Raw genomic sequence first — 72,089 nt, 5'->3', positions numbered from 1 at the left:
ATGATGGCTGAAATGTATTAAGTGTATAAAAGGAATCATACTGAGACTGAAGAGGAGTTCACTAGAAATCAAACTACCAAGCCAGTGAAAGAGATCAGAAAGAAACTGTTGTCTGAGGTGGGCATACCCATGCTCAGAGATAGTAAAGCATGTCTGCATGTCAAGTACAAAAGCAGATCCAATATGCATACAAGTATAAAGGAACTAAAAATACAAAATGTATCATCCGATCATATCCAAATAAATACATGTCTGAATATCACATATAAAGAACTGAAAAATGATGTTGAAGTATGAAGCTGATCACTGAAGTCATAAAACTTATCCCAAAAGTACCAAGTCAAATGGTGGAATAAATGGTACTACACTGCAACTTGGGTTCCAACATATAGGATGTCGTTGTAAGGAACTGCAACATATAAGGTGGATGGTGTCAACTACCAGAAACAGGAGCAACTAACAAGTGAACCAAGAAATGATGATGCAAACCCGAGGTCTTCACCGACTACCATGGTACATTTCTACACACTGGGAATAAATTATTTGAAGTCGACCATGTGAGAAATCGTTTGATTACTAGTCATTGATGTATACCATTAACAAATGCGAGGATACTCACCGATAATGACGATGAGATCCAAGGTACCCAGTACAAACTAACATGTGTGAATAAATGAGTTGTAATCGAACACTTGGAAGAATCTATCAATCAATAGATATTGATGTTTTCCCATTGTCGATAGTGAAGGAATCTTCCATTGACGACTGCAAACCCTAAGGTAGTGTCAAATGGACTCTAGATCTCCTTCCTCGATCAATGAGTTGAAGTCAATGGGAAAATATCCGCTAGAAGGAAGGAATTAATGCATCATTCATCAATCTAGTGTGAGTGTAACCTGTAGGCTAATAATGTTGAAGGAATCAGATGAATAAAGATGTAGTAACCCAATCGAAGCACGTTTCTGGCATACACAAGATGTGGCTAGCGCATGAAAGAAACCCTTTGAACCAACCAATAATGAAAGTTGTCATAGAGGTGAGGAATACACCAATAGGGTCAAATGGAGATCAAGGCACTACACGAATCCCAATGTGAGATAATAAAAGCTAATGTTGAACACAAGGGAAACCACTCAGTCAAAGACCCATGGTAATGATTGATGTTGAGCACAAGGTGACCCGTCAATAATGAAAATAGGGCCAGGGTGCATCTCTAGATCTTCCCTCAGAGCAATTTGTCGTAGTCGATAAGCACAAGACCTGCCAGTAAGAAGTCAATGGAGACATTCTCAAACCAACACGAGCAAAGGATCAAATAGTTGATGTGATAATGAACATGACTCTAATAACTAGGGATGAACAACTCAAAAATAGATCAAGAGACACCACAGAGAGGTTGACTCAAGTTTACTTCCCTTGAACAAAAAGACGACTCAATTGTGACTACATGGAAGCATATGATAACTTTATATAAGTTTGTCATGCAAGAGGCATAAGTAAACTCTCCATATGATTGGAAGAGATAACCAACGAGAGGAGTATTGACTCAATAACAAGGTTAAGGCTCTCGTAAGTCAAAATAAATCCCATCCCAATGGAGGAAAGACTTATTTTTTGAGTGATTTATTCAAGGGCGACACAAATGACTATAGCTGCCATCAAATATGGAAATAATCTCCCGTTCCCGCTCTCTTTTGAGATATATATATATATTTTTTGTCTTTTTCATTTTTATGAAGCTTAAAAAAGAATAAAAGAATGCTACAGTATAGTGGAAAGAACGAGTGTCGAAAAAGAAAAGGCTCTAGTTCCTGGGAGGAGAACATTCCTATGCTCAATGCAAGGTGGCAAAACTCGTCAATGACACCCAAAGGAATGTTCTTTCCACTGGTAAAAGGGTGCGTCAAGTTGCAAAGGCTAAGTGATTGCAAGGATGATTTTGCAGAAGACATGGTCAAAAAGTGGCTTAAGCATGAGTCCAAGTCAAGCCGGCTCAAGGCCAAAAGGTGCAAATAGTCAATATGCAATGCAGTAGTACAACTCAACACAAAGGAGCCTCTAGGGTATAAATCTAGAAAATAACGAAGAAGAACGAGAATGAGTCTCCAATGCACAAGTCATGGAGGGACTAAAGAGGACTCCCTAACCTACTCAATATAGTAGCATGGGAAACATATGTCAGCAAGGATCTAACTAAGATTCCCATGTAAAGGTTAGCTATACTGTCACGTCATGATTTTAAAAGTCAGCGAGTGAAAATGGTTTGTGAATCAAGACATGATGGGATCGACCCTATGGAAAAAATATTGCAGTATGGAGGCTAGTATGAAAAATGCAACGAAAAGTGATATTCCCTAACCTACATTCCAGTAAGAAAGCGATACCTGCCATGATGGGTCTGCAGTCATGGGATCGAAGCGATTTCTCAAAAAAGTCTCCAAAATATCCTATAAAAATAACCCATTCCTGACACTCCAAGCCAAAAGGTCAAAAAGTCCATAAGATAAAAATCAACTTTAGAAAAAATAATTTTCATTTTTCAACCTATATAAGGACTTTTGGACTCACATTTTTGTCATTTGTGTTTTGAGCAAGGAGCTGTGGAGAAAAACTCAAACAAACTTCCTCCGTCAAATTCAACCGTTCAAATTGCTTCAAATCTTCCAGGTAACCCTTTAATCATGATTTTGATCATTTTTTATGCTTTCTAGATGTTTTTTTCATAATTTTGACTGTAGGAAATTATGTTAAAATTTTCAACTTTGCATACACGCGGGTTGGATACAGGTAGCCCACGTATATGAGGGCACTACACGTGACTGTGTAAAAAGTGAACCCGTATGTGCATGAGTAAAAAATTTCAAACATTGATTTAATGATTTAAAACATATTTTTTGGTAAGATGACAATTACCTGGTGTGAAAGGGAGCATAGTGCCATTGATAACCAAGTGATGGAGGATCAAAATGCCTTAAATGCTTTGAGAGGTTGTGGTTTGTTAAAATTCTTCAAAATGCCAAACATGAAGGTGAATACTTGATTTCTTGAGTTGTTGATTCACTACTGGAGTGCAGAAGATGATGCATTCATGATTGATTAGATGCCCCCGAGGATCGAGGTAGAAGACATTTATTTAATTATAGGTCTTTTTTGAAGGGGGAAGAGAGTGTAGTTAACTAGCAGGATGAGAGGTAGTCTCATGTAGAAGAATGCATCCATATATATTGTCCTGGCAACCCCAAAAAGGTTGGAAGTTAGATTCCAATCAAGTATGTAGAGAGTTTATAATTGAAAATCCTACTATTTACCATATCTCTGGTAAATAGTTCTGCTACTCTACCTCAGGCTTCACGTGTGTCCATGAGCCTATCAGTGGATTGCCTCACTATTTCCTTTGATTTTTGTACACCTTTACTGACCAGCATGAAGAAACAACTCACTTCCATTCAAAAGTGTCAAACAAAGAATTTCAGATACGAAACTACCTTATGCTCATTCCTTTTTGAGAGAGTACATGGGATTCGTCCCAAGGTATTATCTACCATTAGTAGCCTGAGAGATCCGTGGATGGGAAGATGGGCTGGCTTGATGAAATGGCTAGGTGGCGATGAGGTCCCTAGGAGGAATTTTGGTGACGATTTTTCCTTTGGTGGGATCAACAGGTCATTGCAGTCGATGACTACCCATATGCCGGAATGGATTTCTGAGGAGATTCGGATCTAGTATTGCCACCAGACACAACATGGGGTACCATAGGTATACTTGATTTTTTAAATTTTTGAATATTTTAAGATTTTAAGATTTTTTGGATTTAAAATATAAATGAATTAAAAATATTTTTGATGAGACAAGACACTAACAGAATTTATTGATCATGTTTCAGATGTGGGACTAGTGAGACTTGATGGATTTCCTCGACATAGGCTTCGTGTGTTGGGTTGTGTTATATTCTTTCCATGACTAGCCCACGTAGTTAACTGGGGGTTAGAGGGGGGGAGGAGCCTCCTATTCGTTGCACCGACTGCGTAGTGGGGGGGTCACAGGGGGTTTGAGGGGTGCAGGTAACCCCACTCTATGGGATTCGGGGTAGTGCCTCAGAAAATTTTGGTTTTGGAACCTATGTTAGTTTGGGTGGACCCACCTATGGTTTTGTGCATGATTTTCGCACATGTTTTTGGATGCGATGGTTTTCAGTCCATGGTTTTGGATGTGATGGTTTTAGTTCCGTGGTTTTGGATGCGATGGTTTTCGGTCCATGGTATTGGATGCTTCAACATGTATAAATATGTATTATAACATTGAAAGGAACATATGAAAAATCAAGCTGGTAGTCCTAGTTTTGGGATCCAGGGGAAAATCTCTATGTATATGTGTTTTATGTGTTATGCTCTCGCATTGTTTATTTTATGTGTTTTATAATTAGCATGCAGGTAATTTCTATATGGGGTTAAAACCTACATCGTGGAAGAGATGTCGAAGGGACTGCAACTAAGACTCAAAGATTTCTCCATGCAGTCTAGAGGAACTTGGTGAGATTGACTCACCAAGTACCCATGGTGGCCATAGAGGACTTACCAGAGGAGATGTAGCATCACGTGGTAAGAGTACCATGGAACTGGGTGCAACTATTTCGGTGTGTGGCCAATTCTGTCATTTACTTTCTAGTTGCTCATCCCGAGCAAGATCATTAGATAGATGATTAGATATTTTTGTGATTATACATGATGATGAGCAAAAGCCGTCCTAATTTTTGTATATTATTTTGGACACAAAAACTCTATCTATATATAGCCGATTTTATGATGATCATATATATAGATGATATTTCGATTATTTTTTATGTTTTTAATTTGATGAATGATTTATATGCCAATCCAATGCTTGTTTAGCAATAGAATCTGCTAAGGAATTTTCTGATCGTGGAATGTGAACAAATGTAATGTAAACAAATGATCGTTGCAATAACTGCACTCTCAAAAATTGGCGATAAAAATACGGATCTCATACCCGATAGATGTTATTCAGTTGAGATACCACCAGTTGTGAATCTAAATAGACTACTAATGAATCAATATCAAGAGATATTGCCTTAGAAAATAAATTAATGAAAATAGTATATTCAACAATATTATTCGAAGAAGGACCGATACATACTCCTTTTGAAACCATCAACTGGCTAGATGGATAATAAATTTCCCAAGTCGTGGAATCAAGGTGCCAGGTGTGTCTACTGGCACCATCGGTGAACCCTAGATATATCAAATCGTCCATCGACACCTGCCAAAGAAGATAAAAAAATATCGACATCATTAAAATTGATAGATAGATATGTACAAACATGCAATATATACAAAAAAGTAAATTCTCAGTCGAAGCCTACGAAAAGTACTTCTTAAGGTAGAGCCCATTTCTGGGCTCTGACAACTTGTTTCCTTCATTTCATAAGCTCCCTTTTTCAAAAATCACTTGACAATAAAGGGACCGTACCACATAGACTTAAACTTTCTTGCACCCAAGGCATCTTTGTCTTGATCATAGACCAAGACAAGGTCACCTTCAGGAAAATTTCTAGGATAGATAACTTTATCATATTGAGTTTTTACCCTCTTTTTATGGGCTTCATTTATTGTGGCAACATCTCAACGTTGCTCATCAAGATGCTCCAAATGAATGAGGCGTTCTTTGAGACTAGAAGTCTTAGGAAGAAGTTTAACAACCCTTTTAAGGGAAGGAATTTCACATTTGACAGGAAAAATAGATTCCAACCCGTAAACTAGTTGAAAGGGAGTAAAACCAATGGCAGTCTTAACTGACATTCGGTATGCCCAAAGTGCCGGATATAACACGATGTGCCAATTGGATCTAGATCTGTTAATCATCCTTTACAGGATGATTTTAAGGGATTTTCTCACAGCTTCAACCTGACCATTGTCCTAAGGATAATACGAAGATGAGTGCTCATGCTGGAAACCCAACTTGAGAGCCAATTCAGACATTAGTTGATTTTGGAAATGATTGCCATGGCCAGTGACAATCTCTTTAGAAATACCGAACTGGGAAATAACTTGATTGAAGAGAAACAAGGTTGTTGTTTCATTGTCATTCTTGAAAGTATGCATGGCCTCAGCCCACTTAGTCAAGTAGTCTATGGCCACGATGTTAAACCTGTGATTTCCTGCCGAAGGAGGATTACAAGTAGTAAAATCAATGCCCCACTTTGTGAAAGGACATACGATGACAATAGGGAAAAGTAGAGCTGGATGTGCATGCATTTTCTGAGTATAGACCTGACAAGGATGGCATCTCTTGACTGCCTCAATACAATCTTTGAAGATCGAAGGCCAAAAGTAGCCCTCTTGCAAAACATTTTGGGATGTAGCATGCCCATATTGATGACCACCACAAGCTCCATTGTGGCAATCATTAAGCATTGACTTAGCCTCTTCCAAGGTTAAACAACATCTAAGGATTGAATCAATCCTGCGACGATATAAGGTATCACCTATAATAACATAATTCTTAGCGAGGTGATGCAATTTTCTACGCTTTTCCTTGGAAAAAGCGGGAGGAAACTTCGAAGTCTGGAGATATATAATGATATATCCATACCAAGGATCTTATGAGGAAATAAGAAATAGATGTTCATCAAGAAAGTTTTCCTCGTGAATGATTTCTTCCTCGTAAGTTAACTTTGATATCAATTTTGCAAATACTAAAGATTTCTTAGATTTAGCTGACATGAATTTGAGGTCGAATTCTTGCAAAATGATAATCCATCTATTATATTTGCCCCCAATCACTCGCCTACTGAGAACAAACTGAAAGGGGATGACCACTACTAAGACGAACATTTTTCGAATCAGAATATAATGTCAAAGCCACTAGATAGCATGGACAGCTTCGAAAGCTAATTTCTTGATTGGAGAATAGCGCAGTTCAGGACCTACCAAGAATTGACTTAGATAGTAAATTACATGCTCACATAAGGCATCATCTTCTTGAACCTAAAACATACCAATGGTTGATTCTGCTGTAGGGATATACGAGAGGAAATCTCTTCTATAATCAGGTGGACTCAACAAAGGAGCAGAGGTTAATGTTTTTTTCAAAGCTTCAAAAGATCGTTGTGCGAAATCATCCCATAAGAATGGTACCCCTTTCTTAAGCAATCACATAAATCCTTTTGTGATCTTAGCATTATTGGCTATAAATATCCTCAAGAAATTTTCTTTTCCTTGGAAACTCTTAAGTTGACATATGGAAGACGAGGGAGGAAAATGAAGTATTGCCTCAACCTTGAAGGGATCTACTTGAATCCCCTCTGTTGACACGATGAATCCCAATAGCCGACCGGATGTGATAGTGAAAACACACTTATTCAGATTCAATCGGATTTTATAAAGACAACACCACTCAAAAATCAACTGAAGATGTTTAGGATGATCAATTCTCTTTCGAGAACGAGCAGCTAAATCATCCATATATGCTTCGATACTGTGCTTGATGTTGTGAAAAGCGTAAGACATGGCCCGCTGAAAAGTAGTTCCAACATTTTTTAGGCCAAAGGGCATATTTTTGTACACAAACATACCCCAGGGACAAATAAAAGTTGTCTTGTGCTGATATTTTGGATGGACAGTATTTTGATTATAACCATAGAATCTGCCCATAAACTAAAGAATCTCATTACCCGCACATTCATCAATAATTTGATCAATAAAGGGCGTGGGGTAATTGTCCTTAGTACAAGCCTTATTTAGGTCCCTAAAGTCAATACATACTCGAACCATTCCTTGCTTCTTATCTATGGGGACTGGATTAGAGACCCACTCAATTAAAGGAGCGTGGTATATGAAACCCGCCTTAAGCAACTTCTCAACTTCAGCGTTGATAGTTGCTACATTTCTAGGATTAATCGGTCAATTTTTTTTATGAATAGGTTTAGCATTTTCCTACGTCTTGATCTCATGCTAGACTATAGATGGATCTATTCCAGGCATTTCCTCATAAGACCAAGCGAACACATCATGAAACTCTTTGAAGAGATCGATATAAGTATGAATTTCTTCAGGGGAACAATCATCTCTAATGAAGACATTTTCAATAATGTTGGGATTCCTAGATATGTTCACTGGTACAGTTCGTGGGATAACAAACATGTTACCTTTATCAGAAAACTATGCTGGGGCCAAGGGGTTTAGAACTGCATGAACATCACTATTAAAAGGACTATACAAACTTGACTCAACTTCTCGCAAATAAGGGAGGAAATATGAATGATGATGCAAATCATCCCAAGGTCTATCAACACCCATCATTGCTTCCATAATTGCTTCTTTAGATGGTAAGACAATATTTAAGCAATTCTGAGCAGAATTCGAATCGAGGGTCCAAGCCGGAGCCACATCTCCATCTAGCTCCTCTGGTGAAAAAGGAGTAGGATCGGAGTTTGCAGATTTAACAATAGACTGATAAGAAATTTCTGTTGTAGACATAGTACATGCCATTCCACCTACCTGCCCTTCATCTAATATGGTGGTAGATGAGGGTAAAGGCCAAGGGTCCAAAAAATAATTAGTTCTAAAGAACTCTCTTCGAGAATGTCCCTTGGAGGATGAAATAACATTAATTCTAGCTATAGGAGAAGGAAGATCAAAATTACCCGTTAAGGAAGAGTACATTCCAACTCCTATATTCTCTATAGGTTGTTTGGGATTATCCACTAATGGAAAAATAGACTTAGAAGATGTGTGGAAGTCACTCAGAGAATAATCCATTTGATCAACCTTTACAATTCTCCCTTCGCAAAGGATGCAAAATAATGATGATACAATGTCATCCATCTCATAAATCCAATTATTGCCTAAAAGGAGGTTCTAACCCATATTTGCATCGACCATTTCTACTTCAATATTTACCACATTTCCCCCAACACAGAAGGGAAAGGCTGAAATAATCTCGTGCGGCCTATGAGAATGACCATCAAATGTTGTCAACAAAGTTGGTGAAGGAATAGCTTGAGGTGATTCGGTAGCCTTCCAACATGACATGGACATTACACATGTGGAAGCTCCCTCATCAATAATAGTTCAAAAGATATTGGTCTTTCGATATGTAGACTTTATCTAGAAAGCCATATGATGCAGGAGTCTCTTCTTGATGTTTGACATATCAAATGTAATCACAAAAGAATTTTTTGGATCAACTACTCCGATCGTAGTGAGTAGTGCACTCCTTTGCACGGGGCATGACTGAAGTACCTCTAACACTAACATAGCACAAGGAATCTAAGCTATATCTTCTACAATCGAGTAGTTTTGGGCTGCCCTAGCATTAGGGTTAATGATCGAGCATTTTGTGGAGCCTTTCAACATCTGAGGTATAGACTCAAAGGAGGGCCTCTCAATATGGAGTGGCTCTTGAACATTGGAATCAAACATAGCCTTAGATGAATCTGATTCACCATAATCATGAGATCACATAGCAACATCGATATGTGAACTCATCATGTAGACATTTGATGTATTCTCCCCTTCTTGGTTGCCCCTTGCAGGGGTACCAGTACTAGAGTTCGTGTTAGCAAGTAATTGCTACCCTTGGGGAAAAGGGTTAGTGAGGATAGCCTAGGAGCTAGAAGACCCCTGCTAAACTAATAAGCATTGAGCATCATGGATCTTAGTGCAGAGATGAGTGAAATGATCGCCATTGCATAACTTGCATGGAAATTTTATGTTTTTCTTAGATTCCTTTCTACCCCCTCTGGCATCATTGTTGGGTTTGTTTGCATTGCCCTTCCCATCCTGGTTCTTTTTCTTACCTCGTCCTTTCTTCTTCCCATTGGATTGTTGGTTTTCTTTGGGTTAGAAGTTTGGATGACATTTATAGATGTAGGTTGATAAGGCATAGGTATCGACAGCAATACATGCATAGAAGAAGTAGTTTATAAAGACAACTGTTGCAATTGATTCAACAAGTTAGCCGTGTTAGCATCGATCGATCTGACTAGCCCATTGGCATGGGGACATGGCTTTGGCTTTGTTATATCAACCTTGGACCTAGGAGCATCCGACAATTTTTTTTGAAGAACCCCATATTGAGAATATATAAATTCTAACTGTTGGGCCCTAAAAATAGCCTGTTCTTTGGTGAACACACTAGAGAGCGACACATCCTTAGAGATCTTGAGTTGTAAATATTTAAGAAACCATTCGAGAAGGAATTCTTGTGGAATATTGACATTAATGAGCCTCTCCCTTCTCCTCCATTCCTGGATGTGATCCAAAATGTGGGTTGCTTGATCTTGGTGAAAATTAGCCAAAAGCTAAGTTCCGGCATCATAGAGGATAGGAAATTGAAAATGGTTCAAAAATATGGTAGCCAAATCACCGAAAGAAGCAAAGGTGCCCCCTAGAAGTTCTATGTACCACTTAACTGCATTTCTAGTTAGGGTACGTTGGAATAATCTCAACCTGATTGAATCATCTATCAGGGAGTTTGACGAACACCATAAGTGGAAAGTGGTTACATGGTCACTCGGATCTTCACCAGTTTTCCCTTCAAATTTAGGTATATCTGAGGGAAGTTTGGTTGGGACAGGAAGCCAAACCGGGTTATATATAATCAGATCATTAGTCAATTTAGAAGGATCTTGAAAGTTTAACATTGCGAGGAAAGGTAGTCATGGAGGACCCTGAGGATTCCACCCGGTGCGGGTAGAATTCCCAACGTTCTGAAAAGAACACCATAGATTTGTGAAGTAACCAAGTTGCCTAAAGTAACTCATAGACCAAACTGAACCATAAGGAGCTCCTTGTGGTCTAGAAAAAACCAGATTTTGACCAACTCCTGCCGAAAAATTTCCATAGCCAGTAAAATTGCTCCCTAGAGAGGTGTTAAAAGGAGCAGAGAGCCCTTGGTAAGTGTTCTATGCATTAGCATAGGGAGAAAATTTTTGGGATGAACTAAAAGAAGAATACAACATATTCCCATATTGGCCGAAATAATATTGATTCCTGGCTCCAAGCCCAGTAACCACAGGGTTAGTCCAACCTTGAAAAGGATTATAACTTTGACCTGTAGAGGGAAAATGTATTGATCCCAAAGGTGGGTTGGAATGTGGTATATGACCACCCCTAGATGGGAAATCTTGAAAAGAATTTGATCCACTTTCCATTGAATCCATGGATGTGGAGGCAGCTGATGGAATACTTGACGGAATCGAAGGAATTACGTGGGTCGGCATTCCAAAAGGGAAAAAACCAATGCCAGAGGCAAAAGCTTGAGTACTTCCACTCAAAGATGGAATGGAAGTAGAGAAAAATATTCCAGTGCTAGGAGTAACTAAAGGTATAGAAATCATTCCTCCTCCTTGTACGGATACAGGAGTTTGCATACAAATAGCACGTATGGTGGATGCCATTCTTTCAACAATGGTCATCAAAGGAAAAGATCGATATAAAACTGGGCTTGAAGGCCTATTGGACGGAATCCCAACGTACAATAAAATGTACCGGTGATCGGCAGGAAGAGGAGAATTAGGAGTCAAAAGAGACTCTTGAAGCTCTTCAACCTCAATAATATCTTCCAATTGGAAGAGCACTCTAGAAAGAACTAGAGTGTTCCTATCCAACTCTACTTTTATACCAGGTCTATCTTGTGAATCAATAACTCCAACCAGAGGATCAATCTCCGATGTGTCTACTACCACTGATTGAAAATAATTGGCAGAATTGCTCCTATGCCTTCAAGGAGAAGGCTCAAGATTCATAGGTGAAATACCACGAAGTCTCCTAGACTGATGAACGAGTCGATCAGCCACTTTGAATTGTTTTTAAGAAATCTAATTAAAGACTCAAAAAAGTTGTAAAGCTAGGCCAACTAGGAGCAAAGAGAACTCTCTAAAAATACCTAAAGATGTATTCAATCAACTACTTTCAAGTATTTCCACTCCGGGTGATGAGGACCAGACACAAAAATACAAGAAAGCAAAAATCAAGGACCTTCCAAAAATATTTTGGGGTAATGATGACCCAAGCCTACTAGCAAAGGTGTCAGAAGCAGTTACGCTAACCTCCAAACAACAAACTTTACCGGTGCAAGCACTCAAGCTTCACAAGGGTACCCTCCAGAAGTACTGAAGAATGTGATGCAACGTCTGCCTCAGGTGCCACGAGATTCCCCTCCGCAACCACCTATGAAATCCCTAGGAAAGGAAGCTATGGGCACCAACTCGTATCAAAAGTTGGGCGAAACACTCATGAGGCGGGATCCAACAAGTATGAGAGGGGGTATCTCTCTTCCTTGTCTTCACTCTCCCTCGTGCTTAACTCTCGGTCACAAAACTTTCCTGGTCTTTCTAACGATATTGGATTTCGCTCATTATTCAACTTCTATGTTTGATAATCTGAGTGGCATTGGAGAGTTAACTCTCCACTGACCTATTCCAAGGCCCTAATGAACCAAAACTTGTTGTTGTTTGTTAATGACAAAAATAAAAAGTTCTAGTTCATTTTATTAAATCACTTGATTTTAGAGGGTTTTTCTTTATGTCATGGGTATTACAAGAGTGAAATTGATGATGTTTATAATGCAAAAGAAACCAATAGAAACGTAACTATATGCATGCATTTGTTTTATTTCGATGAAGAGGGATTTCTACTTGGGTTCTATGAAAAACTTATATAAGAAAATTATTTTTCTTTTATTTTCTGAAACACTCCACACACACTCAAAATCTAAAAAGGTTAAGAATGCTTATGATGCAAACTAGACCTAATGCAAATTTAAATGATGATTCAAGATCCTAAAAACAATCATACTATAAGAAAATGTGCTTCTTTATGGAGTCAATAAGCCAACTTGATAATGAAGAGGGCAAAAAATTTTAAAAATAAATTTCCATCAAAAGTAAGAAATGCAAATTGAAAAATATCACAATTTCTCAACAAGCAAAAAAAAAGCAACCAAAAGCCAAAATCTTGGAAAAAATAAAAGCAAAAGCAATGTTTTTGTGTTTTTCTTTTAAGGAAACTAAAGAAACTTTTGAGGTCACAAAAAGCACTAATAAATTTGAAATATGAAAAAATAAGCACAAGGAGTCCTTATGCCTTGCAAGTTATAAAACTAATTATAAATGAAACTTGAAACAAGAAGGACTACAAACTCGCACAAATTGATCCGAACAATAGTAATAGACTTAAGCAAACTGACAAAATTTTAAGAAAGAAAAATTTCAGAATTGCCAAAGAGACACTCAAAAAGCATCAAAAGCAACAAGGTCAATCAAAAGGAAAAGCAAAGAAAGGAAAATCGAAATCTGGGTTACAAATGAAATCAAAATCAATTTCAGGTTCTAGAAAACCAGAAAATCCAAGAACTTCATACAAAGCCTTGAACCCAAGATACAAACCAAACACTTGCTCAAAAGAAATCCTAGGCCAACTAGGCTTTTCACTGAGAAGGAGATTTGAAAAATAGAATTTTCAAGGGAATAGAATTCTTCAAACAGTGGATGACCATAAAACAACATAAGTCACAAGGCAACAAACCTAATTAGGAAAAAATATTTGAAAAACAATTCAAAAAATTGTATATGCAACTGTGTAAAGACACAAAGGTGTGCATGTATAAATTTTGAATAATATGACACATATTCACAGCTCGATTATCCTGATTATACACTTATAAGCAGAACATGCATAATACATAACCTCCTCTACGTTGATCATCAATTTACAGAAGCAGAAACATTCACAGGCACACATAGAAGCATCAATCAAACTCATTAACACAGTATGTATCCCGGGAAAAGCATCTCGCTAAAAACCCCACAGTATCTGTATATTACATTGATTGAATCATGTAACATTACAAAGTACAATGCTTATCACAAGCAATCCAGTACCAACTCCACCTGTTACACACAATACAGCTCAGATCTGATCTCCAAATCTATTCCACTGCTTGCCTGCCTCCACAGCTCAATACCTGCTCAAGAATTGATGAGAATGGCTTACCAAACTCGTATTTCACCTCAAAATAATCACTCACACTTTGTTGGACGTGAGAAAAGGCTACAATACTGGGAAAATACGTGAGAAAAATCTTTAGCATACTCAATCCCTTGATTGTGCAAGATCTGGTGCACAACTATAATCACAACTGATAGCAATCTAATTCTCTACCACCTGTCCCTGTTGAACTGAACATGCACTGACATGCAACTGAGTTAACTGATGTATTCTATAGTTTCATTATGAGTTAATAACTTGTGAATTAATTAATAACTAATTCACCCAACTCATCTCTAGTCTATTGATCAGTTAGACTAAATACAACTAGTTTAACAAAGTTAAACTGAACACAACTCCATCAACTGCACAATCAACTCCACCAAACTCAACTGATTGAGTTCTAACTAAAGTCATGCATGCAACAACTCAACTGACTCATAAGAAAAGCGTATTTCCTTCTGACAACTGCATGTCCCACCTCTATAGCTCAAACTGAAGTGCTCCAAGAGAATAAGATCAAGTTTATAGTCCAAATATTATTATGAGACAATAATATTTGACTTTTCTATTTTTGACAGCCAGTCTAAAAATAGACTTTGATCACTCACACTGTGATCACTCACACTTTCATCAAAAATAGAAGTCCATCTATTTTCCCAACTTGACCAATCATCCATAAATAGCAACCTGCAATCCATAGACATGATCCATATGTCTAAAAATAGACATAGTCTAAAAATAGACTTGCGCCAAAAATAGCCTGCGGGCCCACTTAGTGAAGGCGACTCTTTTCACTAAGCTCCATCATCTTGTTGCACTCTCAACAAGCATTTCTTGTTGCACACTTTTCAACACTCCCTCTCAACAAGAAAGGCTTCCTCTCAAACCCGATCCTGTAACTCTGGAATGTTCTCCATGCAACACATCTGGCCGGTCCACTTGCTCTGTAATCAAAGTCTCTGACTGCTATTGCCTTTGTCGACTAAAACTCCGCATCTCTGTGCTCTTCAGTATCTGACTACTCTAGCCTCTGTCACTTTGATCTCTGACTGCATCCGTGCTGCTACTGGTTCTATCTCCCAGCATTGCATCCGCACTGCACCTCCCAACTGACCTCCCTGTTGGGATAGAAACACCCTCTGATGCTGAAGCTCTACCTGCTGCTGACAAGTGCTCCCTCTTTGACATTTACGCTACTGCAACATCTCCATGCATCTCGCACCATTGCACACCTCTCTGTGCCACCTAGCACTGTGCAAAACACTTGTGCCTCTCGCATTGCTACAGCCTGCTAGTTATGCGCTGTCCTGGGATTCCCTGCACTGTCGCTCTCTCTGCCACTCCATCCGCATCTATCTCTACCCAATTAGTCAGTTCCTGCTACTACACATCTGGGGCTCCCGTAGCAAGGTCTCATCCAAGAGGTTGGGTACCTCAAGGATCCTGCCCCTCCTCCTTGGGATGATCAATCCACATCACCCCACCTCCTACCTGGAGGTATGGCTGCATGCGATCCCTCAGCCCACCTAGCTCGAAGTTTCCTGCTACTAGAGGTCTCTGGATGAGTAGATGTCTCTACTCGATCTCCTCTCAGCTTCCCCTGTTGTGGCTCCTCCAGAATCTCCTGAAGCTGCTGCACCAAACGTGGCTCCTCCACAATTGTTTGAGACTTCTTCTGGCTCTGCATATTGAGAGGTAATATACGCTCCCTCTCAACCACCAAGTCTCCATCAGTTGCCTCACTGCTCAAGGCTTTGCATGCATCTTGAACCTCAAGAGCATACAGGTTCTTGACCCGTGAACCAATCTGCTTCACCTGTCTAGTGATGATGTGTCTAAGGAAAACCTTTCCCTTACTAAAGACCACATCATAGCCTCTGTCTTCCAACATCGCGATTGACACCAAGTTTCTCTTCAGTCCTTGTACATACTTGACATCCGTCAAGGTAAGGCGAGCTCCATGCTCCCTCTGAAAAATAACCGTGCCTACACCTGAGACACTATAATTCTCATCATTACCCATCCCTATGAGTATCTGGATATCTTTCTCCTCCAAAGTACTGAACAAAATTTTGTCACCGGTCATGTGGAAAGAAGCTCCACTGTCAAGAAACAAACCACTTCCCACCATGGATGAAACCATGCATGCAAAGAGTTTGAAGTCCAACTCAAACTGTGAAGCAAGTGAGGCTGCCTCACCTTCAGATCCTTCCCTGGATCCCTTCTTGGAATTCTTCTTTGGGAAATTAGTAGCATAATGACCCAACTCATGACAACGAAAGCATCTCACCTTCGCCTTGTCAACCTTCTTCCCATCATTAGAAGAACTGGATTCGGAAAGAGAAACCTTCCCCTTCCCCTTCTTCGCCTTACTCGCTAAGGCAGAGTTCTCCTCATCCTGCATGGATGAAGAACCGTCTCTTGTGCTCCGTCTAATCTCCTCTTGCACAAGATCTGACCACAGTCTTTCCCATCCTGGCAATTTCTCCCGACCATTGACAGAGTCCTGATAGGAATGCCAACTCTTCAGAAGACCAAGGAGAGCCAAGCTCACCAAATCCTCATCATCGACAGTAACCCCCACACTTCCCAGCTCATCTCGACATTGAGTGAACTTCGTGAGATACTTGGGAATACTGTCACCCTTCTCGCATTTGATGTTTCTGAGTTTATCTCTTGCTTTGGAATTAAATCCGAATTCCACCAGCTCAAAACTCAACCGCTTCCGATCTAGAATTCGTGAGAACAAAGTATTTCTTGTACAGAGATTCACTGTATGGGCATTCACCGGATATCTCACCTTCCAAGGGAAGGATGAATCCAGAGGCTACCTAGGCCGATTACAGAATATGCCTGAAGAAATAGAATGTAAACACTTCCTGAATAGTAGATCTGATGATCAATCCTCGCTTGATATCCTATAAAAATCTCTTCTACAAATCAAGCAGCTCCGATACCATGTAGAAATTTTGAATAATATGACACATATTCATAGAGATTATCCTGATTATACACTTATAAGCGGAACATGCATAATACATAACCTCCTCTACGTTGATCATCAATTTACAGAAGCAGAAACATTCACAGGCACACATAGAAGCATCAATCAAACTCATTAACACAATATGTATCCCGGGGAAAGCATCTCTCTAAAAACCCCACACTATCTGTATATTACATTGATTAAATCATGTAACATTACAAAGTAAAATGCTTATCACAAGCAATCCAGTACCAGCTCCACCTGTTACACACAATACAGCTCAGATCTGATCTCCAAATCTATTCCACTGCTTGCCTGCCTCCACAGCTCAATACCTGCTCAAGAATTGATGAGAATGGCTTACCAAACTCGTATTTCACCTCAAAATAATCACTCACACTTTGTTGGACATGAGCAAAGGCTACAATACTGGGAAAATACGTGAGCAAACTCATTGGCATACTCAATCCCTTGATTGTGCAAGATCTGGTGCACAACTATAGTCACAACTGATAGCAATCTAATTCTCTACCACCTGTCCCTGTTGAACTGAACATGCACTGACATGCAACTGAGTTAACTAATGTATTCTATAGTTGCATTATGAGTTAATAACTTGTGAATTAATTAATAACTAATTCACCGAACTCATCTCTAGTCTATTGATCAGTTAGACTAAATACAACTAGTTTAACAAAGTTAAACTGAACACAACTCCATCAACTGCACAATCAACTCCACCAAACTCAACTGATTGAGTTCTAACTAAAGTCATGCATGCAACAACTCAACTGACTCATAAGAAAAGCGTATTTCCTTCTGACAACTGCATGTGCCACCTCTATAGCTCAAACTGAAGTGCTCCAAAAGAATAAGATCAAGTTTATAGTCCAAATATTATTATGAGACAATAATATTTGACTTTTCTATTTTTGACAGCCAGTCTGAAAATAGACTTTGATCACTCACACTATGATCACTCACACTTTCATCAAAAATAGAAGTCCATCTATTTTTCCCAACTTGACCAATCATCCATAAATAGCAACCTGCAATCCATAGACATGATCCATATGTCTAAAAATAGACATAGTCTAAAAATAGACTTGCGCCAAAAATAGCCTGCGGGCCCACTTAGTGAAGGCGACTCTTTTCACTAAGCTCCATCATCTTGTTGCACTCTCAACAAGCATTTCTTGTTGCATACTTTTCAACACTCCCTCTCAACAAGAAAGGCTTCCTCTCAAACCCGATCCTGTAACTCTGGAATGTTCTCCATGCAACACATCTGGCCGGTCCACTTGCTCTGTCATCAATGTCTCTGACTGCTATTGCCTCTGTCGACTAAAACTCCGCATCTTTATGCTCTTCAGTATCTGACTGCTCTAGCCTCTGTCACTTTGATCTCTGACTACATCCGTGCTGCTGCTGGTTCTATCTCCCAGCATTGCATCGGCACTGAACCTCCCAACTGACCTCCCTGTTGGGATAGAAACACCCTCTGATGCTGAAGCTATACCTGCTGCTGACAAGTGCTCCCTCTTTGACATCTGCGCTACTGCAACATCTCCATGCATCTCGCACCATTGCACACCTCTCTGTGCCACCTAGCACTGTGCAAAACACTTGTGCCTCTCGCATTGCTACAGCCTGCTAGTTATGCGCTGTCCTGGGATTCCCTGCACTGTCGCTCTCTCTGCCACTCCATCCGCATCTATCTCTACCCAATCAGTCAGTTCCTAATACTACACATCTGGGGCTCCTGTAGCAAGGTCTCATCCAAGAGGTTGGGTACCTCAAGGATCCTTCCCCTCCTCCTTGGGATGATCAATCCACATCACCCCACCTCCTACCTGGAGGTATGGCTGCATGCGATCCCTCAGCCCACCTAGGTTGAAGTTTCCCCCTACTAGAGGTCTCTGGATGAGTAGATGTCTCTAGTCGATCTCCTCTCAGCTTCCCCTGTTGTGGCTCCTCCACAATCTCCTGAAGCTGCTGCACCAATCGTGGCTCCTCCACAATTGTCTGAGACTTCTTCTGGCTCTGCATATTGAGAGGTAATATACGCTCCCTCTCAACCACCAAGTCTCCATCAGTTGCCTCGCTACTCAAGGCTTTGCATGCATCTTGAACCTCAAGAGCATACAGGTTCTTGACCCGTGAACCAATCTGCTTCACCTGTCTAGTGATGATGTGTCTAAGGAAAACCTTTCCCTTACTAAAGACCACATCATAGCCTCTGTCTTCCAACATCACGATTGACACCAAGTTTCTCTTCAGTCCTGGTACATACTTGACATCGGTCAAGGTAAGGCGAGCTCCTTGCTCCCTCTGAAAAATAACCGTGCCTACATCTGAGACACTATACTTCTCATCATTACCCATCCCTATGAGTATCTGGATATCCTTATCCTCCAAAGTACTGAACAAACTTTTGTCACCGGTCATGTGGAAAGAAGCTCCACTGTCAAGAAACCAACCACTTCCCACCATGGATGAAACCATGCATGCGAAGAGTTTGAAGTCCAACTCAAACTGTGAAGCAAGTGAGGCTGCCTCACCTTCAGATCCTTCCCCGGATCCCTTCTTGGAATTCTTCTTTGGGAAATTAGTAGCATAATGACCCAACTCATGACAACGAAAGCATCTCACCTTCGCCTTGTCAACCTTCTTCCCATCATTGGAAGAACTGGACTTCCCCTTCTTCGCCTTACTCGCTAAGGCACAGTTCTCCTCATCCTGCATGGATGAAGAACCGTCTCTTGTGCTCCGTCTAATCTCCTCTTGCACAAGATCTGACCACAGTCTTTCCCATCCTGGCAATTTCTCCCGACCATTGACAGAGTCCTGATAGGAATGCCAACTCTTCAGAAGACCAAGGAGAGCCAAGTTCACCAAATCCTCATCATCGACAGTAACCCCCACACTTCCCAGCTCATCTCGACATTGAGTGAACTTCGTGAGATACTTGGAAATACTGTCACCCTTCTCGCATTTGATGTTTCTGAGTTTATCTCTTGCTTTGGAATTAAATCCGAATTCCACCAGCTCAAAACTCAACTGCTTGCGATCTAGAATTCGTGAGAACAAAGTATTTCTTGTACAGAGATTCACTGTATGGGCATTCACCGGATATCTCACCTTCCAAGGGAAGGATGAATCCAGAGGCTACCTGGCCCGATTACAGAATCTTCCTGAAGAAATAGAATGTAAACACTTCCTGAATAGTAGATCCGATGATCAATCCTCGCTTGATATCCTGTAAAAATCTCTTCTACAAATCAAGCAGCTCCGATACCATGTAGAAATTTTGAATAATATGACACATATTCACATAGATTATCTTGATTATACACTTATAAGCGGAACATGCATAATGCATAACCTCCTCTACGTTGATCATCAATTTACAGAAGCAGAAACATTCACAGGCACACATAGAAGCATCAATCAAACTCATTAACACAGTATGTATCCCGGGGAAAGCATCTCGCTAAAAACCCCACACTATCTGTATATTACATTGATTGAATCATGTAACATTACAAAGTACAATGCTTATCACAAGCAATCCAGTACCAGCTCCACCTGTTACACACAATACAGCTCAGATCTGATCTCCAAATCTATTCCACTGCTTGCCTGCCTCCACAGCTCAATACCTGCTCAAGAATTGATGAGAATGGCTTACCAAACTCGTATTTCACTTCAAAATAATCACTCACACTTTGTTGGACGTGAGAAAAGGCTACAATACTGGGAAAATACGTGAGCAAACTCATTGGCATACTCAATCCCTTGATTGTGCAAGATCTGGTGCACAACTATAGTCACAACTGATAGCAATCTGATTCTCTACCACCTGTCCTTGTTAAACTGAACATGCACTGACATGCAACTGAGTTAACTGATGTATTCTATAGTTTCATTATGAGTTAATAACTTGTGAATTAATTAATAACTAATTCACCCAACTCATCTTTAGTCTATTGATCAGTTAGACTAAATACAACTAGTTTACAAAGTTAAACTGAACACAACTCCATCAACTGCACAATCAACTCCACCAAACTCAACTGATTGAGTTCTAACTGAAGTCATGCATGCAACAACTCAACTGACTCATAAGAAAAGCGTATTTCCTTCTGACAGCTGCATGTGCCACCTCTGTAGCTCAAACTGAAGTGCTCCAAGAGAATAAGATCAAGTTTATAGTCCAAATATTATTATGAGACAATAATATTTGACTTTTCTATTTTTGATAGCCAGTCTAAAAATAGACTTTGATCACTCACACTTTCATCAAAAATAGAAGTCCATCTATTTTTCCCAACTTGACCAATCATCCATAAACAGCAACCTGCAATCCATAGACATGATCCATATGTCTAAAAATAAACATAGTCTAAAAATAGACTTGCGCCAAAAATAGCCTGTGGGCCCACTTAGTGAAGGCGACTCTTTTCACTAAGCTCCATCATCTTGTTGCACTCTCAACAAGCATTTCTTGTTGCACATTTTTCAACAGTGCACATGCATTTCTAACACTAGAAACTCATGTATAGACAAGTACATTTGAGGAAGCTTGCATGTATACGCGACTATTGCCTAAGAAAAACGCATATACAAGGTTCAATTAAGAAAAAACAAAAATCAAGGTCTGATCCAGAAGATTAGACTTGATGCCTGGGAAGTTAATAAGTCAAATAACACTATAAAAGCCAGCAATCAAGAAAACAAACCCTTATCGAGAACAAGCAACCTAAACTAGGAATAACAAGAATGTTATTCCCAGTGGATTCAAAAATTTTGTTGGGGGTGAGAACACCCTAGGGTCTTGGGTTGAAAACCCCAATAGAGCGGAGGGAAAACAATACCAGGATATGCTTAGACAAATAATCTAAATGCTTATTATACTAAACTGGGATGAAGTGTCCTTACCCGGAGGTCCTACGTTTGGGTAGATCCCGTAGGGTGCAAACCCTCTACTTCTCCTGATGCCTTTGAAACCTGTAAATTATTCAAGCAAATCATATACAATAGTAGAAACATAAAGCATATTCATGATATATATGCTAGATCCTATAAGCGAATGAACAATTATTCATTAATATAAGATTTATAAACAAATTATAATATAGATCAATGCATAAACACGATTAATATCAGGAACATAACATCATTTCTTTATTGATGTAAGCTACAAGAAAGGTCAAAAACTACAACCTAAGTCTTCCACCAGCTCCAAGTGGAACCATACTTCGGATCCGTCCTTTCCCACCCTCATCAACCTTCCTCCATCATCATACACAAGGATATCTCAAGAAGGATGAAGGATATCTCAAAAGTGGAAACAAGGGTTTCCTAAAGCTTTGGGGAGTGCAAGAGGCATAGGGATTTCATCAGACTTGATTAGGTATCAATCGACTATAATATTAATATTTCATTTCTTGTCCCTTAAGGCCTTCCCATGGAGGTTTATTTATACCTCTCCAAATTAGTTTTTTCAGTTGGGAAAGATTTGGGCCACAGGCTATAGGAGGTGAGTAACAAGTAAAACTTGTGAACTCCGCCAGAAATTAAGGAAATTTATTATTTTTAAGTGTTTTAACACATGTACGCGGGTTAGGTATATGCTAACCCGCGTGTACACACTTTTATCATAGGGAAAAGTAGTGTATAGGAAATAAAACACTATTTTTTAGATTTTGGACAAAGTCTGGAAAGGAAGGGTCATGCTAGGCCATAACTAGAGCATCAGATCTACCAAGAGTGGTAAATTGGTGTTATAACACTTAAAGTTTTCAATCTTTGTTATGAATTGTTGGTAGAAATAATTAGGATTAATTGGATAAGAGTTAGCATGGTTAGTGGTAATTTATTGGTTAATAATGATTTATAGGTGTTTCCAGCTGATTGGTTAGAATTAGATTAAACTAGGATGAAGAGCCTATTGAATAACAATACATTAAATATTCAATTGTTAAAAAAAAATTACATATATCGTATATGTAAAAAATTTAAATCCAAACCATTAGGCTACATGCATGCAAAGTTTGTTCATTAATTTACTTTATAAAACAAATTGAAATATTTCACTAAACCTAAGCAAGATTATTTTCTATGGGAAAAATTAGAAAAAAATAGTTATATTAATGTTCTTTATGAGTCAAAAAAGACTCTCCAAGTCTAATCATTAAATTTGGCCTTGTAATTAATGTTGGGTGTGCATTTCTGTTAACCAGGATGAAATTTCCCTGCTTCACTAAAATGCATGCCCAAGCTTCTTTTCTTCGCCAATATGGTTGATTCAAATTGTACACTATTTTTTTACTAAGTAAAGACATTATGTGTTTTTCTTGATACTTTGGAATGTTGGTGCTAGAGTTGATAATTTGTTGAGACTTGAAGACCTTATTTTTGTACTATTTTTTCAGTCTTAGAAGGATATTTTGTCTGGTGAGATAAGTATATGTGGATTATATTCCTGTTGATGTTGATATATACAATCTTATTATGCATCTATTTTGTTTTGATGCTACTAAATTTGTATCTCATGTAGGCTTTATGCAATTTTCTTTTTAATAGAAATAACCATGCTGGAGAAGAATGGAGGGACCTTTCTAGGTAGCCCACATCTCTGCTTGATTAATTGAGGCAGTGCCAATCCCCCAGGAATAAGATAAGAACTTTTACCATTTTGGTTAAAAAATACATCTCCAGCTCCAACAACCCCCAGATTCCCTTTTGAGGCACACTATGGTAATTTTTTCCATATGATGCACTAAGCATATTATAAATTTGTTCTACCATGGAAAGAAGACATATTTTATATTTCAAATAGAAATTTAATACATTCCATAGCACTGATTTCTCGGTTCAATAAGCTATCATCTTATAAAAATCCATTACATTGTCCAAAACTAAAAGAGTAACTAGATCTTAGTGAGACCACAACCAGATAGACACTCCATGAAGGATACATAAAAGTAAGTCTTAAAAAATACTAACAATTTATTAAAAAATGCACATTAATGGAGAATATAATGATATATAATACATGTTAACATCACATATATATATATATATATATATATATCTATATATATATATATATATATATATATATATATATATATATATATATATATATATATATATATATATATATTTGACATGTTGAAATGTGTCTACATAGATACAACACCTAAAAATTGCTATTCTGAAACTTGAGGATGCTTGGGAGGATTTTGCAAACCTTCCTCTTCAGAAGAAGAGTGTCTCTTTCCTTCTATGGACAACTATGATTGTTCGGGCACTACAATAGACACATCCTTTGATCCTTGCTAAAGTTGTCAAATTTTCCTTTCATAATATTCTCTCATATTAGCTTTTTCTTGTCTTATCCTCTTCAATAAATCCACATTCTTCTTATATTTCTGTTGGTTCTCAATTATATTCCTTTCAATATTTTCCTTTGTAGATTTCAGTTGATATCTATATTTGGCCAATTCACTAGTGAGTTGTTGTACTTTATCCTCAAGATTTTTCCATCAATTGTTGTTGATTTAATAATTTGTTTACTATTGTTGTTTTTCCCTCTCTAATTGTCGTGACAAATTAGAAACTTGGGATTTCAAATTTTGTATCTCCATGTCACATCCCAAATGTTGTGTTTTTCATCTTCTCATGAGATTAATGTGTAGCTTTGTAATTATTTTATATGTCTCATCTTCCATATGCTTCAATAATTGAACCACTGGTGGTGAGACATAAAAATCACCCATAAATTTAATGGTTGAGATAATGGCCTCTAAAACCTGCACTCGTTCTTTTAGCTTGGATGTTGGCATTATGATTCAGGTGTTGTCCTTGATGGCAAACCCATTCAGGTGATAAATCAAGAAGGACGCAGGAAATATGTTCAGCACGTGCGTCCCCACAGGTATACCATACAGAACCCGCGTCCAGGGACGCAGGCCAGCCGTTCAGGAGGTGCGTCCGCCCAGTGCACACATTTCAAGGCAGAGAAATGCACGTGGGGGTTTCTTGTGTGGTATCTAGCCGACGGTTTTGTGTTTCTATGGTGTCGGCTCGTGGTATTGTTCCATGTTTTGGGGAGAAGCTTGCCTATATAAAGCAAAGGAGTTCATTTGGATTAAGCATCATCTTGGTTGAACATCTCTTGGTGAGATCTAGTCTAGATCTATAAGGGCGAATCTTCTAATGGACTATGATCTCTATGGCGCATGATCAGATCTGTGGATCTGAGTGTTTGGGTTGGTTCTGAAGTCCTCATATTTCTTATATCTGAAGGGACGCAGGTTCAGTGAAGAGCAAGTGCGCCGGGACGCAGTAAAGTAAAAGCTCAGGTGCGTCTCTGAGGCAAGGGACGCGACGCGACTGTGTTATTGGGTGCGTCTCTGAAGCGAAAGACGCGGCGCGATAGTGCTGCTGGGTGCGTCGGTCGCAGAAAAGCTTAGAAGAACAGTGCGTCTGCACGCAGAACAGAAGAAGGTAGACTGCGTCCAGTCGCAGGCCACAGAAAGAAAATATGCGTCCCTGTCTTAAGATGATCTGTTGACTATATATTTCTGTTCATAAGGTGTTCTGGGTTGTTTCTGTAATTACTGATATCTGTAGTGGACTGTATCTGTTGTATACTTGTTGATCATTTGTTTCTTCATGAAAAGAAGTAGGGGGTTGTAGCCCCTTCCAGGAGAGACTGGAAAACGAGAGAGAGTTGTAGCTCTCTGCAGGTTGCAGCCTGCGTACTGGTAAAGGACTGCACCAGTACAAAATCATTGTAAAAGGAATTTCTTGAAAGAAGATAGAGACATATTGCAGCAGGTGGTTTTCTCCCGCATTGGGTTTCCACCTTACATCTTGTGTTCTTTGGTGTAACTGTCTATTTTCTTTATTCATGCTCATTATTTTATGGTACTGATATGCAAGAATAATTCAAAAGATCAAATAAGGAAGATTTGGTAAATTGCTTGATAATACTGATTCACCCCCCCTCTCAGTATTATTTCCAACAATTGGTATCAGAGCAGGTCCTTCAGAAAAGCTTGATCGCTTGAAGGTAGATCGTTCATCATGAGCAACTACGAGAGAGAAGCATCAATCAGGCCACCAGTTTTTGATGGGACAAACTTCAATTATTGGAAGGTAAGAGTTACTGCATATCTTCAATCCCTTGGTACTGAAGTTTGGAACATTGTAGAAACAGGCTATGCTTTTCCTTCAGCTACTCCTACAGATCCAGCTGAGAAAAAGACATATGAAACAAATGCAAAAGCAGTCAGTACTCTATTAGGAAGTATATCCCAAACAGAATTCATGAAGGTCATGCACTTCAAATCAGCAAAAGAGATATGGGACAAAATGATCACTAGCTATGACGGAGATGAACAGGTAAAGGAAGCTAAACTTCAAACTCTCAGGATTCAATATGAGACTCTCAAGATGTATAATGATGAAAGTGTGGCTAATTATTTTCTTCGGGTAGATGAGATTGTTAATTGTATGAAAAATTTGGGTGAAGAAATAAAAGAGACTATAGTAGTTCAAAAGATTCTAAGATCATTATCCCCCAAGTTTGAATCTAAAGTATCTGCAATAGAAGAAAAGGAAAATCTCAAAGTTCTCACTATGTCTCAGCTACATGGAATTCTAACTGCTTATGAAATGAGAAAGGGAGGACCATCAGACAGAAGGGAGGCTGCTTTTAAAGCATCAGGCAAAGAAGATTACTATGAAGCAAGCCATGATCCAGAAGAAGAGGAAGAAGAATCAATTTTTGTCAGAAATCTTCAAAGGGGTTCTGGAAGGTTCAGAGGTAAGCTACCCTTCAAATGCTTTGCTTGTGGAAGAGTAGGTCATTATGCTGCAAAATGCTCTTATAAGGATAAAGGAAAGGAACCAGTTAGATGGAACAAGAAACAAAGCGCAAATAAGAAAAGCTACTACACCCATGAAGATAGTGATGGCTTATCAAACAGTGATGAAGATGAACAAGGTAATAAATATAGGTTGTTAATGGCATTTGAAGATGATGATTATGAGGATGCTGTAAATGTGGATAACCTTTATGATGAAATTACTAGACTCAAGAGATGCATAGAAGAAAAGAACATGATTATTGATACTCTACAATTCCAAATTGATGAAAAGGAAAAACATCTTGAAAAATTAGAAGGTGAAATTGTTGGTCTTAGAAAAGAAATTGAGAAAACAAAAACTATTAATCTCAAGTTTGTCAAAGGATCTGAAACTTTGGATGAGATTATCAGTGTGCAGCGGTCTCCACTAAATAAGACAGGTTTGGGCTATAATGGAGAAACTTCTCAAGCATCCACTTCAAAAAGTTATCTTGATGCAGCAAGAAGAAATGAGCAAGAACACAAGGAAGATCATCAGGTAAAGCAGGGACAAATGTCAAACAGAAACTATCAGGGGCAATCCAGCTTAAGGGTGAACAAAAGCCACAACCAGCCACAGGTAAAATCTTCTCAATTTGGTTCAAGAATAGATGAAAATAGAAATTACAATCAGTTGGCTGGTAGATCCGATAATCACAGAAGCTTCTTCAATGGACAATGCTTTTCTTGCCATAACTTTGGTCACAAAGCAGCTCAATGTGTTGCGTATAAAACAATCATGACTAGGGAAGCTAAAAAACAAAGAAGTATGACAGGGATTACAGAAAGGACCTATAACAACTTTTCAGCTCTTGAAAATGAAGTTGAATGTTCTATTTGCAATAATTTTGGACATAAAGACTTTGAATGCAGAAGCAGGTTTCCGGAAAGAAAGGTACAAGAGCAGAAAAAGGAACAAGCCTCAGGCGCCAAAACATGGAGAATAAAGGAACCTCAAACAGAAAGATGTGGGATAGCATTTTATGCAGAAGGACAAGAAAATCTATGGTACATTGACAGTGGATGTTCGAAGCATATGACAGGTGATAAAGAAAAACTTGAGTCTTATTCTAATTTAGAAAAGGGAAAGAAAGTCTCTTTTGGAAATGATACTCCTGCAACTATAAAAGGAAAAGGTATTGCTCCTTTAAAAGAAGATGTTAAGGCTGGAAATGTTTTGTTTGTTGATGGATTGAAGCATAATCTACTAAGTGTCAGCCAGATGTGTGATCAAAGAACCGAGGTTATATTCAAATCAAATGGATGCCTTGTTCGTGATCTTGATACAGGTAAAACAGTTCTCAAAGGAAAGAGAACTCCAAATAATCTATACATATTTGATGAAGGACAACAACAATGCTATCTAAGCAAGAATGAAGAGCACTGGTTATGGCATCGAAGGTTGGGACATCTAAGCTTCTCACAAATAAGGAAAGCTTGCAAATATCAGGCAGTTCGCGATCTTCCAGATATCAAAATTCCTGACAACACCATATGCAGATCATGTCAGTTTGGAAAACAAACCAGAACTAACTTTCCAGAGAAAGAAGGATCAGCCAGCATGCCTCTTGAGCTAGTACATACAGATGTATGTGGACCATTCAGAAAAAGAACACCTAGAGGAGAGGAATACTTGATATTATTTATTGACGATTTCTCCAGGTTTGTTTGGTTAGGACTTATGAAGCACAAAGATGAAGCATTCGAAAAATTCAAAACCTTCAAAGCCTTGGCTGAAAATGAATCAGGTCACAAAATTAAGTGCCTCAGATCTGACAGAGGTGGGGAATTTACTTCAAATGAATTTTTCGATTTCTGTGATGAACATGGGATAAGGAGAGAATTCTCTACAGCTAGAACGCCTCAGCAAAATGGAGTTGTTGAAAGAATGAACAGAACAATCCAACAAATGGCTCGTGCTATGCTTGATGAATCAGGAACCCCCGCAACCTTCTGGGGTGAGGCTGCACATACTGCGGTTATTATTCTCAACAAGACAAATGTCCGGGTGAACAGCACTCAAACCCCTCATGAGCTCTGGAGTGGTAAAACTCCTTCGGTAAAGCACTTCAAAATCTTTGGGAGCAAATGCTATATCAAGAATACTGAGGAGCAGCTTGGAAAACTTGATCCTAGAGCAGATGAAGGCATTCTTCTTGGCTATTCTCCACATAGCAAAGCATACAAATGCTACAATAAAAGACTTGGCAGAATTGTTGACAGCATTGATGTAGTGGTTGATGAAAAGGGATATATTCCTAGGCAAATACATCGTGAAGACATCGAAGAAGATGAGAGCTACCCTCAAAGACAGAATGATGAAGAAGAAGAACCTCAAGAAGAATCTCAAGAAGAATCTCACGAAGAAGCAGAAGAACGGACAAGAATAGAAGAAAAGACTCCATCCAGATATGTTCAGAAGAACCATCCAGAATCTCAGATCATGGGACAAAAAGAAGCAGGTATACAAACTAGAAGAACAGTTGCAGAAGCTTCAAGCTATTTGGCATTACTTTCCTCCACCGAACCACAAAATGTGAAAGAGGCATGCAAAGATGAATGTTGGGTGAAAGCAATGGATGAAGAACTTGAGCAAATCAAAAAGAACAACACTTGGGAGCTGGTTCCTAGACCAAAAGATAAGAATGTTATTGGAACAAAATGGGTCTTCAAAAATAAATTGAATGAAAATGGAGAAGTAATTAGAAACAAAGCCAGACTCGTTTGTAAAGGGTATGCGCAGCAAGAAGGAATAGACTTTGAAGAAACTTTTGCTCCAATTGCAAGACTTGAGGCCATCCGAATGTTCCTTGCTCTCTCAAGTTTTCAGAACTTCAAAGTATTTCAAATGGATGTGAAATCAGCCTTTTTGAATGGAGACTTGGAAGAAGAAGTGTACATTGAACAGCCAGATGGGTTCATTCTTGGAAATGATCCAAATCTTGTATGCCGATTGAAAAAGGCTCTCTATGGTCTCAAACAAGCTCCAAGGGCTTGGTACTACCGGTTGGACAAATATCTTCATCAACAAGGTTTCTTAAAAGGTTCAGCAGATAGCAATCTGTATATAAAAGTTGAAAATGACAAATTGCTAATACTTGTTGTGTATGTAGATGACATTATTTTTGGCAGCAATGAAGAAGCTATGAGTCAAAGCTTTGCCTCAGTCATGCAGAAAGAATTTGAAATGTCCTTGCTAGGAGAACTGACATATTTCCTTGGTTTGCAAATCCAACAGAAGGAAGGAGGAATCTTTTTATCTCAAACCAAGTATCTCAAGCAGATTTTGAAGAAATATGGCATGGAAGATGCAAAACCAGTATGTACACCCATGGTCACAGGATGTAGTCTCAGTGCAAATGATGAATCTGCAGCAGTACATCAACCAACCTACAGATCTATGATTGGAAGTTTACTATATTTGACAGGTACCCGACCAGACATCATGCATGCAGTTGGAATAGTTGGAAGATTTCAGGCAAATCCAAAGGAGACTCATCTTCAAGCAGTGAAGAGAATTTTCAAATATCTTCAAGGGACTCAAAATTATGGCTTATGGTATCCTAGAGATACAGATCTCACTCTTCATGCTTACACAGATGCAGATTGGGCCGGAAGCGTGGATGACAGGAAAAGCACAAGTGGCGGTGCATTCTTTATGGGCTCCAGACTGGTATCTTGGTTCAGCAAGAAACAGAGTTCAATTGCCTTGTCTACAGCTGAAGCGGAATATGTTGCTGCTGCATCTTGTTGCACCCAACTTCTTTGGATGATGCAGACTTTGCAGGATTATCACATCACTTGTACACCTCCTATTCCTATCTTATGTGACAACACAAGTGCAATCAGCATCTCAAAGAATCTGGTTATGCATTCAAAAACCAAGCACATACCAATCAAGTACCATTTTCTCCGGGAACAAGTACTTGAACAGAAGGTCAAGTTGGAGTATGTTCCTTCTAAGGAACAAGTTGCTGATATTTTCACCAAACCGTTGCCCAGGGACACTTTTGAATACCTCAGGCAAAAGCTGGGGGTTGTTGATGCATCATCTTACTGTTGATCATCTTCCTATTGGTGGTATAGGCTCAGGGGGAGCACATAATGCATTGTTGGCATTATGGAGAAGGAGATCTTGGAAATAGCTGCAATATGTCTCTATCTCCTTCATGATGGATTTCTGGTTACAAATCTGGAGATGCATGAGCATAGGGGGAGCATACCCTTTGCCCTTGATGTCAAAGGGGGAGAATGAAGCTGAAGATTATGTGGTTGCCATCAAGTCCAAAGGGGGAGATTGTTGGCATTATGATTCAGGTGTTGTCCTTGATGGCAAACCCATTCAGGTGATAAATCAAGAAGGACGCAGGAAATATGTTCAGCACGTGCGTCCCCGCAGGTATACCATACAGAACCCGCGTCCAGGGACGCAGGCCAGCCGTTCAGGAGGTGCGTCCGCCCAGTGCACACATTTCAAGGCAGAGAAATGCACGTGGGGGTTTCTTGTGTGGTATCTAGCCGACGGTTTTGTGTTTCTATGGTGTCAGCTCGTGGTATTGTTCCATGTTTTGGGGAGAAGCTTGCCTATATAAACCAAAGGAGTTCATTTGGATTAAGCATCATCTTGGTTGAACATCTCTTGGTGAGATCTAGTCTAGATCTATAAGGGCGAATCTTCTAATGGACTATGATCTCTATGGCGCATGATCAGATCTGTGGATCTGAGTGTTTGGGTTGGTTCTGAAGTCCTCATATTTCTTATATCTGAAGGGACGCAGGTTCAGTGAAGAGCAAGTGCGCCGGGACGCAGTAAAGTAAAAGCTCAGGTGCGTCTCTGAGGCAAGGGACGCGGCGCGACTGTGTTATTGGGTGCGTCTCTGAAGCGAAAGACGCGGCGCGATAGTGCTGCTGGGTGCGTCGGTCGCAGAAAAGCTTAGAAGAACAGTGCGTCTGCACGCAGAATAGAAGAAGGTAGACTGCGTCCAGTCGCAGGCCACAGAAAGAAAATATGCGTCCCTATCTTAAGATGATCTGTTGACTGTATATTTCTGTTCATAAGGTGTTCTGGGTTGTTTCTATAATTACTGATATCTGTAGTGGACTGTATCTGTTGTATACTTGTTGATCATTTGTTTCTTCATGAAAAGAAGTAGGGGGTTGTAGCCCCCTTCCAGGAGAGACTGGAAAACGAGAGAGAGTTGTAGCTCTCTGCAGGTTGCAGCCTGCGTACTGGTAAAGGACTGCACCAGTACAAAATCATTGTAAAAGGAATTTCTTGAAAGAAGATAGAGACATATTGCAGCAGGTGGTTTTCTCCTGCATTGGGTTTCCACCTTACATCTTGTGTTCTTTGGTGTAACTGTCTATTTTCTTTATTCATGCTCATTATTTTATGGTACTGATATGCAAGAATAATTCAAAAGATCAAATAAGGAAGATTTGGTAAATTGCTTGATAATACTGATTCACCCCCCCTCTCAGTATTATTTCCAACATTGGATTCCTCCAAATCATTGATGGCATTTGTTTTAATCCTCTATGTTGAATTGTACCTTTACCCTCACCCTTACCTTTATCACTACTCTCAGTACCACCTTCTAAAAGAAGTTGATATTTTTCCAATTCATGTTCTATAATATTTTGCTTGGGAAATTTCACGATATCCCTCTCTCAGCTTATTAGCTTTCCTATGACAAATTTTCTTGAACTTAGTCACTCTTTTATTGTATTATTCAACATTTGATTCATGGTTCTTTTGGTCCTCATATTTAGATTTATTTGCAATTTTTTTATAGCACCATTTACCACCCTTGGTAGATTTGATGCTCTGTGTGATGGCCTGGGGCAACCCTTCCCTTCCAGACTTGGTCCAAATTTAAAAAAAAAATGTTTTAAATCCCATACACTATTTTTCCCTATATAAATCATGTGTACACACGGGTCAGTCTATACCCAACCCACATATATGTGTTAAAACATTAAAAAATACATAATCTCCTTAAGTTCAGGTGGAGTTTACGGGCTTTACCAGTTACTCACCTACTGTAGCCTATGGCCCAATTGTTTCCCAACTGAAAAACAAATTTGGAGGAGTATAAATAGACCTCCATGGGAAGGCCTAAGGAAAAATAATATTGGATATTGACATTATAGTTGATTACATCCCTGATCAAGTCTTAAGATATCTCAGTGCCTTCTACACTCCCAAGTCATAGGAAACCTCTATTTCCTTCTCGAGATGTCCTTCATCCCTTTATGAAATCCTTGTGCATACCAATGGAGGAGGATTGTTGAGGCCTGGATGGGATTGATCTAGAGGATAGTTTTTCTTGGAGCCGACGGATGAATCAAGTTGTAGTTCTTCTGTACTTTTTAGTTTACATCAATAAAGAGGTTTTGTTTTGTTCTTGATATTTAAGGTCTTAATGCATTAATCTATGTTATGATTTTCTTATGAATCTTATGTTAATGCTTATTTTCTTACATGCTTATATGACCTAACACCTATATCATGAACATGATTTCTATTACTGTTGTTGTATATGCTTTGCTTGAATGAGTTGCAGGTTCTAAAGCATTGGAAGAAGCAAAGGGTTTGGACCCTACGAGAATGACCTCAAACATAGGACCTCTAGGTAATACCTCTTCTTCCTACTTCAATAGTTTAAGTATTAGGATTTCTTGTTTGCATGCCTCTTTATGCTGTAAGCCCTCTACTCTGTTGGGGTTCTCAACCCAAGACCCTAGGGTGACTTTACCCGTAACAAATTTTAGCCTTTAAATATTCAATAAATTTATCCTTTTCATTCAATAACTTGACTAATTTATCGTCATAAGTATTTAAAGTTGCCAATGTAGGTATATTGAGAACATTTCATCTTCTTCTCAACTCCTCTTCAAGTTCACTAATTTTTTTATCATATGTAGCCTGAAATTTTTTAAACTTTTCATGTAGTTCATCTATCTCCCTCATATCTTCGTCACTCATTCTGGATACTTGATTACACAATTCACATATAATTTTATCCTTGACATTTAATCAATAATTCATCACTGCTTTTTGTGTTTGTTGAACAATTATTGATTCCAACATTGCAATCTTCTTCATGCATTCAACAATGTCCTTCACCTTTAGTATGTAACTTTCCTTCCAACTGTATATAGAGGAAGAATCCTCCATTGCAACTTGTTTGTAATGGATCATTCTATCATATATGAAAAAAAAATCCTATTATCGAAACTGTATGGTGGACTATGGACATTTAAACTTGTAGATGTATATGTTAAATCACCCATAAAAGGAAAATTATATCGAGGTGTCAATTGTTTAGAAGGAATTTTGTCTATTATATAAAAATCATAATCACATGTTTCCATATAATGGTCCATTCTTTCCTGCTCTTCATATTCATCCACACACACACTATAAGTCTGCTAAAACACTAATAACTATATCTTCAACATGGAAAATTGTATCAACAAAATTTTCCACGCCTTCAACTAGAGTATGTTTAGGTTCTTCCACAATGGTTTTCTTTGGTTTTGATTTACTAATGTAAGTTTTAAGAGCCCCTGTTTCAACACCAAGTTGATAGAAATCAATATTTTTTTGCAATGTTCTTAGGAAACTGAACCTAACCTTCTTAATTTTACTTTCTTGCAAGGCATAATGTAATTTTTCAACCAACAGATGAGGGATATCTATGACCGTGTGTTTAACCCAATGAATAACTAGCCTCATGCAGTCACCAGAAATATGAAGCTTGTGATGATTCATAATTGTCTTAAGGATAACATGAATCAAGGATCTGTATAGTCCTTGAGGAACATCTTGCATTTTTTATATATTCCTCGGAAAATATACTTTTTTCCCACATATTTTACTACCCATTTCAATCTTTCTAGCTTAGGGGTTTTCTTGGAGTTAAATATTGCTCCCCGTCTACGTGAAATTTCTGTTGCTCTTGCAAAAAAGTTAGGGTCTATGTTAATCCTATGCCCAAATGTTTCTAATGACATTTCTTTATCATTGTAATCTTCTATGGCCTCATATATCTCATCATTTGCAAATCAAACTGTCCAAATATAAATTTATAAACCTTTGCTCTTCTCAGGATATCTAGCATACCAGGTGGACAACTTTTTGTATATCTCTATGTATCGGCACACTCTTTGAAATTTTTTACTATGAAAGTCTCCTGGGAACCCCGTGTGTCAATTATTTGCATGGAAGAGGACGCCATTATTTCAATTGATGCCATCATTGTCTGGGGTCAAGGCATCCTTGCAGAATGCAAGAATGCACACTACATAGATTGTGAGGAATTCACATTGAATAAATCGTGATAATTTCACACTTAATGCAAAAATGCAAGTTGAATAAATCATGACAAATTCACACTTAATGCAAAAGTGCACGTTGAATAAATTGTGAATAATGCACACGCAAATGAGTTTTTTTAACTTGTTTCTTTATTTTTCTATAAATCACTTTTATAAAGAAAAGAAAATTTTATTAAGTGAATAAAATTGTTTATAAGGTGCTTTAACTTTGCTCCTTTACTCCTATATTTTCTCAGACACAAAATTAAAAATTCAAATTTAATATTTAGATATAAGATACACTTTATTAAAAATAACACTTTTAAAAATAGGGTTGCAAGATTTTGATGGCATTTAAGGTGGACATCATTTCTTTCTCATGGGTAGAATTGACCAAATTTCTATCATGCAATTGGTTATTCATAAATGATAGTAAATTTGATTTTTTGCATTAAAATGGAAATCAAACCTTTTTATAATAAATTTCCTAACTACTTCACTTGACCTAATATTAAAATTAAAACCCTAAAAAATATGTACATGTTGACAGTGTTGGATCTGCCAACATTAAAGGGATCTCCCCAATATGAGGTCCCAATTAGACCTCACACCATTTGGTGTAGGATTCCCATTTGGTATGATGGCCCAGTTTCCAAATAATTAGAGATTTGCCTCGTCTCTAAATTTCAACACATGAGAGTGTTGCAATGGTACCTTCAAAAAGTAAGGTGAGTATGCCTGGTGAGTGTGAAACATAATTTTTTCTAGGTTCTCTTACTCTAAAAGGGGGGATAAAAGTGAACCTCTAAGTGAGAGGCAATAGTACCACCCAGGAAGGGACACACATGAACTAGGAAGACCTATCCAACATCTAGCGGAATAATCGACAACATATGCGGTAGTCGTTAAAACCAAAGAATAGGGAAAGATTTGTCTACAATCCAGTGGAATATTCGACAATGAATGTTATGGTCATTATAACCAATGAGTGGGGAAAGGTATGTCTAGTATTCTACAGAATATTCCACAAGGATGAGACATCAGTGACAACCATTACAACACATTCCCAACAAGATAAGCACTAAAATAACCGAAGTAGTTCAACTATCTTAGTACATGTGAAAATAAACATGAAATATAAATGCTCACAGAATAGTCTTGAAAACATCCATAAGTCATGCATGGACACATGCTAGCGTGAAAAGGCTTCTATATTAAGAAAAAATTCCAAGACACATATTTACATCACACATCACTAGCGCCTGTAGTGCGACATTGGGGCCACTCCTTTCTCCTCAAAGAACTGACTAAAATTCTCTATGCTTTGCGCGAGTAGCCAAGGTGAAATTCCTTTGCTCATAAAATGTGGGGGTATATATAACAAAGGGGTGATGCTTGGCCTTTGTGACTCTTTTATTTCCCTCATGACTATTCAAATTTCTATGAATTTTCAACTGACATGACTCTTCATATTCATGTGTGTCCATTGGAATTCCACTTTACATTACATTTGACTTACAATATACATGGCTCATAATAGTGATGTGGCCTTTGAAAACTCATGACATGAATTGCCATGACACTGCTGACATGGACTAGATTGTTGAGGTGGAAATGTCAAGTCATTGTTTCTATTGAGTGATATATGTGTTCTTGGATGTGCTTTCTCTTCTCCTCTGCATAGCTTGATGACGTAGGGTGTTCAGTGATCTTTGGCCTTGAGAGGTGGTTGCATGCATGTGTTCCCTTTGCTTATTCTTGATAAGATTCTTTATCCATCCAGTTGGAAGTGAGTCTTTTATCATGTTCACTCCTCCTTCTTCTTCATCATCATCTCACCATGATCTAACAGTGTACATGTTCCTGTAATTCACTCATGACGGGATGACGTCAAATCCAAAACTCGCTAGTCTAAGATGATGCATCGTTATCCATGGACTGGGCCTAGAACAAGTCACGGGCTGGGAAAGAGGTCCCAGTAACTGCACATTGTGCAGTTCCAGGTGACATGGATGGAGGTTGGTCACTAAGATTGTGCAGAGTGTAGCTCAGGCTTGGCTGAGGAACTTATTAGAATAATCCTCACTGCAAGGAGAAATTTCTTAGGGTCCATTGGGAGACAGGATCGTGAAGTTGTGATAGTTGGTGGCTAAAGTAGGATGGGACCTTGGGAGGTAGGTCTATGCAATTTTCAAAGGCAAGGAAGGACTGGGTAATAGAGGGGTCTGGAGGACAGATCTATGCAGTTCTTGCAATCAGAGAGTCCTAACTGAGGGAGGAAACTGGGGGAAACTTTTATGCAGTTCTAGAAGGAAAGGTAGGCTTGGTTATCTATGAATTGTGGGGTTCTAGTAGGCAAGGGTGGAAGCTTGAGGACTGGCCTTGTGAAATGTGTAGTTCAGGTCATGGTGTCAGGAGTTACTGTGCAATTCTAGGGATGAAGGCACATTGCTCAACTCTAGAATTTCATAGTACAGCTACCCTATGGGACAATGAATGTGAAATGCACAGTTCCAGGAAGTAAGGTTGCATCACTAAGGTCAGAGACTACACAGTGCATAGTTTAGTCGAGTCTAATGAAAGTGAGTTTCCCCGGTTGGAATAATTTTCGGAGAAATGGATAAGTGCGGGAGGAAAGTGAACTTGTGAGGAACTTGAACTTGTGATCACACACTTAGCATACTTCGGTGACACGACAACATAGACCACTAGAACAACAAGACAAATCGTTACCCTCTATGAGACTATCCTAGAATGAAAAGGAACAAGTGCGACACTTGAGATGGACTTAGGACGACCGTGATGACGCTTGTGAAACAATGCTTAAAAATTTGTGTATGAGTACGATGAATGTTTTCATAGCTAGGACAAATTGAATACACAAATACCAACCTTCGAAATCACCAGAACAGGATTGTAAGCATGGTAAAACAATCAAACATGCCAAAAGATGACAGTTGATAAAACAAGCAAAAGGGGTGAAAGACTCTAAGAAAGCTCATGAAATGAGCTCAAGTGTTTGCAACAATAGAGGGAAATACCAAGGAAGGCTATGAAATTTAAGTGCAAGAAAAAATTTTGGAGGGTGTTTCAGATGTTACAATAGTACAATATAGAAAAATCCTAAACTAGATCATGCAATCCTAGGTGTTATCTCTTTATTTATCCCCTAACAAAAATTTAACCTAATTACTACTTAAATTATAAGGTTGACAGGTCGTCCAACCTTATTTATAGGGTTTTAACTAAGAAACTACAAGTTTCAACTATTAAAACTCAAGATTGTTTTTTCTTAATCCATCACCTTATTCCCAGACATTCCTAGTGTACATTTATTTGAGGCACAAAAACCTTGCATTTTACCCTTTGAAATCCATGCAATTTGGAGTACTTTTGAACAACACAAAAATATATGTGAAAAATTAACAATATGTAATTGTATTAATGTTACCTATGATTAAAAAAATATTTTCCAAGTTGAATAATTCAATTTGGCCTTGAAATGAAGGTTGGGTGTACATTTTTGTGAAGCAGGACAAAATTTCCTTGCTTTACTATCAAATGAACAAGCAAATGAAGTATCAAATAAAATCATAGATCAACAAGATCTACTTAGCAAAAGGGAAAGTGCCCTCAAAGAAGAAGTTATCAGCTTAAAAGCTCAGCTGGAATATGCCTTCAGAGTTCGTCAAATGTTGTAGGAGCTGAATGAAGAAAAAGAAAATGAGATTCTCAAACTAAGGCAACAAGTGGAAGAAGGAAGAAAGTCTGAAGAAATTTTGAAGAAGAAATGTCTTGAAAAGGAAGAACAACATCAAGTTGAGCTAAATATCTTGAAAGGTAAAATAGAAGAAAAGGATAAACTATTACGATTTCAATATAGTACTAAAATTTTGGATGATATTCTTAGTAGTCAAAGGTCGCCTGCTATCAAAACTGGTCTTGGCTTTTATGAATCTCCTAAAGGTGAATCTAGCTCACAAGGTGAGGCAAGGAACTCTAATGAGAAATCTAAAATGATCAACAAGGAGATGAGAAGACAACCCCATCAACAACCAAGGAAATGAATTCCCCAAATAAAATCTTTTGCTCCTAACTCTGGAAGTGATATACAATTATTTCCTCCAATGAATAATGTTGAATGTTATGTATGTCATAATCTTGCACATGTTGCAGCCAGATGCAGAAGTAGAATGGTTTAAGACCGTCAAATAGAAAGATCATCACGTTCTAGGTACTTTAAGGGATATTGTTTTTCTTGCAATATGTTTGGTCACAAAGCCATTGACTGTTTTAGGAGGAATATGAAACATGTAAGATGTTATGCATGCGGCAAGCCTGGACATATAACGAAAGAATGCAGGAGAAGATTGTGGACACCAAACCAAAAGAAGAAAACATCATCACAGTTGAAGATATGGAAGAAAAAGGAAGTACAGCCAGAAAGATGTGGCACAGTAGAGTACACAGACATGACAGATTCAAAGGAAGATAGAAGTGTGGAACATCAGTGTTCTAAATCTCATACGCGGGTTTCATGAAGACAAGTCGCGTATATACATGAGTTATATGCTGCACAGTCGCGTATATGATGTTCTGAAGAAAAGAAACAATACAGAAGTCTGATATGGTTCAGTCACTGTTTTGATGATGGCATGGCACAGGTTCAGGGGGAGCATATACTTCAAATAATGCATTGTTGGCATTGTGGTTAGAAGTATTTGGTGATGATGCTTATTGACATAATTTGCTTGACCAAAAGAATGGATTGCAGGTTACAAGTCTGGATGCTAGTGACAAATGTTGATAACTATCATGGTCTTGTTTAGGTCCTTAGTCTTTGTGAGTCATATGATGTATTTTGTTACCCCACTATGCATGGGATGGATGATGTAATGAGTCATGTATAAACATTTGGTATATCCCCACTTGGTTGGGTGGATTAGTAAAAAATGGTGTATTCCCACTTGATTGGGAGATTGATGTATGTATAGAGTCATGTTATGCTTTTGCATACCCTGCATGTGCTTAGGGGGAGCATGGACGGATTGGTACATCTTGGCATATACAAAGGGGGAGTTCAATCAGAAACTTTAACATGTACTCAGGGGGAGTATGGACAACATAATGTATATCAAAGAAGAGAATATCTTGGTCTGCCCTTTCTCCTTGATGTCAAAGGGGGAGAGTGACTTGGTGTAGTGGTTGCCATCAAGTCCAAAGGGGAGATTGTTGGCATTATGATACAAGTGTTGTCCTTGATGGAAACTCACTCAGAGGTATGATACAGGTGATGGAAACTTAATCAGATGATAGATCTAGTGTAGTACGTCAAAAGAAAGGTATATGCAGGTTAGACTTGATGAAAGTGCGTATACACGCAGGTTCATAGAAGTAAAGGCGTGTATACGTACACATGCAGGTTCACAGAAGGAAAGGCACGTATACGTACACACATAGGTTCACAGAAGGAAAGGCGCATACATGTCGGAAAACCAAGTTTTGGTCTGTGGTATTTGGTCCATGGTATTGGTCCATGGTATTTGGTCCAAAGTGTTGATCCCAGGTATTGGGGCCAAGGTATTAGTTCTACATGGTTTGAAAAAATCCTAAACCTATATAATGAGAAGATCATTAAGCCAAGGGGATGCAAGGGAGAAGGTGATGAATATCTGATGAAGTGTGAAATCTAGTATGCTGGTTATGGGTTTGTGATGCTTAGCTTGATCTGAATCAAGGATGCACCTATGCGGATGATGATGGATGATGGATCAGGATGTTAAGGCTTGGAATGTTTATGATTTGTTTTATTATGGATAGACTAGATCTGAATTATTGACGCATGTTTATTCTATAAATGTTATGTTCTGATGTCTGAAATAGCTGCAAAGTTATAAGTTAGAATTTGCAGATCTGTATGTGGGTTGTCTTTGGTAAAAGCGCGTATTCATGCAGGTTAGGTTCGTCCGAGTAGCGTATACAGGATGAAGTATGATATTTGAAGTTGTAGTTGGATCTAGTTGTTGTTGCAGAGTTCTGTTGTCTGTTCTGTGTTCTCGTGACTGTGTTGTTGACAGGGTTTCAGTATTGGGTGATTCAGAGATTGATGATGCAGGTGTAGTTGATGATTGTATTGCAATGGTGATTGTTTTATGGATCCAGTATGAAAATGTACGAAACATGGTCCCTCGAAGATCATAAAGTTCAGTAGGTCGGCACCTACGTACTGGTAAACATATTGGCCAGTACAAGAGCTAGGGGGTTGTAGCTCCCTTCCAGGAGCAGCTGGAAAATGAGTGAAGGTTGGAGCCTTCAGTAGTCCAGCGCCTATGTACTAGTAAATGGATCAGATAGTACAAAATCTAAGAAGGTTGTAGCCTTCTATAGGTAGAAGCCTGCATATTGGTATAAGACTGCACTAGTACATTATAAAAAGAAGTTTCCTATTAAAGGAAGATAGAGACGAATTGCAGCAGGTGGTTTTCACCCACATTGGGTTTCCACCTTATATGATGGTGTTCATGTGTATGTGATGATCTGTTCTGTTTTATTGCACCTGCTTACTGTTCATGTGGTTAATGAAGTTCTAATGCACTAACTAAAGATCAATAGTTAATGGATTAACTGAATCATAAGTATTCTGGATATATGCTAGTTGCATTAGACACAGTTGCGTATACACGTGGGTTCACTTAAATGAAGTAGCGTATATGTATCTAAGTATGGAAATGAAAAAATTTTATTGATTTTATAATACTGATTCACCCCCCCCCAGTATTATTTCCAACAATTGGTATCAGAGTAGGTCCTTTGGTAGAAGCTTGATCACTTGAAGGAGATCCTTAGAACAATGGGAAAGAAAGCGTGTCAAAAGAAGAAGACAGCTCAAAGGAACAATGACAGCCTACCGGTAAGTGGAAGCAAGGATCCAAATTCTAAATCACCTTAGAGTGAAGATGAACAAGCAAATGAATTATCAGATAAAATCATAGATCAACAAGATCTACTTAGCAAAAGGGAAAGTTCCCTCAAAGAAGAAGTTATCAGCTTAAAAGCTCAGCTAGAATATATCTTCAGAGTTCATCAAATGTTGCAGGAGTTGAATGAAGAAAAAGAAAAGGAGATTCTCAAACTAAGGCAACAAGTGGAAGAAGGAAGAAAGTCTGAAGAAATTTTGAAGAAGAAATGTCTTGAAAAGGAAGAACAACATCAAGTTGAGGTAAATATCTTGAAAGGTAAAATAGAAGAAAAGGATAAACTATTATGATTTCAAGATAGTACTAAGATTTTGGATGATATTCTTAGTAGTCAAAGGTCACCTGCTATCAAAACTGGTCTTGGTTTTTATGAATCTGCTAAAGGTGAATCTAGCTCACAAGGTGAGGCAAGGAACTCTAATGAGAAATCAAAAATGATCAACAAGGAGATGAGAAGACAACCCCATCAACAGCCAAGGAAAGGAATTCCTCAAATAAAATATTTTGCTCCTAACTTTGGAAGTGATAGACAATTATTTCCTCCAATGAAAAATGTTGAATGTTATGTATGTCATAATCTTGGACATGTTGCAGCCAGATGCAGAAGTAGAATGGTTCAAGATCATCAAACAGAAAGATCATCACATTCCAGGTACTTTAAGGGATATTGTTTTTCTTGCAATATGTTTGGTCACAAAGCCATTGACTGTTTTAGGAGGAATATGAAACATGTAAGATGTTATGCATGCAACAAGCCTTAACATATAGCAAAATAATGCAGGAGAAGATTGTGGACACCAAACCAAAAGAAGAAAACATCATCATAGTTGAAGATATGGAAGAAAAAGGAAGTACAGCCAGAAAGACGTGGCACAGCAAAGTACACAGACATGATAGATTCAAAGGAAGCTGGAAGTGTGGAACATTAGTGTTCTAAATCTCATATGCAGGTGGTGGGCTCCAGTATTGTAGCAATAATGCTACAACTCCTGGAGCTTCCTTCTCTAATTTTATCAACCCGGTAGTTCGTAACAAACTTGGAAGCGACGGTGTTGTATGCACAAGTACTAGCTCTTGCCGCAGCTATCACTTGGTCAGCTGGCACAAGTCCGCTAGGGCTCAAGCCAACTTCTATGAGCTCCTAGAAGAAGATTTTTAACCGATGAATGAAAGCTAACTCAAAGGAAATTAACCTGCTGCAGAAAGGAACTGAAAGCCAACAAGAAACACAAACCCTAGCAAACCCTAATTCTACCAGCTAGTCCTACTGATGCAAAGGTGGGAATGCAAACTACTAAAAGAGATGCCATTACTTCTAGGAAGGTGAGATGCATGTGTCCAGACTACTTTGGTCTGAAGAGAACATATTTTTGTATTTTTGTTCAAGTTGTTGGGATTATTATGCATGTGCTTCTAACTAGATCTTTACTGTGCAGGGGTATATCAAGGGGGGAAATGCTTGGAAGAGGTCAGGAAGGCTCAGAGAGGGTCTAAGGAGTCCCTAACATCCTTTCATAGAGTTTCACAAAGTTTGGATGCCAAGCAACCGTGTTTATGAGCTTCTACAGGAAGTCTGGAGGGGTTCTACAGGATGTTCAGAATTTCTACAGGAAGTTCAGTAATTCCTACAGGATGTTCTATAATCGGATTTTAAGGTGATGGGTAAGTGGAAGAGGCTGCATGGGTGGATAGGGAGGTAGGAGAGGGGTTCGTAATGACTCAGCAATAGAGAGATGAGATGAAGAGGGGGGTGTGCAAAGCTAGGTTGTCTTGAAGAGGGCAGAGGGAATGGAAGGCAGAAGAAGGTAGAATAACGAGGGTAATAGAAGAGTTGAGAGACAAGGGGTCTAATTAGGAGATGAGTAGTTGGCCTGGGCATGGCTTAGAAGGACAAGAGAGTGAGGGAGTAGCGTTGCACAGTGTAAACGAAACAAATCATCCACGTCCTGCACATAACCGAAATATTATTAACCTATTCTAACTGTTTAATAAAATCAATGAACAACAACGTTATTTCTAAGGAGAAGCATGCATGGTACTGAAACAAAGAAACACTCCAAGAGGTCTGAACGCATGGGCACTTCTACAAACAAAAATATTGCATCAAAGATTGCATGTACTTGTAAACCAATGTTTTTGGTGGGTAGCACTGTCTACAATTCCAACCCCTAGAAAGAGGTGAAAATGAGTGTGCAAGCAACCCTTTTCCAGAACTTTTATCAACTCCAATCTCTTCAATTTATTCTAAACAGCTAAAGCAATTTTGTCTTATGAAAATGACCTACTTAACCACACCAAGAAATCTAACTCAGCAAACTGTGTTTCAAATGCATGTAAATAAAGACCATAATGCTGAAAGAAAGATAACAATACAAAGGAAGGAGGCCTCAGGCTCTCAGGTTGGGCCCAACCCCGAGAGCTATGGCTCCTTTAAGAACTCAGAACTAAACTCAAATCTGCCTGCTTTCCATTAAAAGATAATAATCATAAGTCAAATAACATGCCAATAATGGCTACAAAAGAGAAAAACAGAGCTAGCAGCTCGTAATCCAGAATGTGCAACAAGGTCTCAAAAGTCCTTTTCGAAGGCTAAAGCCCTATCATTTATACATCTCGAGGCCCCAAGTTGGCCTCCTAAATTAGTGGGGCTTGGCTGACCAAACTAAGAGTGAACTGTTGTTTCCTCAAAATCCGTTTGGCTGCCTTCTAGATCCGGTTGTGGTGGCTGTCAGAGCTCGGAGTTGGGGGCGAAAATCCCAAGGAAGGCCATTTAATGCTGTGGACAACCCTCCTACGAATCCTCAACCCCATCTTGGCTGTCTCCTAGCCCTCATCTGCATGGTTTTGCTCCATTAAATGTCAAAAAAACCTGAAATAAGCACGTGTTAGCCACCTAGGAATAGTGACTGCCCTTATTCATACAAATGACATAAATATACTAAAAAATGATGCATAAGTTATGAAAAATGAAGGGTTGAGCAAGGGTAGTTAGGCCAAATGAGCCCAAAATGTTACCAAATTTGGGGCTCATCATCACCCCCTAGCTAAAATGATTGCTCATCCTTGAGCAACTAATCCAGCTCCTCGTCCTTCATTGCTTTCACTGCCACCCTCACATCCCAGGCTTCTGAAGTGGTCTCTTCCTCACTGGCATGGAACCCAGCCTTCCTTTCCACCTCCTCCCACTGCTTTTTCTCTTCCTTTTCTGTGCTGCCTTCCATCAATCCTAACAGCAGAGGTGGGCTTAGCTTGAGGCCAATCCAGCTGGCTTGAAGGTTCTGTATGGACTTTTTGTAGAGGGGCACCCATGCTAGAGCTTCCCTCATTCGAGTTGGAGTATGGCATTCTCTGATTTTAAGGCTGTGGGACAATGAGTTCCATCGGCGGGTGCAAGCATGAACACAGTTGTCCCCTAATAGTCGCTCCATATCCTCGAAATGTGCTATGGCCTGTGCCTGCTGATCCATATATTTCAATAAAGTTTGAGGTTTGGTGGCTAAGTGTTGGTGGGCCGATATCAACGCAGTGGGATCCCCTGGCGCTGCTCTGATCAGCAGTGGTTCATGTAATTCTCGGTCCATGACTTCCTTGACTTCTGTTGCCCTCTTCTCTTCATGGTTCAACCATGAGGCAAATGCCATCAATTGCATATCCCCTACAATTGTGTTGGGATCCCATGTAGTCACGTTAGGAAGGGCCAAATTATGGAGATAGAACTCCGAGAGTTTGGCCTTATCCTCTGATGAGCTGCTATTACATAATGCTGTGAACTACTGCGGGTCTTGGAGTTGGGAGATACCCCTCTGTGCTAATGCGTTGATTTGAAATTGCAGCCACTGGTCTCGTAGGTACAGGCCATAGGATATGGTCGGCTGTCTGCATTGTATAGCATCCTGTTGTGGTCACCAACAACCCCCCTCTTTGTTTGATATTAGTAATAACATCAAGCAAAGGGGGACCCTTAACCAAAAATCCAAAAAATATTTTGTTTAAAAAATCTTTTGTATTAACTCCCTAAGAGCTATATCGCGTCGCAAAGGTAGAGAGAAGCGTTTTCCCAAAGCGCATAAATACACTGAAAAAGAGCGACGCGAGAACCCATCGCATCGCGTGCATTAAAAGCGCTCAAAAAGGGAAAACCTAAGGAATTGCCGATGGCCGATATGCGACGTCGCACGTCGCAATGTCGCATAAGCAGCACAGAGTGATAAAGCGAAAACCTTGCGATCTTGCGATCTGCGATCATACAAAACTGCGATCTGCGATATTGGCAATTTGCGATAACACTTAATGACGTCGCAGTCCTCGATACTGCGATTCCAATCGCAGAAAGGACTCATCGCAAGAATTCTCCGACATAAACGATAAACCCAAAATTGAGCGTGCACCTTAAGGGAAATTAATGATCGCATGCTTCAGTATCCAAGAATGATTGTATCACGTTTTTCGAAGAGTCAAATCATGATGAATGTCAGAATTACGCATTCATTAGAACTTAATGCTTTCATGTCAATCTTTTCGTCATTTCTCTTCTTCTTTGCATAAACTGCAAGACATGTAACTGATATAAATCTATATGCAGGAAACATCTAAGGAAAAGAGGAAAGCGCCAATGGGGTAACAGAGAGAAGATGCCTCCGCAAATGGATGCCGCATGCAGCAGGACCGCGGATTCCAGAATATCACCCAACAGGCGCTGATGAAAATAGACTATCTAAGACTCAGAGTCAAAGGCGCACAAAAGCAGCGTGTTTGCAAAAGATCTTGAAGCTCAGACTGGGTAAAGCAAAAAGAGAAACGCAAAAGAAGGAGGACGCTCCAGAAAAGCCTGGAACAAAGAACGGAAGCAATTATCGATACAGGGGATTGTCCAAACAACGCGACTCCTAACTCATTGAGTCATTCGCATGACCGGAAACCGAAATAGCAATAGCAAAATCAGTTCGAAAGGAACTTGGGTTGTACTAAGTATACGCACAGCGAATACACCCAGCTAGAGAAAGGTTTTCGAAAATATCTTCTAGTTTGTCAGAAATAGGTGCTAGTTCTTGTTATTTCTAATTTTCAAGCTCGAACAAAAGGAAAGGACAACCAGCCGACTCTTCCCAGGCAAACGTTGCATTGCTTACAACACTAAGGAGCAGATACAGAAACTGTTAGAAATTAGATTTGATTTTTAGAAATAAATTTTCTTTTAGTAAAAGGGCGGTCATTTGAAGCCGTTCCCTAAATTTGTGTAATTAAGATTAATTAGTTAGTAGTATTTAACCCTTCTCATGGCATTTGGAGAAGGGTCCAAAAATCTGTCAAAAAACTTGTCCTCAGAACATGCACTTTTGCACCCTCAGAGGGGGTTTTTGATGAATGGATGGATCGAGATTTATTTATGTTTACATTTTAATATCTGCTACTGATGTTGCACTTCTGTACTCTTAGTAGATGTTAGAAGTAAGTAGAGATAAATCGTTATTGCTTGAAGTTTGTGAGAGAAGTCAGTCATAAATGGTACTTTTATCTCTTGATTAATTTCTGCTCATATTCTTAGAGTGATATACAACTGATTTGCTTATATGTTAATGTATGAATGTCTGGATTACCATTTGGCACTTTTGTACGGTGGAATCATTTGTTTGTGCTTGACATATGAACAACAGATTATGCGATATGTTGTTCACAACTATTTTGCCTAACTTCTTATGCAGAATGGTTCATCTTAATTGATTTATATTCTTATGATAGCTGAATGATCTTTATTACCAGCTATTGTTCGAAATCTTTTTAGATCACATAATAGAAGAAAAATACCCCGGGTTAGCGTAGATTAGATGTATTGTTTTTCATTAGATTACAATAGCATAGAGTTAGTTTAGAAGTTAGAATTAAATTAGCTTAAAATACCCCTAGATCAATACCATCAAACTCTACACACACACACACCCCTCACATTGGGAAACTGGTCCCATTACCCCAGTCGGACCCGCTACTCCAAACGGGCAAGGAGCCGCCAACCAGGTTCCGGACCGGGTGGGTATCCCCCTTGTTGTTGACCCGATTTCGGGGCCCTCAACATATTTGGCACTAGAAGGAGGGCACAAGCTATGAATGGCGCATAAATCAAAATCTAAATACCATTCTGAGAGCAAATCACCCTCACCAACTCCCCGACTTCTCTGGTACGATTAAACTCGGAGCTAGAAGTCGCTCGGGCATCCACCGCTGCTACACACTCTAATATATCAGACCAACTTATCATTGATCCCCCTGAACTTCAAAATTTGATTCATAAACTCCAGGGATTCTCTATTTTTACTCAGAGGTCTGATAAATCTAAAGGCAGCGTGACTTCGCAGTACAATCCTGCTCATCCCCTGACCAGATTGAAGAGTGAAAATTTTGGCATCCAACCAACTGAAATCCCTCTCTCCACTAGGAAAAGAGCAAGGAAAGCACTTCCAGAGTCTGACAGAGAGACTCTTTCATCTACCTCATCCATTTCAACTCCCTCACCGCGAAGTCAACCACCCACATCTTCACCCCAGATCACTCACTCATCTTCCACAACCCTTCCTCTTCAAACATCAAAGACCTTAATATCTTCATCTTCTCAGCATCAGGGATCATCTTTTGCACTTCCATTGACTAGCAGCTCAACGATGGCCCAGTCTCCATGGAACAATCCTGGGGCGGTTTTAATGCCTCCACCCCTGAGCCCTATACCGGCCCATCCTGAGAAATGGCTACCTAAATTCAATCCAGAAGCAGGCATGCTAGCCGAAGAACATATCAATAATTTCATGCTTTCTGTTAATCTCAACGGAGTTACTAACAAAGACGCTGTTGTCCGGCTTTTCCCTTATACAATGCAAGGAACAGCCAGGTCATGGTACTTTTCGTTACCTTCCGGATCCATCACAAGCTGGGATATTTTTCAAAGTCAGTTCCTCACCAAGTTTGGTGATGACAGATCCACAGCGACATTGATCAATGACCTATCTAATCTTAAGGCTGAGGCTAGAGAACCCATTAAAGATTTTAACTTACGGTTCAATAAGATCCTCAACAAAATCCCTGCTTCTTCACAACCCAGCGAGGAAGTAAGATGTGAATGGTACATCACGACTTTACCTCCAAACTTGGCTATCTTCGTAGATAGGGAAAACAAGACCACCTTAGTTGACAACTTGACAGAGGCGTTAGCAGTGGAAAAACGCGTGGTAGCCCTAGAAAAGAGATCTGCTATAGAAGAACGCAAATATAAGAAGATCTCTTTCAAAGAAGACACCAAGAAGAAGCAAACGAAAGATCCTTTCAATCTGGAAGGATTACAAAAAGTGTTGAAAGCCATGTCCGATGAGATGATTGATATTAAGAAACAAGTAGCAGAGACTTCTTCGAAAAAGCCCTATAGGACTTTTAAAAGAAATCCTCCCATGGAGGTAAAACCACCTAGTGCTGTCTCAAACGTTGAATCTGAAGAAGACGAAGAAGAAGAGAATACCACTGAAGGGCAGATCGGCGATGAAGAAGTTGTAGAACTACAAGGAATGTGGGACTTCATCCTCCCACAAGAAGAGGATCAAGAAGCATTTCCTGTTAGCACGAGAAGCAAAAATCAACTTGATCCTCCCCAAACTACCCCAAAAACAAAAGGGCGCAAGCCCTGCAACAAAAGATAAGGTCGCAACAAAAAAGACAACTGCTAAAGTGACCCAGTTTAGCCCAGTCCAATCTGATCAAGCACCTCCATCAAGAACACTGATAGTGTCGGATGAAATGGAGTATAACATCATTGATGACATGAAGAAGACTAGGGCTAACATCACTCTTTATGAATTGAGTAAATTGAAACACCAGCAGAAAATAATGATGAAAGAATTACATGCTGTACCTACTACATCTTTACCTACAGCTGTAGCTTCCCACAATTTGGGAAGGCCTCCCACCAACGCAATCAATAAGATTGATCCAAATGACATCGCCTTGATTGTAGGAAGATCAAGATCTCATACTCCTCCTTTTCTTCTCACATATGAAATCTTCAATAAAAACATGCACAATTGCTTGGTCGATTCTGGTGCTTCAACGAATATTTTACCCAGGTCAATATGTGCCAAATTGAATGTGCAACCTCAAAAATCCGCAGTACGTATAGTTCAACTTGATCGATCCCAAGTCGAAGTGATTGGTGAACTTAATCAGGTGACCATAAGATTTTCGTCTAACCCAAAAGTGTGTCAGGTTATCGACATTCTAGTAGCTGATATCCCTGAGTTCTATGGTTTGATTCTTAGCAGGGATTGGTCGGAGAAACTCCACGGATATTTCTCAACCGACTGGTTGCACATGTGGTTACCATACAATGGTAAACCAAATCAGATAAAGGTTGAACGAGAGTTGCACCAAAAATACATAGTGACAGAACTGGAAGGAGAAAATGAAGCCATAACATACAATAGCAACATTGTAGGCAATTACGCAGTAGATTCTTTCCTCGGCAATTTCAATGCTCATATTTCACCTTACTTAGAGAATTCAGTTTTATCCCAAGTTGAAAATTTCTCCCAAACTGCTGACTCAAAATGTTTTAGTTTTTTAGATAATTTTGTAAATACATCTTTATTTTGGAAATTATATTTTGACGGGTCTAAATCCAATGAGGGAGCAGGAGCAGGATGCGTTCTGATTAGCCTGGACGGGAACAAGATTATGCTCACATGCAGACTAGAGTTCGATTGCACGAACAACACAACGGAGTACGAAGCCTTGGTTCAAGGCCTATAAAAAGCAATCGGATTGAACGTTAAGTATCTTCAAGTCTTTGGAGATTCTGAGATCGTCGTAAAATAGGTACGTAACACCATACATTGCCTGTCAAGTCATTTAAAGCACTATCAATCGTTAGTTCAAGATCTCACTGCACATTTCATAGAATTCAACATCTCGTCAATTCCAAGAATTCAAAACGCGAGCACAGACCTGTTAGCTAACATAGCCTCTAGACTTATTCCTTCCGAATATTTTAGTCCTGATAGGTTTTCAATAGAATTAATATTTAGACCATCCATCCCCGACAACATCACCAATTGGAGAGTATTCAACGACGATCCTGACATCGTAAATTTCCTTACTTCTGAAGGATCCTACTCAAATCAGATAATCGACGAAGGCCATCATGATCACCAAATACAACAAAATGGCACTGACAATGCTATACTGAAATCAGTGGTCAAGTTAGAAGATTTATATGATTTGAAAAGTCAGTTTAAAAGGTCCGCCAATGCTAAACTTTACAGTTCTACCCTGAACTATGAATTAGTAAACCTAGGGACCGATCAGAAGCCACAAAACGTTAACCTAGGCCACGGCCTAGCCCCTAAAGAGAAATCAGCATATATCCGTCTTCTGAGACAATACAAAAACGTTTTTGCCTGGAATTACGATGAGCTGAAGACTTACAACACTTCTATCATTCAACACACTATCCCTATGATTGACAATGAAAAACCTGTCCAACAGAAGCTCAGGAAAATCCACCCCAACTTAGAAAATCAGATAAAAACTGAGCTGAACAAGTTGCTGAGAGCTAGAATAATTTTCCCGGTCAGACATTCCAAATGGGTATCCAATATGGTACCCGTTAGAAAGAAAAACGGAGATATTAGAATCTGTATCGATTTCCGAAATCTCAACAAAGCCTGTCAGAAAGATAACTTTCCCCTCCCACCTATGGAACAAATATTACAGGCAGTAGCAGGCTCAGAATTAATGTCTTTCCTGGATGGATTTTCAGGATACAATTAAGTATTGGTGCATCCCGATGATCAGTTAAAGACTACGTTCCGAACCAAATGGGGCACTTATGCATATCGGAAGATGCCATTTGGTCTGATCAATGCCGGAGCTACCTTTCAGAGAGCCATGGACATTGCATTTAAAGGGTTAGTCAATAAATCAATAGTGATTTACCTGGATGATATAACAGTGTACTCCAAAAAACGAAGCAACCATCTCAAAGATTTGAAGCAAATATTTCAAAGATGTTTGAGGTATGGGATTTCACTCAACCCAAAGAAATCTTTCTTTGCATTAAGCAAAGGGAAATTGCTCGGATTCATAGTGTCGAAATCTGGTATTCACATAGAACCTGACAGAATCAAAGAAATTTCCGAAATATCCATACCCCATAACAAGAAAGCCATGCAATCCTTCCTTGGACAGATCAATTTTGTCAAAAGATTTGTCCCAGATTTTTCACGTATTATTTCTCCCTTACAAAATATGATAAAAAAGAATTCAAATTTCAAATGGGGTCTAGATGAGCACAAAGCATTCAACTTAATCAAACAAGCTATCATCAACGCTCCATCTTTAGCAACCCCAAATTTTTCAGAACCTTTTATCTTATACACGTTTGCTTCAGAGAAATATTATGCTGCGATTTTAACTCAAGCGAATCAAGAAAAGGCAGAAGCTCCAATCGCATTCTTTATCTCGAACTTACAAGGTGCTGAACTTAATTACTCAGATGTAGAGAAATAGGCATATGCCGTTTTCAAAGCGATCAAATATTTCAGACCTTTCTTGCTAAAATCCCATACCAAAGTCATAGTACTGTTCCTAGCGGTAAGAAACCTCCTAATACAGAAGGACGTGGGCGAAAAGAGATCGAATTGGATCACCGCCTTACAAGAATACGATCTTGAGATCAAGCCAGCACACATCGTGAGAGGTCAAGGCTTCTGCAAGATGTTAGCTGGAGCATCGCAAATTCCTGAGAACTCGTCTGAAGAGGTACACACGTATGAGGTAAGCCGAAACGACGCAGAATCATTATATGCTGACACCATTTATTTTCTTAAGAACGGGTATGCTCCATTTCACCTGGATCACACCAAGAAGAGAGCCCTGAGATTGAAAGCTAAACAATACCAGCTCATAAATGATGTTCTGTTTAAAAGAAATTACGATTCTGTGCTTCTTAGATGTCTTGAGAAAACTGAAGCCGAAAAGGTTTTGCAGGAACTTCACGATGGACCAGCAGGTGGACACTATGCTGGAGAAGCCACCGCACATAAAATCTTGTGTGCAGGATATTACTGGCCCACGCTGTTCAAAGACTCATACAATTACGTAAGGAAATGCCAAGTCTGCCAGACTGCTGCAGGGAAACAAAAGAAGTCATCCATGCCACTACAGCCGGTTAACATTGAGCAACCGTTCAGTCAATGGGGCCTGGACATAATAGGTGAGATCGTTCCTCACTCTTCTAAACAGCATAGGTATATCCTCACGGCAACTGACTATTTTACCAAATGGGTAGAAGCAGTTCCTCTCAAGACAACTAATTCTGAAAACATTATTGAATTCATAGATCAGTTTATCATCACTAGGTTTGGATTGCCAATGGCCTTAATGTTTGATAATGCATCATATTTTTCTGGAAATGCAATGACTGAGTTTGTGCTCGAAAGAGGGTTCAAACTGAAATATTCTGCCAACTACTATCCGCAACGTAACGGGTTGGCCGAATAAAAAAACAAGAACCTAATCAGGATTATTAAAAAGACAGTCGACCAAAACCAAAAGAATTGGCACAAAGCGCTGGTAAATGCCTTATGGGCAGATAGAATTACAAAGAAAGCTTCTATCGGCACTTCTCCCTTTAATTTAGTTTATGGGAGAGAAGTGGTTCTTCCGACTCACCTAGTCATTCCCTCTTTGTCTTTAGTGCAATATATCGATGACGTATCTACTTCCTCTTTACGATTAAGACAAATGGAAATAATCAAACTAAAAGAGCAAAGAGAACAAGCTAGGAAAACCCATGCTCATCACCAAGCGCTAATAAAATCTTCTTTTGACTCAAGCATCATGACCAGAAAAAACTTTCAGATGGGTGATTTAGTTTTAAAATGGGATAAGGCTCATGAAGAAAAGGGCAAACATACGAAATTCCAGAAGCTGTGGCTTGGTCCTTTTCAGATTGTAGAGGACATAGGCCCATCGACTTTTGTGTTGCAGGATTTAACAGGCAGGAGAGATTCTCTGCCTGTGAATGGACAAATTCTCAAAATGTATTTTCCATAGAAGAGAATTCTTCTAATTTTTGTAGGATAGATTTAATTTTTAGTTTTTATTTTGTTTTGTTTTCCTCTTTTTACGAATAAAACCCGTTGTAAATGATCATTTAAAAATGATTCATGAAAGAACACGCAAATTCTCTATCAGATTTTGATTTCGCTTGTACAAATAGCAAAATTTTTGAAAATCTGAATTTTATTATTGACAAATAGAGTTAACTTCACCTTGATTACGATGCTAGTTTCAACCTCTAAAAACTTTGACAAAAGCAACCTTTGGTAAAGAATTGTTTTGTATCAGCACAATGAAAGGTATCATCAATAATAAAATAAGTATTCTCTGCAAAACTGTTGTTTTCAAAAACTCTATTATTGTCGTCCAGAGCTTTCTTAAGGAAAGACAATGACTTCCTCCCTGCTAAAAGGAAATTGCAGCATTCAGAGAAACAATCCAAGGAAAACACTATATCTCAAAGAATAAGAGGTCTCATCACAAGCCGACTTATCATGATCACAGATATTATAACTTGTTGACTTTGCCAATACTGTCTATCAAAACAGAGAAACGACTTAAGATTGTTGCAATCAAAAGACAAGAGGTCTCATCACGAGCCGGCTTGTTCAGCAAAAGTGTAAATCAAGTGAATGACTGTGTCATAATTTGGCCACCAAACCAAGACATTGTTCTTTAGAGAATTAAAAAAGGAAAAGTGTGTCAAAAATGATTTTTTCTCTGGAATGTTGCGAGTAACCTCAAGCAGGAAAAAGGATCATTGCTGGATAACATGGTAACCCTGTCAAGGCTATGGACGCTTGCGGGCAGCAGAGGCTCTACCTATGACAAATGAGCATACTTTTAAGCCAGTACGCAGAGAAGACGTTATTTTATCTTTAATCAAGACCAAGTAATGTCTGGTGTGAATGCAAGAAAAAGCCTGAGGAAGCAAGCAATTGGGATATAAAAAGGTTGAGACAAAGTATCGTTGACAAGGTGAGGGGTAATCTACTCTATCTATCCATAACAAAATTTAGACATATAAAAATTTTGCTGTTTCGGAAGTGAACGGTCAATAGAAAAGCAGAGATAACTGGTTCTTCACAGTGAATCGCCATTGTTGTGGTCACCAACAACCCCCCTCTTTGTTTGATATTAGTAATAACATCAAGCAAAGGGGGACCCTTAACCAAAAATCCAAAAAATATTTTGTTTAAAAAATATTTTGTATTAACTCCCTAAGAGCTATATCGCGTCGCAAAGGTAGAGAGAAGCATTTTCCCAAAGCGCATAAATACACTGAAAAAGAGCGACGCGAGAACCCATCGCATCGCATGCATTAAAAGCGCTCAAAAAGGGAAAACCTAAGGAATCGCCGACGGCCAATATGCGACGTCGCACGTCGCAATGTTGCATAAGCAGCACAGAGTGATAAAGCGAAAACCTTGCGATCTTGCGATCTTGCGATCTGCGATCTGTGATCATACAAAACTACGATCTGCGATATTGGCAATTTGCGATAACACTTAATGACGTCGCAGTCCTCGATACTGCGATTCCAATCGCAGAAAGGACTCATCACAAGAATTCTCCGACATAAACGGTAAACCCAAAATTGAGCGCGCACCTTAAGGGAAATTAATGATCGCATGCTTCAGTATCCAAGAATGATTGTATCGCGTTTTTAGAAGAGTCAAATCATGATGAGTGTCAGAATTACGCATTCATTAGAACTTAATGCTTTTATGTCAATCTTTTCATCATTTCTCTTCTTCTTTGCGTAAACTGCAAGACATGTAACTGATATAAATCTATATGCAGGAAACATCTAAGGAAAAGAGGAAAGCGCCAATGGGGTAACAGAGAGAAGATGCCTCCGCAAATGGATGCCGCATGCAGCAGGACCGCGGATTCCAGAGTATCACCCAACAGGCGCTGATGAAAATAGACTATCTAAGACTCAGAGTCAAAGGCGCACAAAAGCAGCGTGTTTGCAAAAGATCTTGAAGCTCAGACTGGGTAAAGCAAAAAGAGAAACGCAAAAGAAGGAGGACGCTCCAGAAAAGCCTGGAACAAAGAACGGAAGCAATTCTCGATACAGGGGATTTTCCAGACAACGCGACTCCTAACTCATTGAGTCATTCGCAAGACCGGAAATAAAAATAGCAACAGCAAAATCAGTTCGAAAGGAACTTGGGTTGTACTAAGTATACGCACAGCGAATACACCCAGCTAGAGAAAGGTTTTCGAAAATATCTTCTAGTTTGTCAGAAAGAGGTGCCAGCTCTTGTTATTTCTAATTTTCAAGCTCAAACAAAAGGAAAGGACAACCAGCCGACTCTTCCCAGGAAAACGTTGCATTGCTTACAACACTAAGGAGCAGATACAGAAATGGTTAGAAATTAGATTTGATTTTTATAAATAAATTTTCTTTTAGTAAAAGGGCGGTCATTTGAAGTCGTTCCCTAAATTTGTGTAATTAAGATTAATTAGTTAGTAGTATTTAACCCTTCTCATGGCATTTGGAGAAGGGTCCGGAAATCTGTCAAAAAACTTGTCCTCGGAACATGCACTTTTGCACCCTCGGAGGGGGTTTTTGATGAATGGATGGATCAAGATTTATTTATGTTTACATTTTAATATCTGCTACTAATGTTGCACTTCTGTACTCTTAGTAGATGTTAGAAGTAAGTAGAGATAAATCATTATTGCTTGAAGTTTGTGAGAGAAGTCAGTCATAAATGGTACTTTTATCTCTTGATTAATTTCTGCTCATATTCTTAGAGTGATATATAGCTGATGCTTATATGTTAATGTATGAATGTCTTGATTACCATTTGGCACTTTTGTACTGTGGAATCATTTGTTTGTGCTTGACATATGAACAACTGATTATGCGATATGATGTTCACAACTGTTTTGCCTAACTTCTTATGCAGAATGGTTCATCTTAATTGATTTATATTCTTGTGATAGCTGAATGATCTTTATTACCAGCTATTGTTCGAAATCTTTTTAGATCGCATAATAGAAGAAAAATACCCCGAGTTAGCATAGATTAGATGTATTGTTTTTCATTAGATTACAATAGCATAGAGTTAGTTAAGAAGTTAGAATTAAATTAGCTTAAAATACCCCTAGATCAATACCATCAAAATCTACACACACACACACCCCTCACATTGGGAAACTGGTCCCATTACCCCCAGTCGGACCCGCTACTCCAAACGGGCAAGGATCCGCCAACCAGGTTCCGGACCGGGTGGGTATCCCCCTTGTTGTTGACCCGATTTCGGGGCCCTCAACACATCCATGGCCCAACTGGCCATGCAAGCCAGTTGTGCCTCTTTTTGCTGCAACTGCTGTTTGAGAGCTTGTATCTGGATTTGTGTTTGTAGTTCCCCTTCCTGTAGATGCGAGGTTGGCTCCCCAAGACCGAATTGCAGTCCTTCTTTGCCTTGATGTTCTGCTGTAGTGTCCCCTGAGGATGTGCCCTTGTCCTTCTTCAGCTCCTGTAGCTGTAGTCTAAGTTTCTCGTTTTTTTCCTGTAGGAACACCCGCTGGCAGTTTGCCACGTGTTTGGCCATAGCTAATTCTTTTCGTGCCTCCTTGAGTTGTTCCTCCAAGGGGCCTATATCAGCCACTCCTTTTGATTTAGCTATTTTCATCCACGTGTGAGTTCTCACTCTTTCTTCCTCCAACGCGAAGAAAAGTGGCACAGTGAATTTCTGTGGTATAATTTTTCCAGCTTCTAAGAAGTTATAATATGAGCTCAGACTTGGCTGGGGACTAGGCTCCAGAATATGCTCTTTCTCTTCTTCTCTTGGTGGCTCTACTTCGTCTTCCCTAGGTGGTGACGAGGGTGCCTCTCCCTCCATCCTCTCTGTCTCCTTAAGCCGGGCCAAGGTTTCCTGTAGAGCGGCCTCAGCATCCTGTAGCCGGTCTTTTGAAGCCAACCTGTCCATTCTTTCCTTCCAAGTAGTTGTCTTCGGGCTCCCCCTCTCATAAGTGACTGATATCTTTGAGGGGGACCTCTCCCTTGGCGAGGTAGGAGCATCTTCTATAGTAATTGGGCTGCTGGATGGGGGCTGTGGCCTACCTGTTTTGATTCTCACACTTCTCCGGGCTTTAAAATACAGAGGGATCTCCCTCTTTCACTTTTCCTTCGGCTTAGGAGGTGTACTAAGGGCGGCCAGCACGGCTGCTGCCTCCCTTGCAAGAATTTCGGCTCTCTTTTCCTTTGGTTTTCCTTTCCCAGGGCTTCCTGTAGAAGGCCCTGTATCAACTGATTTCTGGCTTCCTGTAGAAGCCGGTTTTGGTTTTCCAGTAGAAACAGGTGGCACCGTTTTAGCTTGTTTGACTGAGGGTGTTTTGCTTTTTGACTTTGCTGAGGCTGCTGTCGAGGTGCCTTTACTGACGTGGACGGGTTCAGTCCTGTCCACCCTACTTTGTAACCTTTTCTCCCTGGGTGTCAATGTGGATTTATCATCCTTCTCTTCAACAACCTTTTTCTCTTGTTTCCCTTTTTGTTCTGTCTTCGGTGCTTTGGCCGTGGGTTCTTGGCCTTTCCCTTTCTTCTCTGCGCGTACTGACTCCTTTTCCTCGCTGCTAGAGGAGGTGAGCTCCTCGGTCAACATTTCGATATCACCATCCTTAGTCAGATTCCGGAAGGCTTCCCACGAGAGAGGTACTTTGTATGTGTGGAGTGCATCCTCCACGAGGAGCTTAATGAGCCCATGGTGGGCTACCTGGTCTGGCGTGCCTTATTTTAACTTGGTGGCACATTCAGTCATAGACTGCAATAGGAAGTAGGGAATACATAGTTTGTTTTCTGTAGGTAGGTCCATCTGATGTCTTAATTCTGTGAGTAGCTGGAAATGGTACCATATACAATGCTGAACCGTCCTTCGCATGTGATGTATTTCATAATTTGGAGGCTGAACTCACTCCAAAGTGGTTGTAAGCTCGTTCTGCGAACCCCATTCTTATCCTCTGAGAATTGCTCCTCTGGTGGGAAGAACTCCTTTTTAGCCTTTTGGCCTAATTTCGTCTCTTCCTTTTCCCACGGTACCCCCATTGGGAGCTCAGTGACTCTGCTGATGAACTGTGGGGTGAGTCTGAGACTCAAACCCCTGAAATTGACAGTGGCCAGTATTTTTTATTTTGGCTTCAGAGCTCGCAAGAACTCTTTTGCCACCTCATCATCATAAACATGAAGTTTGTCGCAGAACGACATCCATCGCGCACGAGTGAACAGTTCCACCACCTCAGGGTTCTCCCTTAATTTCTTTGAGTCTGTCGGTTCCTTTCTGATGAATCCACCCAGCATGGTGAAAGCCTGCTATGTTAACCAGAGGTGGCGGGTGCGTACCAAAAGATGGCCTTTCAAATTTCTTTGGGACAGAGCGTAGAACTACACCTCTGTCACGCACACAATTCGTGAAGATTATCTACAGATGAGCCTTGACAGGGGCTCAATCACATCCTGAAGAAAACCCCACATACACTTCGACGACAATTCATGCAAACGGAAGACGACGCTTGCAGTTTTATTCTCAGACAGTAGTTTCACATTTTTGAAGACGTTGACTTCGCCACCCTTTAAACCAATTGCATGGGAGGAACAGGTTCAGGCTTACCTTTTCCAATTCGCCACCTTTGACGCGAAGGGACCAATTTTCATCGTGGCAGGAAGCTTCCTGTAGCGTAGCTTTCCTGTAGGAGTAGCGCACGGGTTCTAGAGAGCACGACAGTGGTTCTGCATCTTCTGTGCCACTACCAGATGTTCGAACAAGCCGAAGACTTGGAGTAACGAGCTTTAGAGAAATTCGGACGCTCACTCGACTTCAAAACGGCTGATGATAACTGAGTGGAGTGGAGATCTAGCCGGTGGATTTGAATCCCTGTAGAATTCGTGGCACGGGGGTGAGCTGTCCCTGCCGGACTGTTGGACGACGTCACCTACTCATTTCACTGCAAATCTCCATGACTGCCGCATCATTCCCCGCAGATCCGCCGCTGCCATTTCCGTTAAATCGCCGCTTCTCCCCGACTGGACATTCCTCACGTGTCTATTACCCGTTTTGTTTGCCACGACCACCACTTTCCAAATCTGACTAGACCATATGACTAGTTTTCGTGGCCAGTTGAATGGCCATTCTACTGCTCAACCCGTTCATTTCCATACTTGCAAACATTCTAGAGTAGTATTCATGTAATTTGACGAAAGAAAGGGTGAGGCACTTACCTGTGTGGCCGTGACATGATTTTCAGGTTTCAGGACGATGGTGATTAGGTTTGCTCGTTGCTGCTATTTGCATAGGAACCGGGGTTCCTCTTCGCAGGCTGCTGATGACGAAGCTTGTGACTCGGCTGCATGTGCCCGCTCTATGTGTTGCAGGCGATTTGATGGTGTACACTCTAGCTAGATGAACTGCTACGGGATTCCTGTAGGATGTCCTATAGCAGTTTTTCCTCCTCGGGTGCATGCTGAACGGTGGAGACGGTGGCATCACGGTCATGATCGCAGGGCCCTCGGATGGCTTTGATAAGTATTGCATGGTATCTCTGTATCTTTTTTTCCATTTTAGAAGCGCTTCCTCTGATAATTCAATGTTCTGTTTTGACTGTGCAAGTATTTTCATTGCATGGCAACTGGGGTGGTAGAAGGAGGCGACAGCGGTGTGTGATGGAGAAAATAGTAGCTTGCATGCCTCCATGCCGGACCTTGGTCGTTATATCTCCCCACACAATTAGTTCTGGGCCGTCCAAAACTTCTACAGGAAGTTTCCTGTAGAAATACAGAACTTCCTATAGAAAGTCCTGTAGCTTCCTGTAGAAGACTAAATTGTGCTCAAATCGTGCCGAGACCTTGGAGAAGAAGAGTATTTTCAGAGGGGGTGCTGGTGAGGTCACCTGGTAGCATAATAAGGACCATTTTCTTTGAGTTGAGGGACCTCTTTTCCTTCATAGAATACCTGCAACCTGCATGCATTGCCACATTGTGAACTTGTTGTCTCTGTTTTTTTTGTTTTTTGTTTTTTGTTTTTTTTTTTTTTTTGAAAGACAGCAGGGGCGCCTCCATGAGGTTTTCACCCTTACCATCTGCCTTGAGCGCCTCAAAGAGGTTTTCACTCAAGGGTCTTTTTCAAACATTTTCAGAAAGAGAGTAGGGACTCCTCAATGAGGTTTTCACCCCTACCATCTGTCTTGGGAGCCTCAGAAAGGTTTTCACCTAAGGAAATGGTCATACGTTTGAATGACTTACTTAACGCAGTTGAATCCCAAAAAAAATGATATCTGATCTTTATTATTATTATTATTATTATTATTATTATTATTTTTAAGATCTTCAGGGTATGCCCAAGACAGAGGTAGAACCCTTCTCGATGACCAGCACTGATTTTTCCACAGTTTTGATGAATTCTTGCCTTGACAGAGGCTTTCTGTAGATCTTCAACCGATGCCCATTGAAAAGCATAGGGATGGCCTCCTCATCAATGGTCTGAATAAGAATAGATCCATTGTCATTACATTTTTCCACGGCATATGGTCCTAGCCATCTGGTTCTCAGCTTCCCCTTGAAATCTTTATGCCTGGAATCATACAACAGTGCCCAATCTCCCGACTGAAATTGCTTGTCATTGAGGTGTTGGTCATGCCACACCTTCCTCTGAAGCTGAACCACTTCTGAGTGGAGAAGGGCCTGTGTTCGGTGCTCGTCCAATCCATTCAGCTGCAATAGCCTTTCTTGTTGGGCATGGCTGAGATCCAGGTCCAGCTGAGCTGCCATCCTCAAGGAGTTGTATTCAAACTCAATTGACAACAAAGCTTTCTTCCCATAGACCAGCTCATAAGGTGTGAAGCTGGTTGTGGTCTTCCAGGTGGTGTTGTAAGCCCACGTGGCCTCAACTAGGCGATCTGCCCAATCTTTCCTACTGCTGCTCACCACCTTAGTCAAGATCCCTTCCAATTCTCTATTGGTGACTTCCACCTGCCCATTTGCTTGAGGATGATAGGGGGTGGAAGTCTTATGCTTGATTTTGTGATGAGCTAGTAGGTCTTCAATTAAGTTGGAGGTGAACTGGCTTCCTTGATCGGTGACTAACTCTCTTGGGTAGCCAAATTTGTAGAAGATGTTTTCTCTTAAGAACTCGGCCACCTTTTCTTCTGTCGCTACCTTGATTGCCTTGGTTTCTTCCCACTTTGTCAGGTAGTCTGTGCACACAATGATGTAAGACCTTTACCTCGAAGGAGGATTGATCGGACCCACAAAATCCATACCCCACTTCTCGAATGGCTCAAGAGTCACTTGAGGTTGGAGAGGCATTTCATCCCTTGGAGTCGGTTTCCCCATCCTTTGGCATCGGCCACACTGGCTGATATACCTTTTGACATCCTGATGAAGCGTGGGCCAATAGTAGCCTACCTGCAGGATTTTGAAGGCAGTCCTCTTTGCTGCAAAATGTCCTCCACAAGGTCCGTCATGACAGGTGAGGAGGATATCAAAGACTTCCTCCTCCCTTACACAATGCCTTAAGATCTGATCAGGGCCAAGCTTGAACAGGTTGCCCCCGATCCAAGTGAATGAGGCACTCTTTCTGATGATTCTGCTCTTTTCTCTTGAGGATAAGTGCGGAGGGAACTGTGCTGAAACAAGGTAGTTTGCTATATCAGCAAACCATGGAGAGAGTACTGAAATAGCAAACAGATGTTCATCGGGCATCTGGTCATCCACTGTTCCATCCTCATCTGCAGGTAAATCTAATCTAGACAAAAAGTCAGCAACAACATTCTCTCTACCTGGTTTTTCAACGATAGTCAAATCAAACTGCTGCAACAAAAGTAACCATCTAATAATACGAGCATTCACATCTGGTTTATTCATTAAATATCTAATTGCGGCATGATCAGTATGTACAAATGTTTGATAGCCAGTGATATAATGTCGGAACTTGTTCAGTGGATGGACCACGGCCAAGAATTCTTTCTCAGTTACAGTGTAATTCAGTTCTGCCTTGGATAAGTTTTTGCTGACAAAATAGATGGCATATGGAAGTTTTTGTTCAACTTGTCCTAAGGCTACCCCTATGGCTTTGTTTGAGGCATCAGTGTGGATGTGGAAAAGTAGGGTCTAGTTTTGACCTCTCAAGATTGGGGCAGACACCAACTTGTCCTTTAATTCATTCAGAGCCTTCTGACAATCGTCAGTCCATTTAAACTCAACATCCTTTGCCAAGAGGCTAAACAATGGTGAGGCCAGCTTGCTGAAGTCTTTAATGAATCTCCTATAATACCCCGCTAATCCTAAGAAACTTCGAACATCTCTTACCTTCTGAGGGGGTGGAACCTTCTTGATGAGAGCAATTTTATTAGGATCCACCTGTAACCCTTGGCAAGAAATGGTATGGCCTAACACGGTCCCTTCAGTCATCAAGAATTCACACTTTTCAGGACTAAGGGATAGGTTCATCTCAATGCACTTGGTGAGGAATTTTCCCAGATTGGACAATGCTTCCTGGAAGTTGGACCCATAAGGAGTGAAGTCATCCATATAGATTTCCACCGAATCATGGACCAGCTCAGAAAAGATGCTCAATACGGCTCTCTGGAAGGTGGCAGGAGCATTGCATAGTCCAAAGGGAAGAACTCGGTAAGCAAAGGTACCCCAAGGACAAGTGAAGGTGGTCTTATCTTGGTCTTCCGGGCTGATTTGGATCTGGTTATACTCGCTAAACCCATCCAGGAAAGAGAAAAACTTCTTTCCTGCCAGTCCATCCAACACTTGATCTATGAAAGGTAGAGGAAAATGGTATTTCTTGGTAGCTTTGTTCAGTTCTCGGTAGTCCACACAGATTCTCCACTTCCTGTTTTTCTTGGGAACCAACACCAAAGGGGACACCCATTCGCTATCCGAGATGGGGTAAATGAATCCGGCATCTAACAGTTTCTGTAATTCCTCCTTGACGATGTCCTTAAGGGCTGGATTCATTCTCCTTTGGGGTTGCCTAACTAGTTTACAACCTTCTTTGATGTAGATGTGATGGGTACAAACCGAAGGGTGAACTCCTTTCATCTCCTTATAACTCCAAGCAAAAGCATCTAGATGACTGGCCAACAAACTACACAGCTCCTTTTCCTGGGAAGGAGATAGGGAGGAGCTGACCTTTAATGTTCTCTCATGACCGAACTCCACATTTTTGACTCTGGGAGTGACAGGGTTGGTCATGTTGGATACCTATACCAATAGGTTTCATATTTCATGATTGGCAAGAGAAAATCCAAATATGCTCTGCTTTGAGTTCACAAAGATCCCATATTTCCTAAAGAGCAAGAAGGTGTGTAAAGTGTTTCAAATGTTGATGACCTTATTTCAAATTTTGATGGATGATCCAACAGTCTAATCTGGATCATGCCATGTGTTCAATTTTGTGTTGTAGACTAGAGAAAGAAGTCTGTCCAAACTGTTTAATCTTGGCAGACAACTAGTTTAGGTAGAGAAGAAAAGGATCCCAACAGCTTAATCTGGGACCTTGGAAGAGATAAAGGTAGAAGTAGATAGAAAAAGCAAAAGAAAAAGCCAAAGAAAAGAAAAGGCAAGTAAGGGTCTGCAAGTCCAAATGCACCCTCCAAGAAGAAATAAAATGCTAGGCAAGTAGCTGGGTAGGTAGCTGGGGTTGCAGAAAGGTATCCCTATCATTGCAAGGTTGGTGATGGTGGGCAGCAAGGCAAAAGATTACAGCTGGAAGCATGACTAATTTCCCTCACTCCCCTCCAATTTCATTTCTAACATTCCCTCACTAGCCTGAGATTCATGGAAAAGACTAAGTTTTCATGGTGGTTCTTGATCTTTAAAAGCCACATTTCTTGTCTAAAGTTCTTTTCATTTTGATCTACTCTTGAAACCAAGCTTGTTTCATATAAACTCAATGGTTTCCACATCCACTTACCCCCTCCCCCATAACTAACACTAACCCTACTGTATAAATCCCTTATATCACCTTTCTCCCTAATATTACTAACACCAAGGTGTATAAATCCCAGCATTATCTACATATTCTCCTTTTGGCATTATAGCCAAGTAAATGGTCTAAGGGGACTTCAGTCCACCTGGGACTGTGGTTAACCTTGTCTTGGATGTGCTCTGACCCCTGGTTATGAGCAGAAATCCTCTCCCTCAACCCTCACCGTCTCTCTGCTGAAAACGCACAAAAACCCCGTTTTCCCATATAAACCCTTGAAAAAGCTCAAAAAACCCAAAAACTGCGAAAAACCCACTTTTCTATAGTCCTCCGCCCAATCATTAAATTGAATATTTTATTGCGCTGGCGGGACCCCTCCCCAACATGCTCGACCAGTCGGAAGGCCCACCAGTCGTCAGATCTCCGTCGCCCAGATCTAAAGGTGGCCGGTCATTTTCACTCCCCAACCTGCCGACCTTTAGCGTCCGGGGAAAGTGGTTTCGCCCATCCCGTACAGGGGACGCGTGGCAGGCGGCGGGGTTGTTCGGAGCCCCCCTCCCCATTACCGCCTTTGCCCAAAGGTGGTGCGGGGAACCCGCTTACCACCACCCCTATTACCACTCTCCTCCCACGTCATTTGCACGTCACCTTGACGTCACCTCGCCAGCGCCCGCCCCAGCATCCCGTGGCCCTCCATGCGGACCCGCCACTGTACCCGCCCGCCGCCGTGTCCTGCCACCCTGGCAAACACCTCAGCCGCCATGTCACCTCCGTACCTGGGCCCCGCCATGACGTCGTGTTGACGTCATCGGCGGAAAAGCGCCAAATGCACACTTTTGCCAAATTTAACGATTTAAACGACTAAATGAGTCGTTTTCGCTCATTTTCATGCGAAAGAGAAACTAGTCGTTGCCACCAGCTGCTGCGAAACTTCTCACTCAGCCATTTAATTCGACAATCCGACCATTCAAAGTTCAGAATTCGACGGCACCAAGTCGCCACAACCCGGCCCGCGAGCTTCCAAGTCGATTTTCCAGGTATTTTGCCATTTCCTTCCACTTTGCCCATGAATTCCAATTCTCTGTAGAATTCACCATTAAAGACTGGCAAATTCACTTAATTCAGCTCCACCTGAGCGCCTAAACCAAGCCCAAGCAACCTGCCCCACCCCTAAGCTACAATTTGACACTGAAGAAATCAGTTCGTGGGTTAAAACTGCAAAATTTGCCCCGAGGTACTCGGCATTGTTCCCTTTTGCCAAGTACAGGCCACCTGCACTCTTCCTAATAAATTATCACTGTCTCTGCAAGGTTCCCTTGGGCAATCCACATCCCTGAGAAATTACAGCATTTTACCAACCTGCTTACAATTTTACACTAGAAAAGGACATTACACTGTGTACAGTTTACCTGCTGCTTAAGTCTTCAAAGACTTATCAAACTATTTCCTCTCCCTGCACACATACAGATTAAATCATGGCTGCCTCTGCATCCTCTTCCCTCAGTGTTACTCCACTGAATCAAACCAATAAGGAACTGGAGGCCTTGCCATTTACTGACAAGGATTGTCTCATCAATGACTTTGAGGGAAACAGGGACTTTTTGAAAACCTTCACTACACTGAGGGAAGACCATAAGGTAGGACTTGGTACAGATGGAATGTGGGAGTCAAACCTGCCCTATTACTGTCTCCCAGCTGTGAATGTTTTCCCTGAAATCATTCACTTATGTGCTCAAAACTATGATCTGGAGCACAGAGTTGTCAATACTCCATCAGGGAGGATCCTTTTTTATATAAATGCTGAGTCCATCAACAAGATGTTACAGTTTGATCAAACGGAGTTGCTAGTCCCATTCTCCATGAGGTATTTGCTGGAAGCTGGTGACAAGATGACCAGTGAGGAGCTGCAAAAGGTCACCAGGAACTACATGAGAGATGAGTGCCAGCCTACAGGGCCACCCCCTTATCTGCATGAACATTTCAATGACTCAGGCAGGCTGCTACTGGACATGATAGCCTATGTGCTAGGTTACCAAAACAGTAAGCATGTGGATCAATCCATGCTCGTATTGCTGTCTGCTTACAGCCCACGTCAACCCCCTGCCCGAAAGTATAACTTTGCTAAGTTCATAGCCAATAGGATTCATGATCAATTGATCAAACTGGACAGACAGGGGGTCTTCAGATACTCAGCTTACATCTACCACCTGTTCATGTTTTATCATTCTGAAGCTTTCCCCTGCTACATCAGAAGGCTGGATAACAAAGGAGAGAGGAGATCTGTCATTTTCTGGACCTCAGTCTACCATGAAATCACAAATTCACCCTATACCTACTGTGAATTTGTTGACCAGTTTGTGTACCCAGTCTCCTGCATGCTTATGAAGTCCCCTCCACCCAGAGTATCTAATGAGATCAAGAAAGCTTTGCAGCTGTCTAAGAAATACAAAATAGGTGATTGGTACCTATATGAACACCATACTGTGTTCAGAGTATATGGCTGTGAGCTCTGTCCATACAGGCTACCCAAGTATGTTCCTATGAGATTATTTGCCTTGGAGTATTACAGACAATTGATTCAGTCAGACCTTACCCATTTCCACAGCTCCAAGAAAAAGGCACACCTTAACTACAAAAATGAGTTGGGCCCTTTCATCATGAACAGGAAAGAAGGATGGGAATCTGCAGACCTGATCCTCAAGGACAAATATAAATTGTCATACAGTTTTCGATGGGTCCCTTATGACCCTCAAGGTTTCATCACTGCTAGGAGAACTAAGTACAGACTCCTAGGGATTAAACACTGCCACTACCCACACATAGAAAAGTATGCCAACTTACAAGAATGGCAGCTGGACACTCTAGTTGAGAGCTTAACTGAAGAAGAAAGAATGCTTAAAAATATGAAAGAACTTGAGAAGACTATTGACCTGGACTATGTGATCCAGGTACCTTTCAGACTACCTCAATCAGTGGGACAAGGGACCTCAGTTACCAGGACAGCGCCGCAGACACTCTCTACAGCAACACCAGGCTTAGATAAAGGAAAAGGAAAAATGGATGCAGAGGATGAAGCAAAAAAGGAACAGTCAGAGCAACAGTCACAGCAAAAAGATCAGCAAACAGAACAACAAACAGAGCAGCAACAAGGACAAACCATTCTACCACAAACTGGGCTGCCAGAAACCCCCCTAATACAAACACCGCCACCTCAAATTGAGCCATTAACTACCTCAGTTTTGCAGACCCCAGCACATGAAGAGAGGGGTACTAAAAGGCAAAGAGAAGAGTCCACTCCCCTCAGTGGATCCTCCCACCAGCCAGAGGCCAAAAGGCAAAGGGCAGATTCCCCAGAGGTGGAAGACATCACTGAAGATGTCTTAAACGATACAATAAAGGACAGGGAAGGCAGCCAACATACAGGGACAAGCTCCTTTCAGCAGGAGAAGAATTTACAGCTTGGTTTGGAGGTGTCATCCTCTTCTCAGCAAAGCCAGAAGCTTAAAAGTGCTAAGGCTACCTTCAAAGAAATCAAGGCAGCAAATGAGTTATTGAGGGCTGAGGTTTACAAACAGTTTATAGATGCCACTCCAGCCCAGCAGGAAAGGTTGATGTCAGTCTACGATTTCAAAGAGGAAAAAATGATATTCAGCCATTTCAAACCCAAGGGGCCGCACCCAATGACAACTGCAGATTTCATCAAAACAAGGGTGGAGGTCCTGGCCAAAGACATACATCCTATGGACCAAATTGAGCTCCACAAGCAGACCGGGGAGATGGTCTATGCCACCTTGGTAGAGAAGGCCACATTAGCTCATGAGCTGAAAGAATCTTTGAAGAATACAAACACTCAACTAGACTTTGAGAGGTTGTCCTCTAAGGCCAAGGACAATAGGATAAAATCTCTTGAGGAGATTATTGTTGATCTAGGGCATGACCCTAGTGACCCAACCGGGGTAAAAGCCCTCATAAAGAAAAAGGATGATGATCTAAATGCCATGAAGAAGAGGTTGAAGCTGTTACCTACAGAACACCCTCAGACAGCTGAATTGCAAAAGGAAAAGCAAGTTAATGAACAACTTGACCTCTTATTACAGCAAGATCAAAGAATCCAAGAACTAGAGAAAGAGCTGGAAGGAGCATTGCAAGACAAACAGGGAGGATCTACACTCCAAGTTCCTCCAACAGATTCCACAACAGCAACAACTTCTGGGGCAGCAGTGGCCCCCACAACAGAAGCAGCAGGTACAACAGCAGCTACAGATGCCCACCCCAGTATAGAAGAGTTAACCAAAGCTGTCAAGGCAATGGAGCTACAGGCGGATGAAATAAGGAAAGCAAAAGAAAAACTGGCAGAGATAGATGCCAAATATGACCAATCAAAGATAACGGTAGCAGAGCAGGGCAGACAGATTAAGGCTCAAAAAGATAAAATAAAGGCCCTGGAGAAGGAGCTCAATCTGGAAAATACTATGGCAGAAATCAAAAGAATCCTGTGGAATAAAATTACCCAAGCTATTATCAAACAGTGGAAATCCATTAAAACAATGCATGAGCATATGGATTTAATTGTACAAGCCCAGACAGATGTCCAGAGGGCCAAGACAGTGTTAGGAAACAGACCTGAGCAAGCTAGCCAATTAATAGAATTTTTGAACAGGCAAGACAAAGAGGAGCTGGCAGCCGTTGGAATCACCAACAGAACAGAGGCCATCCTCATGGCTAAAAAGGTGCTAACTCTCAGAGGTTATGTACAGACGGCAGAAAGAAAAAGTTATGAGATACAGACTGAAGTTGAAGATTATAAACTCAGAATGGGAATGCTACAAGCAAGAGGACTGCCTAGCCTGTTGAGCAGCACCGGAAAATTGATCAGCAGAGATCAATTTACAAACAGGGTGGCCGCTTACATTGAGAATCAAATCACTGCATCCAGCAGTACTACTGAGGAAACAGTTCCTCCAACAGGACAGAGCTTGTACACTAAGCTTGAAGGCTCATTTTTTGTTGAAAATGAGGTAAATCATTTATTTGAAACTCCCCCTAATTTTTTCAGATATACAGAGCTTGACGAGACTCTAATTAAAATTCGGAGGCACCAAATGCCTAAGGAGGACTGGTGGCAGGCCATGCTCCAAATTTTTCCACGGTAGTTTCAAGACATTCGACCACTGCCAGCTCAGCTCACCAGAAGACAAGTGTAAAAGGATCAATGCTTGAAAAGCATCCAAAAAGTGATTCATCACTAATGATGACAGCTCGCTACATTTTGAACAGCACGTCCCCAACCGACTCAGCAGCTCCCAAAGGCCAAAAGTATCTTCTGACAGAACATCAAGACGCCTTTTTTTTGTATTCAATGCTGTAATAAATTTCTGATAAAAATATCTCAAAGTTGGTGAGGATATTAAGTCTGAGATAACTTAGAACTCAGATATTTTTGTAAAAATCGAAGTATATATTCACCCCGCACATAAGCTTAAGGGGTTGTTGTTATTTTCATTTTGGAGATCTCACTTGCTGTAAATTTCTCAGAGAAATAATACAAAGGGTGAATGGAATTTCCAAAGCTTGGCGTACCTTGATGCGTGGTGATGAATGGTGAATGTTGCAGGATTCCAGAGTGTTTCATAAAACAATAAGTCTTTCTTAAATCTCTGTGTTACATGTTTTCGAGTCTTTTGTTCTCTTTTATCGTTTAAATGTTTTACACTTAATAGCAAAGTAGAAGAATAGTTCCAGGATTTAATCACTGATTACCCTGAACTCAATCTGAGCTATTATCCATGTTTTCTTCAGATACAGTGAATGAAGTGTAATTCTTAATTGCTGCACTCTAAAACTATATCTTTTACAGTGATAGACATTCCCAGGGATTCAAGTTTGCTCCTGAGACATCTATCTGTTTCTCATACCTAGTTTGGTGGGAATACTTAAATAATTTAGTGAAAATTCTTAATTGCTTTCACTGGTTTTTTCACCTGTTTGTGTTACAAATCAAAAATTTTGTTGTATGAAATATCCAAATGGCCCTGTAAGTTTCACCAATTCACCTCAAGGTTTCTAGACACCTACAGCCATAGACTCCATTGCCCAATGATATTTGACTCTTTGAACATTATATCACAAGACCTGAAAGAAAATCTTCAACCAAAATATAAACAAAACCTGTGCATAATACCTAGCCTAAAACACTATCATAACAGATACAAATCATAAAGAGAGAGCCCTCTCTGATCACAGTTTGGCTAGAAACAGTGATCATAAGATTGGTTAGTGGTTACCCCGGCCGTATTCCCTTGGGAGTCATAGGGAACAACCTGGGTGTTAACATAATTGGCGACTCCACTGGGGACTTTTTAAAATTTTTCAATAACTATCTATCTTCCAAAGCTACCATCAAGCCTGAAACTAGCCAGGAGGCCTTAGAACTGCTTCTGTAATACAGGGACAGCTTTAGGGAAGAGCTAATCAGGGAATCTTCATCCTAGCTTTGGAACATATATAGCTATTCCAAAATTTTCATCCAGTCCTTGCATGTATAAACTTCTTGTACAAATTCAAAAGAAATTAGAAGCTGGCTCCCAAAAGAAACCCAAGGCACACTAGGGCAAACCCTGACCCTAATCAACCTATCATTGTTGATAATCCAAATATCATTCCAAAGAACGTTAGGAGACAGCAAAAGCAGGAGAAGCCTGCTGATTCAGATATAATTTCAAATCAGCCTATCTGCATTCCCACACCCTGCAAAGTTCTGTTCCGGTCCACTCCTAGTTCCCCTAGTTCATCATCAACACCTCAAAGTCCCCCTCTCCCATCTTCACCATCTG

This window comes from Pinus tabuliformis, chromosome X, assembly GCF_031772625.1.
Source record: "Pinus tabuliformis cultivar Carrire ecotype Pingquan chromosome X, CPIR1, whole genome shotgun sequence".
Lineage (NCBI taxonomy): Eukaryota > Viridiplantae > Streptophyta > Pinopsida > Pinales > Pinaceae > Pinus > Pinus tabuliformis.
Note: the sequence above shows the minus strand (reverse complement) of the source record.